We start from the raw sequence: 64,201 nt of genomic DNA on the forward strand, positions 1-64,201 counted from the left end.
TTGGCTTTAGGGATGATCAGTGAGATACACCTGCTGGAGCTCGTGCTACGGGTGTTGCCGTCGTGACCAGTGAACTGAAACTGAAACTGAAACTGAAAGGCGGAGCTTTACCTAGCATGGACTTGTAGATGACCTGGAGCCAGTGGGTCTGGCGACGAATATGTAGCGAGGGCCAGCCGACTAGAGCATACAGTTCACATGTGAAGTTTGGTACTGTAAGATACGCTGTAAGAGATTTAGTCCCCAAACCAATGCAGTGTAAGAATTGTAAAAGATTTGGCCATGTTTCAAGTGTGTGCAGATGAACAGTGTATACTGAAGAACGGTGTGTAGAAGGATGACGGTGTTGCAATTGTGGTGGGGATCATGATCCTGAGTTCTTGGAGTGCCCTGTAAGGGTGAAGGAGATTGCCCGCTCTAACTTTTGCCACCTCAATCGAATCTCCTATGCAAAAGCGATTAAAAGAATTGAGAAAACAAGTGATGCTAGTGAAGATAAGGTAATGGATACACCATAGCCTGTAGTAAATGTTTGCTGCTAGACAAAAGATAACCTGTGTTAAAAATTTGGATTTTGTTGTGTTCATTGCCACAGTTATAAACTGTATTTTTTTGTGAGACTCATGGAAAAGTTACTTAAATAACCTAACTCAGACGTTAGGCTACCAAGGGAAAATGAGTCAGTCGTAAAACCATGATAAACATTTTGCGTTTCTCAATGGCTATTTCTGAAACATCCACGCACGCGTGAGCGCTCGCACACGAAATTGGAGGCAGGGCAAATAAGCACCCCGACCTCATGTACCTTCTGGTCATGCTTTACCAAAAACAGTTAGGCTGCTGAGCTGTCGTCCCGCACTATGTAAGTATGTCTCCTTTTCGTGTTACTATTTGCCTTTGTAGAAATTACTCAAAAACGGGGAAGATGTGGTATCGAATGTGTTGTGTAGCCATCATACAAAGGGTAGAATGTTTTCATACAAAGTTACAATGTATCAACTTTGAGAAGTCACGTAGTTTACTTACTATATACGATTTCGGAAGAAAAAAAATGATTATAGTAAGTAAACTAACTATAGGTATATTAGTTTCATATTAGTTTCATTCGAATTTTCAAAATGTATCCGCCCTATGAACGCTATGGGAGATAGTCAACTGCATAGAAGTTACGAGAAACCCGCTATGTGAATGACGTGTTCATAAAAGTTTTCTTCAAGGATCTTGAAAAGAAAGATTGGATGGCCCCGTTAACGAACGTTGTGAAAATTGTTGCAAAGCTATACGACATTGTGCTGTATTGGAAAAAAATATATTTTGTGTAATCCCCTCCGTTTTTTAGTTGTACGCAAAAAACGAACAGCACCACCGAGGTATCTATTTTGAAGTGAAATGAGATTAGCACATGACCCATGAACAATCTACTACAATGGAATAATCTGTGTTAAATAGAACCGTTTTTATTACGAGTTACTAACGTAGTATGAGGCGTCGCCATCCTGTTTTTTTTGTCAGTAATGCGTTTATGCACCCCCCCCCCCCTTATACTCAGCACTAGAGTCACTGCAGAATGTATATTAATGTAAGCACTAGTGATACTGTATGTTGGTGAATTGTTTCCATCATCCAGGCAGAATTTTAAGAGAAGTGCACAACAGCTGCAAGAAGAGTTAAAGGAAGTGCCCTTCTAGCACTTCTTCCTACACAAAAGAAGAGCGCTGCACTATAAAAAAGGAACATACCCGTGGCTTGAATCTACACAAGTTATGGTTCTCAAATCCATTCACTCCTCATTAGCAATGAATGCAAGGTAGCTGGTTTTAGCAAGTAAAGCCATAGTATTTAATCTCTCCACACCCACTATGGCCCATTGTGGAGAATCCATATGTTCTCTGCTCATGTAACATATAGTGAGTGACTTGTCATAACAACAATGTGAGGATGTGGCTGGTGAATGGTATTGTGCCTATTGTTATACATGTACAACCAGAGCGTCCTTTTACTATGGACTAATAAGCACATCACAAAGTAACAGCTGTTACATGTTACAAAATAAGAATTTGTTCTTTAACTGACTTGCCTAGTGAAATAAAGGTAAACATTCCTGTAGTCATGCAATGTTGGGCTGGTGATGGTTGGTTGCAAGCATATTTCCAATTTGAGTGGAGTGGGCTTTCCTGTATTTGGAAGGTGAAGGCCCACTCTGTCTTTTGTGTGTGGTCTATACAGACGCAACTGCTGGAAACCAAGACCTATGTTACTACTGCCCTACCCGCCCAAAAGATAACAATCCTCTCCGTCACCCTCTTGAAGCTCTCTCCTAAATTCCGACATACACCACCCTGCATGCCACAGGAAATAACAGGCCCTTGCATTTGAGTATTATTTACTCAGCTCCGCTTCTAGTCTAAATCTTCTAAGAGGGGATTTGTTGTTCTTGTTTATCCCCTTCCTCAGCTCTCATTTTTAGTTGTTTACTTTAATTCTGTGAAAATGTTGGTCCTACTTACTTTTTCTCCCCCCTAAGTTGCCAGTTTGACTTGTATGAAATTAAGAGACTCCTTTTACAGAACTCACAAAGCTCACTTATCTATATTTTGCTGTTAAAAAGTGAGTTGTAATGCAAAGTCAGACAGGTTCCCCCCTCCTGAATTGAATATGAATTTGCTTGGCTAAGACCCCGGTTAACCAATGCAACTTAATATTGTTGGTAGAGCACAGTTGTGGGTTTCTGGTTTCAGTAATGTGAGAGTCAGAAACTTTTTCTATAGGCTCCAGGCTTTGTCCAGTAGCGGCACTGTATAGGGCTGGGCGGTATACCGTATTTTATGATATACCGGTATTGATGCAGGGACCGGTTTGGGTTTTTACTTTACCTTCTATACCGGTATTTGAATGTTTGGTTGTTAAATGTGATACGTCAGGTGTAATGTCAATTGTTCTAGTTTACTTCACTACTTGAGTCATCTCTCTCCGCTCTTTCTCTCTGTGCCACTTTCCACACAGACCTAGCCACACCCCTTGTCACATAAGGAGCGCATTTGATGTTCCTCAACCACAGATACTTGCGTTCAGTCTGAAAGGTCAATGCAGCACATGCAACAATGTTGATGAGGACAATGCTGTTTCACTTTGCTTCTTAATATAAATCCACTAGCATTCTATAATGACACTATTGGTCTGTTTCTTATGTAACAGTATTGCTTCAGTCCCTCTCCTTGCCCTACTTGGGCTCAAACCAGGCACCCTCTGAACACATACACAACTGACACCCACGAAGCATCGTTACCCATCGCTCCACGGCCCTTGCAGAGCAAGTGACGTCACCCGATTGAAACGCTATTAGCGCGCACCACCGCTAACTAGCTAGCCATATCTAGCTCTTCCTTTTCCGCAACAACCAGTAATCCGGGTCAACAGCATCAATGTAACAGTATAGCTTCCGTCCCTCTCCTCGCCCCTACCTGGGCTCGAACCAGGGACCCTCTGCACACATCGAGAACAGCCACCCTCGAAGCATCGTTACCCATCGCTCCACAAAAGCCAAGGCCCTCTGCAAGGGGAACAACTACTTCAGGTCTCAGAGCGAGTGACGTCACCCGATTGAAACATTATTAGCGCGCACGACCACTAACTAGCTAGCCATATCACATCGGTTACACTTACATCAGCAAACAGCTATTTTGTATTTTCTTAGCAAGTTGCCCTAAATCTTGTGAGATGCTAATTGTTAGCCGCTAATGCTAATAGCTAGCTAGCTAGATAGCAAATAAATGTACTGAGTAAGAGCAAACGTAGCTAGCTAATACATCCTGATAATACCAGGGATGGTGGAGACCTAAATCAGCATGTTGTTTGTGCAACAGTATCTTCTAAATCAAAGAGGACTATGCAAAGCAAGAATATGTTAGCTACATGAAGTAGCTAAGAGAACATGCAATGTAGCCAAAGTTTATAGGGTCCCCTATGAAACACTATCAGCACTTTATTTCCTACCCTGTCACAATAACTCCTCCCTGGCATTTTAATCCCTTGTCATCTCAAACACTGTATTCAAAGTGCCCACTATTATAGTCTTAACTATAGAATTAGAATAGTCATACTATTTCCATGAGTCCAACAGTTTTGCTTTAATTCTAATTTGCAAGTCAAATTTCAATTGCAACATTTGGTTAAAAATAAGTCCTAGATTATTTGCCCATACCGTGCAGCAGTGTGGAAATTATCTCAATTGAGCAATGGTGTAAAAATACTTTCAAGTACTACTTACGTTTTTTTTTTGGTATCTGTACTTTACATTACTATTTTTATTTTTTGACAACCTTTTCTTCACTACATTCCTTTAACAAAATACTGTACTTTTGTTAAAGGAATTCTATTCCTATATGTTTAACAACCAATTCAATTAAAACACTCTGTCCATTTCTAAGAATTTGTAAGATACTTATTTGCATAAAATGGATAGAGACCAGTCTCAAAATCAATCAATAGCGTTTATTCTCGAGAGTACTTATCATAGTACAATTTACATCAGGTTTTATACTAAAAATTACATCACAGGTTTTATTCTGTCCTTCCTCCACTCCGATACAATGGCAGTATAGTTCACAAGCCTTTCCACATTGTCCACCACCTGTTAAATAATCTACTACTATCCCAAGGTCTCTCTTCTCCCTGTGTAGAGACAGGATGTCCTGTAAGGAACACAGCATTCCAGCCAGTCTGACAATAGCTCCATTCGTTTCTAACAAGGAACAGACAGTCCTTCTAATTCTGGATGAAAACTACACATTCAGTATTATGATTATAATAAGATTCATACTTCCATACAGTAACATAGTAGTATTCTGTTTAGTCATAGTTCTGATTGAAATGTATACATCATTTAGTCATTATTCATAAAAATCCCGTAACAACTTTTTACTCCATACATTTTCTCTTACACCTAAAAGTACTCGTTACATTTTGAATGCTTAGCAGGACAGGAAAATGGTCCAATTCACACACTTGTCAAGAGAACATCCCTGGTCATCTCTGATCTGGAGAACTCACTAAACACAAAGGCTTTGTTTGTAAATTATGTCTGAGTGTTGAAGTGTGCCCCTGGCTATCCGTCATAAAAAAAGAAAAAAAGAAAATGGTGCCATCTGGTTTGCTTAATCTAAGGAATTTGAAATTATTTATACTTTTACTTTTGATACTTAAGAATATTTAAAACCAAATACTTTTAGACTTTTACTCAAGTAGTATTTTACTGGGTGACTTTTACTTGAGTCATTTTCTATTAACGTATTTTTACTTTTACTCAAATATGACAATTGGGTACTTTTTCCACCACTGCAATTGAGTGCAGGAAATGCAGAAATTATAAAAGTGCTGAAATTTGTTTTGGTTAAAATCGAATTGAACAGTTTTGGTTAAAATCGAATTGAACAGTATAATACAATCAGAATGGAGAAATACTCATTGATATCACTTAGAATGTATGTGTTGCCACCCTAGGATCACTCACTACTCATAAAGCAAATGTAGAACTTGTATTATTCAAAAATTAAAAATATCATTACCGTCCAATTAAAAAGAAATACATAATATAAAATATATAATATTTTGGCAATGTCGCCCAGCTCTAGCGGCACTTGGGTAAAAATCACTGATTTAGGCTGGGGACGGTGTACCGTATACCGGGGTATTTGGAAATAGCCACAGGATGGTTTTTCAATACCGTTGAAACTATTACGTTATTCAATAAATGTCTATATTTGTTGCTGCCTGCAGTAAACTTTGCAATACATTAGGAGATAAAGCAGATTGCGTTCTTCTTTTCACCTGTCACATTATTTTACTTTATGAAGCTTACCGTAGTTGCCCAGAACAGTTGAGCCAGCTGTGTGTTTGTAAATAGGAGAAAGCGGGAGCAGGAGAGTCCAGATGTTTATTGAAAGGGTCACATTTTATATTGAAAGCTAAGTTGTTGTTTTTTTGCCTCAGTAGAGTGATCAGGGACATGCAACTATAGGTTTCCTTCACAGAAATACATTACTGCAAAGGATTTGGCAGACAATAGCTTCCTTTTCATCAGATGACAACAGAAATGCAATTCAATTTGGCTGGCAGCCACAGAAGTAAATTAACTTACAATGAAAAAGCAAGGTCTTTGTGGCAAAAACGAGGTATGGCGATCAAATTTCTAATGTTTATCGTAGAAAGAATGTAACATTTCCTAATGTTTTTCTTAAAGTTAATCTAGCATTTTACCCAAGAAAAGTAGACTGGCCACACCGAGAACCCAGTGGGCAAAACCTGGTTGAAAATACATCAGTATGACATCTTATTCTGGTCGCAAACTGGTTGAAAAATGATGTTTTTTTTGTCTTGTTTTTTTTTTACTGGCCAGAATATGACATATTTTTCAGACCACTATATGACCAGCTGGTCATAATTCTGACCACTATCTTATGTGCTATATTATGTAGCCTACTGCTCATAGTTAAAGACCTCATCATAACCTGGTAATGACCACAGCTTATTACCTACCTACTGTAAAAATTATTGCAGAGGAAAAATGTGGATATTGAAAACATTACTCATGAACTTTATATTTGTTTCCGTAGTCACCAATATAAAGTTTATATCTACAACATATTCTTAAATAATTATTTTATGTATTTTTTCAACCAGTTTTCTCCCCAGTTTCGTGGTATCCAATTGGTCAGTCTTGTCTTATCACTGCAACTCCCGTACGGAGAGGCGTGTGTCCTCCGAAACACAACCCAGCCACCCTGCTTCTTGACACAATGCCCACTTAACCCGTAAGCACCAATGTGTTGGAGGAAACACGGGCCGGGCACAGTGCGTGCTAACCAAGGTTGCCAGGTGCATTGTGTTTCCTCTGACACATTGGTGCGGCTGGCTTCCGGGTGTTAAGAAGCAGTGCGGCTTGGTTGGGTTGTGTATTGGAGGACACATGACTTTCAACCTCCGTCTCTCCCGAGCCCGTACGGGAGTTGTAGCGATGAGACAAGATAGTAGCTACTAAAAACAATTGGATACCATGAAATTGGGGAGAAAAGGGGTTTTAAAAAAAAGAAATGTGCTTGTTTGTGAAATAAATGCAATTTTTTTGGTCCATTAAAATAGCATCAAATTGATCAGAAATAGTGTAGACATTGTTCATGTTGTAAATGACTATTGTCGCTGGAACCGGCATATTTTTAAAATGGAATATCTACATAGGCGTACAATACATTATCAGCAATCATCACTCCTGTGTTCCAATGGCACGTTGTGTTAGCTAATCCAAGTTCATATTTTTAAAAGGTGAATTGATCATTAGAAAACCCTTTTGTGATTATGTTAGTACAGCTGAAAACTGTTGTCCTGATTAAAGAAGCAATACAACTGGCCTTTAGACTAGTTGAGTATCTGGAGCATCAGCATTTGTGGGTTCGATTACAGACTCAAAATTGACAAACAAAGACCTTCTGAAACTCGTCAGTCTATTCTTGTTCTGAGAAATGAAGGCTATTCCATGTGAGAAATTGCCAAGAAACTGAAAATCTCGTACAATACTGTGTACTACTTCACAGAACAGCGCAAACTGGCTCTAACCAGAATAGAACGAGGAGTGGGAGGCACGGGTGCTCAACTGAGCAAGAGGACAAGTACATTAGTGTCTAGTTTGAGAAACAGATGCCTCACAAGTCTTCAACTGGCAGCTTCATGCAAAACACCGGTCTCAACATCAACAGTGAAGAGGCGACTCTGGGATCCTGGCCTTCTAAGCAGTTGCAAAGTAAAAGCCATATATCAGACTGGCCAATAAAAATCAAATATTAAGATGGGCAAAAGAACAGACACTGGACAGAGGAAGATTGGAAAAAGGTGTTATGGACAGACGAATCTAAGTTTGAGGTGTTCGGATCACAAAGAAGACACATTTGTGAGATGCAGAAGAAGAAAAAAGATACTGGAGGAGTGCTTGACGCCATCTGTCAAGCATGGTGTGATGATCTGGGGGTGCTTTGGTGGTGGTAAAAGTGGGAGATTTGTACAGGATAAAAGGGATCTTGAAGAAGGAAGGTTATCACTCCATTTTGCAACGCCATACCATACCCTGTGGAAGGTGCTTAATTGGAGTGACCCAAAGCACAATGACCCAAAGCACAGCTCCAAACTATGCATAAACAATTTAGGGAAGAAGCAGTCAGCTGGTATTCTGTCTATAATGGAGTGGCCAGCACAGTCCCCGGACCTCAACCCTATTGAGCTGTTGTGGGAGCAGCTTGACAGTATGATACGTAAGAAGTGCCGATCAAGCCAATCCAACTTGTGGGAGGTGCTTCAGGAAGCATGGGATGAAATCTCTTCAGATTACCTCAACAAATTGATAACTAGAATGCCAAAGCTCTGTATGGCTGTAATTCCTGCAAATGGAGGATTCTTTGACGAAAGCAAAGTTTGAAGGACACAATTATTATTTAATTAAAAATCATTATTTTGTCAACATCTTGACTCTATTTCCTATTCATTTTGCAACTAGCTTCCTGTATGTTTTCATGGGAAACAAGGGACATTTCTAAGTGACCCCAAACTTTTGAACGGTTGTGTAGGTGTAATCATTAACCATCTCTCTCACACACATACAGTAGCTTGCATGACACAATGTTGACATGGTCACAATCTTTTCTAGAAGCTATGATCCATCCCTCTCACACACACACACACACACACACACACACACACACACACACACACACACACACACACACACACACACACACACACACACACACACACACACACACACACACACACACACACACACACACACACACGCACACACACACGCACACACACAGAAAGAGAGAAACACACATATTTACTGTCATTAACTAAACAGATCAAAATTTCAATAAGTTACAACAGGTAAAAAAACAGGTAAAAATGAAAACTTAACAAGTCCATGGAGGATTTGCCAGAGAGCTAATGTTAGCTAGCTAAAATTAGCTAGCTAGCAAAACTCTCCCCAACAAACTGGCACTTTACTTACAAAAATAAAACAAGAATGCTGGAGAACAGAGACTACCATTTAGCAGTCAAATCTATAAAAACCCAACAACATACATTTCAAGAAACTGTGTTGTTTTCCAGCAGTGTTGTGTAGCTTACTCGGTGCTTTGTCCCGACATGCTGTATGGAATGTTGATAAAAGCAGGCTGCTTGCAACAAAGAACTATTGTTGTGCGAGGAACAGATTCCAATACAAGTTTTAGCTGGAACTGATATACCTACCTCCTTATTTAGCTACTGAATGTAAAATATAATTACTGCACGCATTGTTAATTCATTAAAATCTTTAAGGGAAAATATAATTGTCATTCTCGGGGTCAAATTCGGGTGCAATGATTTTGTACAAATTATTGATGGAAATAAATGGAATAAAAATAGGATTCTGTAGGATTATGATATTGAAATAAAAGACAGGCCTACGTATAATTAAAAAAAATCAGAAAACAAATGTAGTTGGACATAATAGAACATCAAAATTGCATTCAGTGGAACAGAAGAAAATGTGCAACACAATAAACTGAGAAATTAACATCAACGAAAGATGGTCATTGGAAGCCAACACACACAGCAATTTACCAGATATCATTAATTAAACAACCATTATTTAATTGTACTGCAGTTTTACTGCATTTTAACAGCAGTGAATTCTTGTAAGGGAATCTTGTATTATTGTGCATGATTATTTTACAGGCTGGTAGCCTAGAACAAATGTAATGGAAGTGAATGTGCACTTTTCAATTGTGGTGGACTGCAACAACAGAAAACATTGCCATAGCCTGTAGTAAAAGCATAGATTCGGAGATTCTCTAAATTAGAGACCATCTCTGATAGCTATATGACTGCAGAGACAGTCACAAATTATAGCTTTTAATTACCTATCAAAATCTGACTTGGAGGTGAAATATCAAAATTCTTAGTTTTTTAAATTGGTATTTCATGACCTGCCGAATAATAACATAAAATGGCCCTACTCCTGAAAAGTTAATCTTACATTACCTGAAGTGACCTCGGCCTGAGTACCATTAGCCGGACCCGGAGTAATATGATTCTGCCAGACTTGGCCCACAAGAAGCCCCCCAAATCAGAGTCCCCCGAGTCTCAAACGGAATAGGCCGGAGACCAGAGTGTTGACTGGGTACAATATGCTACCAGACCCTAACGCAATTTGTTGTGCTCTGCCAGCTGTTGTTTGCCAAGTGTGCTAAGCTGAATCATGCAGCCTCTGCTGAAAAAGAACATTCATTTAATTGTAATGGTTCTAATGTGTTCTATGCAATGCATGTAGGGCCCACAAACACTATGCACATGTTTACATAGATTGGTGTCTATTAATTGAGTAGCTTTTAGATAACTGGTCAGTAGTTCAATCAGATTTCAACCAAAAAACAGATATATTTTTCATGACGTCAAAAAGTTATCTGAGGGATTGTGAGGAGCTATACACATTTGAGAGTCAAAAGATGTGGACTTCAAATAGGCCTATGGCACATCATGGAAACTGAACTCTGGACACTGACTAAATATGCATCCAAGCCAAACTGAAATCTTTTCAGATGTTGGGTCGTTTTCACAGCATTCTATTTCCTTTCAACCGATCAAACTGTCATGCACAGAACATCTTTCGTAAAAAAAAAAGGTTTTAATTGCGTTTTCTCCCCGGTCCCAAACGTCATTGCTCCATAAAAGAAGCATGGATGACATAACTTTACAGATGTTAACTAGATTGAAGCGTTCATTCTATCAATTTATGACATTCAGGTGAGCAAGGGTTTTAGTCTTCTAGGATTCTGGCCCATTTTGACTCCAATGCTTCCCACAGTTGTGTCAAGTTTGCTTAGGTGTCCTTTGGGTGGTGGACCATTCTCGATACACACAGGAAACTGTTGAGCGTGAAAAACCCAGCAGCGTTGCAGTTCTTGTCACAAACCGTTGCACCTACTACCATACCCTGTTCAAAGGCACTTAAATCTGCCCTCCTTTAACCTGTTTCCTCCCCTTCATCTACATGGATTGAAGTGGATTTAACAGGTGACATCAATATGGGATCATAGCTTTCACCTGGATTCACCTGGTCTGTGTGTCATCGAAAGTGCAGATGTCCTTAATGTTTTCTACACTCAGTGTATAAATAGAAGAAGAGAAGCTGCATGTGTCTAATTATAGACAAATTGACAAACAAATGACGGAAATTATAAGGGAGTGAACGTTTTTTTATAATAAGGGTAACATGGAGAATATCGGACCTTTTCTGAAATGAAATGGATGGACCTCCCTTCAGCTAAATATATTTGACCTAAATCCTCCCCGAACACCCTCTCCTATACCCCAAATAATAATTAAAACAAAGTGGATAGCAGAGAACATGTCTACCATTTACCCTCACTTCTCGGACAGGCTAGAGCCTTAGATATGCCGTTTAGAAACTCTTATTGGTTTTATAAGCATTACATGGCAATGCAGGAATTTTTATGGCGCCCAGACGGTTGTGGGTTCACAAGCCAATGTGGACAAAAGTAGGGGAGGATCTCCTTAAAACCTGTAATGGCTGCATCCCTTTGTTCTCAATTTCTGCCTGAAGACATAACCTAATCTAACTGCCTGTAGCTCAGGCCCAGAGGCAATGATATGCATATTCTTGGTATCATTTGAATGGAAACATTCTGAAGTTTGTGGAAATGTTAATTGAATGTAAGAATATAACACAGTAGATCTGGTGGAAGAAAAGAGAAAGAAAGAGCATACGTTTTCTGTTTTGTATTGTTGTAGCATCATCTTTCACATGTACTAGAATAGCCACACAGTCAGATAGGATGCTGGCAATGATTTTGATGGATAACACAAGAGGGCAACTGTAGGTGTGCAAAGTTTCAAACTGATAACTTCAGGAACGGGCGAGCTACATGACATTTAGCATGAAGTCACCCAGGTGTTCCACACAAGTTGCCCAAATGTGGTCCCTTTATTTTTTTGAGCAGTATATATATATATATATATATATATATATATATATACACATACATATACACATACACACATACATATATATGCACACACACACACCCAAAAAACAAACCAACAAACACACACACACACACAAACCACACATCTCATTGCAAAATATACACATACACATACATATACATGTACACACACACACCCAAACAAACCAACAAACACACACACACACACACACAAACCACACATCTCATTGCAAATGGCAAAATACAGTATATATATATATCATAACACTCAAAGATTCCTCAAACAAAAAATCTGTCTCACTTTCCAGATCAATCTCTTCTATAATCTGGTGCAAATCTGTATACTTAGACTTTGACTTCACTTTTCCTGATTTATTCGCCATGATATCTTCAATGAAATCGTTGAAAATACAACTTTACAAAATACTGCAGTTCGTAACAAGCGTCACAGTAACTCCTCTGATAGTCAAGGCGAGAATGGAGTTCATTACGTGTGCATTTACAAACAAGGAATGGTGGTCCAACCCAAAACCATTACATACTGGCGTTTACCTCAGCTCATTAGCGATCTACCCATCTAGATTTCAAGTAGAGTGGTCATTGGGCAGAAATACAGTCAATCAACGAAGCTTGGCTAAAATTATTGGTGCGCAAGGTAGTCATTGCTCGTTGTCTTCAAATCAGTTCACTTCAGTCAATACTCCCCGCAAAAAAAACAATGACGTTTGGCTGTGTTGCAAACATCCAGAGGAATGCACTGAAACCAACCATGACTACCGTAATTGCTGGACTATTAAGCGCACCTGAATATAAACCGCACCCACTGAATTATTAAAAAATATGTATTTTGTACATAAATAAGCCGTACTTGTCTATAAACCGCAGGTGCCTACCGGTACATTGAAACAAATTAACTTTACACAGCCTTTAAACAAAACACGGCTTGTAAACAAAAATAAATAGGCTTTAACGAAACACGGCTTGTAACAAAAATAAATAGGCTTTAACGAAACACGGATTTCATTTTTGTTACAACAGTAGCCTACCAAGAAAGTCATTGGTCACTATCTTCCTCCTCCTGTGCACTGAAACCACGGAAGTCATCTCCTTCGGTGTCGGAGTTGAATAGCCTCAGAATTGCTTCATCCGATGTTGGATCGCTGCCCTCTTCAACACGCAGCAGTCCAGCCTTTCGAAACCTGTTGATGATAGTGGATTTTTTGACAATGCTCCACACTGTCAGCAGCTCTATTTCCTTTTCCACCAGCCAGATCGATCGCCTTCAACTTGAAAGCTGCATCATATGCATTTCTCCGTGTCTTTGCCATGATGAAAGTGACAAAATGACTACTGTAATCAGAACGATGGGAAGTTTGAGCGCGCTCGATTTACGTCACATTATGTGACGGTGCTCAGTTTTTTGGCGGCATGAATCTTGTGAAAGCGGGAAAAATCCATAAATTAGCCGCGTCATTGTATAAACCGCAAGGTTCAACGCATGGGAAAAAAGTAGCGGCTTATAGTCCAGAAATTACAGTAGATAAACCATGGTTTACTGTGTGTAATTACGTCGAATGCTCTGTATAAAATTGATAGAAATGGAATTCACGGCACAAAAGGGTTACAAAATGTTTCGATTTCGGCTATAAAAATGGATTTTAATCAAAGAAAACAGCACTTCATTTGATCACTGGGACCCTCAGCAAGAGAAATAAGAGCAAGATATCAGAATGTACATCATAATTTTACCTTCAGATGTGAATGTGTAAAAACTGTCATGGCGGAAAATGTTTCTGTTGTTGATTGCTCTTCTCAAACAAAAGCATGGTATCTATGTTCTCTGTAATAGCTATTTCAAATCTGAAAACGTAGTTTGATTACCAAGATCCTAATCTTTTGAAGGATGTAAGACACTTGCATTTTCAAGAATGTTTAATGTTACGACGTTGTATTTCTAGTTGTCACTCTGAAATTTCCCCTGATGTTGATCCCTGTACGGGGATTGCAGCCATAATTAATTACCCTCTTACCCTGCCAAGTTGAGTGTTAAACTAATGGGTGCACTTGAATAGGAACTGCTATCTATAGATTATATTTCTATGGTTGGTTGTGGCTGTCTGTTTTCCTTTTTCAAATGTCAAAATACAATCGTGGGAAAACGTAGAGTTTGGAAAGCAAATGCCTACTGCTGGAAAGAGAAGACCAATAGAATACTTTCTTCTCAACTCTCAATTTTTTTCCGAACAGCAGCACTGTTTGTCAAAGTAGCTCGCTCATCTTGAGATACGCTCCACTTGCTATGATATCTTCAATGAAATCGTTGAAAATACAACTTTACAAAATACTGCAGTTCGTAACAAGCGTCACAGTAACTCCTCTGATAGTCAAGGCGAGAATGGAGGATGGCCTATTGGCCATCACCGTGAGTAGTAGCCGTGAGTAGTAGTCTTCATCATTAGGTGAGTCAGTGTGCCACTGGAAATTGTATTTAGTAGCCTATTGTAGTCTATAATATCAGTTTATTGTAGACCTATTTTATTTTAAAAAATCCAATCCAAGCATATATTCTGCCTATTGATGCCCGCTGTTCAGTTTTGGCTGCATGAGGAAAACATTGAAACCTTCAGATAGGAAATGACTGAGGAGGTGTTTTTGTGTTAACATATTATAGGTATACAATGCTACAGTATATGCTATTATATTCAGTTATGTAAAATACTAATAAATTGTGATCTTGCGAGACATTGATTCAGCTTTAATCTAACTTTACTAAACAAGCAGCATTGTGAGAAGTGATAATCTTCTATTTGTATTAATAAAAATAATACACATACAGTGCATTTTGAAAGTATTCAGACCCCTTCACTTTTTCCAAATTTTGTCATGTTACAGCCTTATTCTAAAATGATTTAAATAGTTTTTCCCCCTCGTCAAGCTTCACACAACACCCCATAATGACAAAGTAAAAACAGGTTTTTAGATTTTTTTCCCCCACATGTATTTCAATACTGACCTGAAATGTCACATTTACATAAGTATTCAGATCCTTTACTCAGTACTTTGTTGAAGCACATTTGGCAGCGATTACAGCCTCAAGTCTTCTTGGGTATGACGCTACAAGCTTGGCACACCTGTATTTGAGGAGTTTCTCCCATTCTCTTCTGCAGATGCTCTCAGTGTGGATGGGGAGCGTCACTACACAGCTATTTTCAGGTCTCTACAGAGATGTTCGGGTTCAAGTCCGGGCTGGGCCACTCAAGGGCATTCAGACAATTGTCCCGAAGCCATTCATGTGTTGTCTTGGCTGTGTGCTTAAGGTAGTTGTCCTGTTAGAAGGTGAACCTTTGCCCCAGTCTGATGTCCTGAGTCCTTTAGGTGCCTTTTGACAAACTCCAAGCTGGCTGTCATGTGCCTTTTACTGAGGAATGGCTTCCGTCTGACCACTCTACCATAAAGACTTGATTGGTGGAGTGTTGCAGAGATGGTTGTTTTCCCATCTCCACATAGGAACTCTTGAGCTCTCCCCCAATGGCTTAGTTTGGCCGGGCAGCCAGCTCTATGAAGAGTCTTGGTGGTTCCATACTTCTTCCATTTAAGAATGATGGAGGCAACTGTGTTCTTGGGGACCTTCAATGCTGCAGACATTTTACCCTTCCCCAGATCTGCTCCTACGGACAATTCCTTTGACCTCATGGCTTGGTTTTTGCTCTGACATGCACTGTCAACTGTGGGACCTTATATAGACCAGTGTGTGCCTATGCAAATCATGTCCAATCAATTGAATTTACTACCGGTGGACTCCAAGTTGTAGAAACATCTCAAGGATGATCAATGGAAACAGAATTCACCTGGCTCAATTAAGAGTCTCATAGCAAAGGGTTTGAATACTTATGTAAATAAGATATATATTCCCAAGATATTTTATATTTCAGAAATTAGCAAACATTTCTAAAAACTGTTTTCACCGTGTCATTGTGTGTAGATTGATGAGGGAAAAATGTATTTAATACATTTTAGAATGAGGCTGTAACGCAACAAAATGGGGAAGAAGTGAAGGTGTGAGTAGTCCAGGTACTTTCCGAATGCAGTGTATATGTATTACAACCTAATGTAGCCTCCCGCCAAGGCAGCAGCTACTCTTCCTGGGGTCCAGCAAACATTAAGGTAGTTATGCTGTATACAATTTAAAACATTACATGTCATTAAATGTCATTACACTTTTCACAACACATTAAGTGTGTTCCCTCAGGCCACTACTCTAGTACCACATATCTACAAGACAAAATCCAGGTGTAAGTATGTGTAGAGTGCGTGTCTTATCATGTGTATGTGTGTCTGTGCCTGTGTGTGTTTTTCTCTTCAGTCCCGCTGTTCCATAAGGTGTATGTTTTATAAATATGATTCTACTGCTTGCATCAGTTACCTTATGTGGAATAGAGTTCCATGTAGACATGGCTCTATGTAGTACTGTGCGCCTCCCATAGTCTGTTCTTGACTTGGGGATTGTGAAAAGACCTTTGGTGGCACCAAATAAAATAATATAATTTATATAGCCCTTCGTACATCAGCTGATATCTCAAAGTGCTGTACAGAAACCCAGCCTAAAACCCCAAACAGCAAGCAATGCAGGTGTAGAAGCACGGTGGCTAAAACTCCCTAGAAAGGCCAAAACCTAGGAAGAAACCTAGAGAGGAACCAGGCTATGTGGGGGGGGCAGTCCACCTCTGGATGTGCCGGGTGGAGATTATAACAGAACATGGCCAAGATGTTCAAATGTTCATAAATAACCAGCATGGTCAAATAATAATAATCACAGGCAGAACAGTTGAAACTGGAGGTGGACTGGGGACAGCAAGGAGTCATCATGTCAGGTAGTCCTGAGGCATGGTCCTAGGGCTCAGGTCCTCAGAGAGAGAGAGAGAATTAGAGAGAGCATATTTAAATTCACACAGGACACCGGATAGGACAGGAGAAGTACTCCAGATATAACAAACTGACCCTAGCCCCCCGACACATAAACTACTGCAGCATGAATACTGGAGGCTGAGACAGGGGGGGTCAGGAGACACTGTGACCCCATCCGTTGAACCCTCCGGACAGGGCCAAACAGGAAGGATATAACCCCACCCACTTTGCCAAAGCACAGCCCCCACACCACTAGAGGGTATCTTCAACCACCAACTTACCATCCTGAGACAAGGCTGAGTATAGCCCACAAAGATCTCCGCCACGGCACAACCCAAGGGGGGGGCGCCAACCCATGTCTTGTGGAGTATGCATGTGTGTCCGAGCTGTGTTAGTAGTTTAAACAGACACTGTGGTGCATTCAGCAAGTCAACGCTTCTTACAAAAACAAGTAGTGATGAAGTCAGTCTCTTTTATAATTTTATCAATGTTAGCTCTCCGTGTACATTTAAGGGCCAGCCGGGGTGCCCTGTTCTGAGCCAATTGTAAACGTCCTGGGGTCCAGCAAAATTAAGGCAGTTATACAATCTTAGTAGTCCAGGTGCGACAAAACTAGGGCCTCTAGGACCTGCCTTGTTGATAGTGTTGTTAAGAAGGTAGAAACTAGGGCCTGTAGGACCTGCCTTGTTGATAGTGTTGTTAAGAAGGTAGAAACTAGGGCCTGTAGGACCTGCCTTGTTGATAGTGTTGTTAAGAAGGCAGAAACGAGGGCCTGTAGGACCTGCCTTGTTGATAGTGTTGTTAAATTACAGACAAACTTCTCTACATCTTAGCTACTGTTGTATCAACATGTTTTTACCATGTTTTGACAGTTTACTTTTAGCCAGGAGAGGTTGACATGCATATTATTAATGTTTGCTCTCTGTGTACATCCAAGGGCCAGTCGTGCTGCCCTGTTCTGAGCCAATTGCAATTTTCCTAAGTCCCTCTTTGTGGCAACTGACCACAAGACTGAACAGTAGTCCAGGTGCGACAAAGCTCGAGCCTGTAGGACCTGCCTTGTTGATAGTGTTGTTAAGAAGGTAGACCAGCGCTTTATTATTGATAGTCTTCTCCCCATCTTAGCTACTGTTGTATCAATATGTTTTGACCATGACAGTTTTACAATCCAGGGTTACTCCAAGCAGTTTAGTCACCTCAAACTTGCTCAATTTACACATGATTTATTACAAGATTTAGTTGAGGTTTAGGGTTTAGTGAATGATTTGTTCCAAATACAATGCTTTTAGTTTCTGAAATATTTAGGACCAACTTATTCCTTGCCACCCATTGTGAAACTAACTGCAGTTCTTTGTTTAGTGTTGCAGTCATTTCACTCGCTGTAGTAGCTGACGTGTATAGTGTTGAGTCAACCGCATACATAGACATAATGGCTTTACACAAATTGGTAAATTTGGTAAAGATTCAAATGTAAGGGGACTAGACTGCTGCCCTGGGGAATTCCTGATTCTACCTGGATTATCTCGGAGAGGCTTCCATTAAAGAACACCCTCTGTGTTCTGTTACAGGTAACTCTTTATCCATAATATAGCAGGGGGTGTAAAGCCATAACACATACGTTTTTCCATCAGCAGACTATGATTGATAATGTCAAAAACCTCACTGAACTCTAACAAAACATTTCTCTCTCAGCCAATCATCAGTCATTTGTGTAAGTGCCATCCGTGCTTGTTGAATGTCCTTCCCTATAAGCATGCTGAAAGTCTGTTATCAATTTGTTTAAGTAAAATTGCATTGTATCTGGTCTAAAAGTTTAGTAAGGGTTGGTAACAGGCTGATTTGTTGGCTTTTTGAGCAAGTAAATGGGCCTTTACTATTATTGGGTAGCAGAATAACTTCTGCTTCCCTCTATGCCTGAGGGCACACACATTCTAGTAGGCTTATATTGAAGATATGGCAAATAAGAGTGGCTTGTAATTGTTCATAGACACATTTTTCACCTCTTCCACACTCACTTTACGGAATTCAAAATTTACAGTCCTTGTCTTTCATAATTTGATCAGTTATACTTGGATGTGTAGAGTCAGCGTTTGTTGCTGGCATGTCATGCCTAAATTTGCTAATCTTGCCAATGACAAAATCATTAAAGTAATTGGTAATATCAGTGGGTTTTGGGATGAATGAGCCATCTGATTCAATGAATGCTGGAGCTGAGTTTGTCTTTTTGCCCAAAATGTCATTTAAGGTGCTCCAAAGCTTTTTACTGTCAATCTTTATAGAATGTATCTTTGTTTCATAGTATAGTTTCTTCTTCTTTTTATTCAGTTTAGTCAAATGATTTCTCAATTTGCAGTACGTTTGCCAATCGGTTGTACAGACAGACTTATTTGCCATTCCTTTTGCCTCATCCCTTTCATGGTGATGAGGCAATCCATGGGGATTGATCAGGAATTTTTCTTAATGGGTGCATGCTTATTAGTAACTGGAATCATTTTCATAAATGTGTCAAGTGCAGCATCTGGTTGGTCATTACACACCACAGACCAACAAATATTCTTTATATCAACAACAGTCCTACTGTGACCCATCCTTTGGAACTTTGGTTTTCCTAGATATGGCTACCAAATTGTGATCACTACATCTGATGGATTTGGATACTGATTTAAAGCAAATTGCTGCAGCATTACTGAAAATGTGATCAATATAGGTTGATGATTTCATTCCTGTGCAGTTTGTAATTACCCTGGTAGTTTGACTGATCAGGTTACCCTGGTAGGTTGACTGATCAACCTGAATCAGGTTGCAGGCACGGGTTACAGTTCGAAGCTTTTTCTTGAGTGGGCAGCTTTATGAAAGCCAGTCATTATTTGAATACATTATCAAGCATTTCACACATTTTCCAGATAATCAGAATTGTATACAGTATTTTTTTATATCCTATAATCTTGTAGTAGCTACTGCTTTTAAGCATAAGTGTATATTCCTGGGCACATAGATAGCAGACTGCTGTGATGCCCTGTGTATCCCCATGTGGGTGTTTTCTCTTGCCCTGGCCCTGTAATTCAGGGTTTCCTGCCTTCATTTGATTGCATAATGAATGTGAAGTACAGGAGGCTGCTGAAGGGAGAAAGGCTCATAATAATGTCCGGAATGGAGCAAATGGAATGGCATCAAACACCTGAAAACCATTTGTTTGATGTATTTGTTACAATTCCACTCCAGTCATTACCACTAGCCCATTCTCCCCAATTAAGGTGCCACCAACCCCCTGTGAAGTGTGTGGGCCTGCTGGTTTGCTGACTGGGTTACTTTTGCTGCGCTCTTCTGAGGATAAGATCTCCAGGAGTTTGGTCTCCAGCAGGACCAGAGAGGACAGACATAAACCGATATGATCTCATCTAACAGAACTCTTCCACTGCATCAGCTGAGGATCAGCTGATCTCTGCGAATTATCCCTGCAAACCCACTTTAGCCTGGCAGCCAGAGGCTAGGTGGGGAGCAGGGATGTAGTGCATCAGTAGTGTGGGGGAGCAGCGCTCCCTCAATTTGTTCAATTAGGGAATACACAGAGCTGGTAAAATATTTCTGGAAAATGTATTCTTATACATCTTAAATTTGATTTAATTACCACAAAAATGTCATAAAAACAGTAGTGAGAAACAAAGTAAATACTTAATTTTTAATTTTACCTTTATTTAACCCAGCAAGTCAGTTAAGAACATATTCTTATTTTCAATGACGGCCTGGGAACAGTGGGTTAACTGCTTGTTCAGGGGCAGAACGACAGATTTGTACCTTGTCAGCTCGGGGGTTTGAACTCACAACCTTTCAGTTACTAGTCCAACGCTCTAACCACAAAGCTACGCTGCCACCCCTATAGGTAGGGAAGAAACCACCTTTTACTACTTGTCTTCTCTCTCTCTGTTGGTGCCATGAATGATGTAGGCATGTGCAGAGGCCCGTTGACTTTGAGCGGTCCAAATCCGACGTAGCAAGAACTGCCACAGACGGAACTCCCAGGGGCTGCTAAAACGGCTGTCCTCAAAACAGTTTGTTTTGGACTTGGGACTCATGTACGACACACTTGAACTCGCCCAATTGTCCGAGTACTTAGCTTACAGAAACATAACACCTCCTATTGCGTATGCAGACAAACATCCACCGCATGAACTTTATCACACCAATGCGATCTAGGATACAAATTCACTGTGTCTGCCTTGATGTTCATGAAGGTCTATGGACCCCCTCTTGTGCAGTGGAACCCAGAACGATAGTGTTTCCTCCTTTAAAAGTTGCGTCGTACTTCTGTTGCACGTTATTTGTCAGCCATTTTTTCTGTTAATGCAAGTTAGTGCTAGTTTGACCACCAGAGGGCATCTTTGAGAAGCATTTGAAAGTCTTCCATATTGGCATTACCAGAGAATTTAAAACCTTTTTTGTGATAACATAGTATATGGGATTAATTCTTAAGAAATGTGGCTAAATTAATTAGATTAATATTATGGTGTTTCTAATTTTAGAAAAACGATATACAAAACCCTCAGGATTTCCGTTAGGATGGAATGGAAAATATGGCGCTGTACAATGTGACGGTCAGAAGTGGGCTCCAGCATAAGAGGATTGGAGGATTCTAAATTGTTTGCCTCCATTAGACAATATTTCTGTAAATCAGTGATATTTATTCCCATAGTAATTTGTTATGGATCCATAACTAAATCAACATCTGCATTTTGAAAGAGTATTTGTATCATTATTTTATTAAGAAAGCATAAAGATGCTGATGAAGAAATACAGTACTGTACAGTATATGCTTTTAAGATATAAGGAGATATAAGATATAAGCCACCTGCATTTGTTTATTAGGCTACTGTGCATACTGTAAACATGGGAAGGTTCCATGTATAATAGTTGTATTTTCATCAACACTTATTTTAACTTAATATAATACATCAATAAAAATCTATTTAGCCTCAAATAAATAATGAAACGTGTTCAATTTGGTTTAAATAATGCAAAAACAAAATGTTGGAGAAGTAAACGTGCAATATGTGCCATGTAAAAAAGCTAGCGTTTGAGTTCCTTGCTCAGAACATGAAAACATATGAAAGCTGGTGGTTCCTTTTAACATGAGACTTCAATATTCCAAGGTAAGAGGTTTTAGGTTGTAGTTAATATAGTATTTATAGGACTATTTCTCTCTACAATTTGTATTTCATATACCTTTGACTATTGGATGTTCTTTTAGGCACTATAGTATTGCCAGTGTAACAGTATAGCTTCCGTTCCTCTCCTCGCCCCTACCTGGGCTCGAACCAGGTACACATCGACAACAGCCTCCACAAAAGCCACGGCCCTTGCAGAGCAAGGGGAATAACTACTCCAAGTCTCAGAGCGAGTGATGTTTGAAACGCTATTAGTGCGCACCCCGCTAACTAGCTAGCCATTTCACATCGGTTACACCAGCCATTAGGCTGATAGGCTTGAAGTCATATACAGCGCTGTGCTTGCGAAGAGCTGCTGGCAAAACGCACGAAATTGCTTATGAGCCTGCTGCTGCCTACCATCACTCAGTCAGACTGCTCTATCAAATCATAGACTTAATTATAACAACACACAGAAATACGAGCCTTAGGTCATTAATATGGTCGAATCCGGAAACTATAATTTCGAAAACAAAACGTTTATTATTTCAGTGAAATATGGAACCCTTCTGCATTTTATCTAACAGGTGGCATCCCTAAGTCTAAATATTCTTGTTACATTGCACAACCTTCAATGTTATGTCATAATTACATAATGTTCTAGCAAATGAGTTCACCATTTTTTACTTTTATTTAGTCAATTAAGAACAAATTCTTATTTTCAATAACTGCCTGTTCAGGGGTAGAACAACAGATTTGTACCTTGTCAGCTCGGGGATTTGAACTTGCAACCTTCCGGTCACTAGTCCAACCCTCTAACCACTAGGCTACCCTGCCGCAATGAGCCAAGGGGCCCAAACTGTTGCATATACCCTGACTCTGCGTGCAATGAACGCAAGAGAAGTGACACAATTTCAACTGGTTAATATTGCCTGCTAACCTGGATTTCTTTTAGCTAAATATGCAGGTTTAAAAATACATACTTCTGTGTATTGATTTTAAGAAAGGCATTGGTGTTTATGGTTAGGTAAAGTCGTCCAACGATTGTTTTTTTCCGCAAAAGCGCTTTTGTTAAATCATCCCCCAGCGTTGCATCGATTATATGCAACGCAGGACACGCTAGATAAACTAGTAATATCATCAGCCATGTGTAGTTATAACTAGTGATTATGATTGATTGTTTTTTATAAGATAAGTTTAATGCTGGCTAGCAACTTACCTTGGCTTCTACTGCATTCAACGAGAGGCAGGTGGTTATAGCGTTGGACTAGTTAACAGTAAGGTTGCAAGATTGGATCCCCTGAGCTGACAAGGTGAACATCTGTCGTTCTGCCCCTGAACAAGGCAGTTAACCCACCGTTCCTAGGCCGTCATTGAGAATAAGAATGTGTTCTTAACTGACTTGCCTAGTTAAATAAAGGTATAAAAAAAAAATGTTATGAAGACTTGACATCGGCCCTAATTAATCGGCCATTCCGATGAATTGGTCGACCTCTAATACTAATAATAATATGCATATATTAGCATCTGGGACTGAGTAGGAGGCAGTTCACTCTGGGCACGCTATTCATCCAAAAGTGAAAATGCTGCCCCCTATCCCACACAATTTAATAATATCAAGGAATAATAATGATTGAACATTTTTCATTTCTCCATGCTTGTCTCAGAGCAGCGCGAAACGGTGCTGAAATGGACGTAATCAGCTGGAAGGCTATATATAACGATATTTTGGAGGTTATTTAGTTTTAAAAAACAGTGAGTGATTGTAATCTGAATAAAGGCCAAAAATAATATTTATAAAGGCCAAAATATAGCTCTGCTAATAACCATAATGGCACTGTACAATGTGACCATGTGTTTGAAAGAGTATTTTCCAATAAGCAACAATTTGTTTCCAATATTTCTGTCATTCAGTGATATTTATTCCCATAGTTATTTGTTATGAATCCATAACTAAATAAACATCAGCATTTTGAATTAGTATTTGTACTTTATTAATGAAAGCATAGATGCTGAAGAAATACTGTACAGTATATGCTTTTACATTTAAATAATAAAGCATTGAAAGGAATTTGAAGATATAAGCCACCTGCATTAGTTTTAGGCTACTTTGCAGTCAGACAAGTAAACATAGCTTACAGTACATACTGCAGTAAACATGGGAAAGTGCCTAATTCCTTACATAAGGGAGAGCAGGCCATGTCCAGACTTTCTCAGTGACCTCAAGCACTCATTAACTCTGTCTTTAATGCTTTTTCGGGTTGCATCAGTCATGGACAGAAACTTCTGAGACACAATATTAATGATGAACATATGGAGGTTCACTGGTAAGCCACATTTGCCTCAGGATCCATCCAAGTTTGTATTGTGTGCCCATTCGTGTTATCTCTTTGGTTACACGTCCTTGGAATGGCAGAACAGCATAATGGTCCGGGCGGCCCTTGCTGTGCCTGGTGAGCAGTTGGTCTGTTGTCAGAAGAGGAATGGAAATGTCAGGGTGAACCGACGACCTGACGAACCCGATGTTGACTCTGCCTGTCGGAGGTGAAGTTCCAGAGCTCACAGGGGGGCCTGGCATGGATTGTGAGCATCTCATTCCTCGCCCATTTCAATGTGTCATTCTCCACCTGGCTCTCCGCCAATGCCGCCTGACTCTCCACAAATGCTGCTCATCTCAGCAAGGTTTTACATGTGGAAGTGCGACTAAAATGTAGTTTAAATAAACATCCGCATTTGAATGTCTTTTTTTGTCGTTATTTTATTAACAAAAGTATAAAGATGTTGATTAAGAAATACTGTACTGCTGTTTTGAGTTAGAAATGTAACACTTTAGAGTTCTTGCGCATTGAATACATTGCAAGTTAAGGGATTTTCACTACTGTAGCCGGGCTATAAAAAGTCTATTGTCCTGCTAATAGGAAACATTTGCATGATGGGCTACACATGTGAAAAAGAAGTGTTTGTAATCCTGTTTTCAAAATTCCTCCAGTTGTCCATCGCTACTGTAAATAAAAACACAGCATCTTGTTTACATTCTTTCTTGTAACTACAATGTCACAAATAATTTGTATCTACCTTTCCAATTACTTTTAGAGTTTGGGATTTACCAATGTGCACTTTTCATTATTAGTTACATTGTTTTAGTTCGAACGTGCAGACTTTTTTTCTTTAAATTATTGTTTTATGTAGTATGCAAAATGTTTGACAAGTTGCAATTGTAAGTAGGCCTAATAAAAAAAAATCATACTTCTATTAGGCTACCTCAGCCAGTTAAGTTATTTTATATTGGTCTAGGCTCCGAAGAGCCTTGTATGTAAAGTCAAATTAAAATGAAGATTATTGTTGAAACTAATTGCTCGACTGGTGTAGGTTTTCTCCATCTGTTGGTGTGCAACACTTGCATAACAAGTTAGCTACATTTTCAGCACCAGCCACTGTTCGCCTCCTAATGATTGCGCTGCATTTCCATCAGTTGTTTTTAAATTGAACCTTTATTTAACTAGGCAAGTCAGGTAAGAACAATTTCTTATTTACAATCACGGCCTATCTCGGCCAAACCGGATGACGCTGGGCCGATTGTGCACCGCCCTATGGCACTCCCAATCAGGGTCAGATGTGATACAGCCTGTATTCGAACCAGGGACTGTAGTAATGCCTCTTGCATTGAGATGCAGTGACTTAGACCGAGTGGATACTCGGGAGCCATGACCAAATATATATATATATTTTTTTTCTCCCCAGAACATTAACCGTGTGTCGGTAGATGTGGAAAGGTAGATACATTTGAAGTCGGAAGTTTACATACACCTTAGCCAAATACATTTAAACTCAGTTTTTCACAATTCCTGACATTTAATCCTAGTAAAAGCTCCCTTAGGTAAATTAGGTAAATTAGGATCACCACTTTATTTTAAGAATGTGAAATATATTTCATCACATTCCCAGTGGGTCAGAAGTTTACGTATACTCAATTAGTATTTGGTAGCATTGCCTTTAAATTGTTTAACTTGGGTCACACGTTTTGGGTATCCTTCCACAAGCTTCCCACAGTAATTTGGGTGAATGTTGGCCCATTCCTCCAGACAGAGCTGGTGTAACTGAGTCAGGTTTGTAGGCCTCCTTGCTCGCACACACTTTTTCAGTTCTGCCCACACATTTTCTATGGGATTGAGGCCAGGGCTTTGTGATGTATTGGAATACCTTGACGTTGCTGTCCTTCAGCCATTTTGCCACAACTTTGGAAGTATGCTTGGGGTCATTGTCCATTTGGAAGTCCCATTTGCGACCATGCTTTAACTTCCTGACTAATGTCTTGAGATGTTGCTTCAATATATCCACATAATTCTCCTTCCTCATGAAGCCATCTATTTTGTGAAGTTCACTAGTCCCTCCTGCAGCAAAGCACCCCACAACATGATGCTCCCCCCGTGCTTCATGGTTTGGATGGTGTTCTTCAAATTGCAAGCCTCCCCCTTTTTACTCCAAACATACCGATGGTCATTATGGCCAAACAGTTCTATTTTTGTTTCATCAGACCAGAGGACATTTCTCCAAAAAGTATGATATTTGTCCCCATGTGTAGTTGCAAACCGTAGTCTGCCTTTTTTTAATGGTGGTTTTGGACCAGTGGCTTCTTCCTTGCTGAGCGGCCTTTCAGTCTGTGTCAATATAGGACTCGTTTTACTGTGGATATAGATACTGTTGTACCTGTTTCCTCCAGTATCTTCACAAGGTCCTTTTGCTGTTCTGGGATTGATTTTCTCTTTTCGCACCATTAGTACATCATCTCTAGGAGACAGAACGTGTCTTCTTCCTGAGCTCTATGACGGCTGCATGGTCCAATGGTGTTTATACTTGCATACTATTGTTTGTACAGATGAACCTGGTACCTTCAGGCAGTTGGAAATTGCTCCCAAGGATGAACCAGGCTTGTGGAGGTCTACCATTTTTTCTTCTGAAGACTTCTGATTTCTTTTGATTTTCCCATGATGTCAAGCAAAGAGGCACTGAGTTTGAAGGTAGGCCGTGAAATACATCCACAGGTACATTTCCAATTGACTCAAATGATGTCAATTAGCCTGCAGAAGCTTCTAAAGCCATGACATAATTTTCTGGAATTGTCCAAGCTGTTTAAAGGCACAGTCAACTTTGTGTATGTAATCTTCTGACCCACTGGAATTGTGATACAGTGAAATAATCTGTCTGTAAACAATTGTTGAAAAAATGTCTTGTTATGCACAAAGTAGATGTCCTAACCGACTTGCCAAAACTATAGTTTGTTAACAAGACATTTGTGGAGTGGTTGAAAAACGAGTTTTAATGACTCCAACCTAAATGTATGTAAACTTCTGACTTCAACTGTACAAATGATTTGTTGCAACTTGGGGAGGAGGGGGTTTCACACCTAGCTCGGCTATTAGACAATTCTTTAGTAAAGGTTGAATAGTCTATTGTTCAGCTAATAGCCCATCCTAGAAACATTGATAAAGATTACAATTGATAGTATTTTTAGCCACAATCGGCCCCAACCCCAATTAATACATTTGGACACAGTCGATTGCGTGCCGGTCTTTGGGCTAGAATGTTGAGGGTTCGAAACCTGCTCCTTGCTTGTTTCATTACATTGTTATGCCGGTCTCAGAGCAAATAGCCTGGATTGTTATTCCCATCTCGTTCCTCGCCCTCTTCCATACATCATTCTCCATCTGAGTGGCTCGCTTATGGGCGTGCTGACAGGATATGGTAGCACCTTCGGTTGTACGTCAATAATCCAGCATTTCAGCAAGTTTGTTGGAAGGTCTGGTTATTCACAGGCACATAGTAATATGCTCTAAACCACTGGGGTGACAAAAAAAGTTTGCTGCCCTGTTTTCAATCGTCCACGTGGCTGGGAGACCCTCCTCAGATTAATGCAGATGGAGTTAGATATGCATAGGAAGTGTAGTGTACTGTTTTTTTCTGTATATATGAATTACAAATCAGCCTTTACTTAAATCACGGTTCTAGTCTATTGCGTAGTTACAATGTGTAATCATTGATGTGTGGTAGTGGTAAACACTGTTTAAGTGTATAATTGTAATACATACATACAGACACAGCATAGTTCAAAGAATGGAGTTTGATACACCTGGTATTGGATATGACTGAAAAAATACTTGCTAAATAGCAATTTTCACAATTTAACTTTTTGACCAAAAAATATGCACAATAGTTTCTCTACACTCACTAACATATTCCTCTCAATTGTACATGTTTTGCTTGACTCGTTATGAATTTATAATTACTTACATTTGCTTCCACCGTAATGTTTTTGTCAGATATCTTTGCTGAAGAAAGTGAACAGCGACAGGTGGCATAACGTCAAATTCGTCATTGGAACCACTCAATATGATTGGTTATATAAAAACCTTGGGACCCAAATGCATAATGAGTGCTCTAACTCCCCCCTGCTGTGGTCTGGCGCAATGAAGCCATGACGCTGGGTACCTCTAAGTCCCGCGGCATAAGCTCGCAACTTTTAAAGGCGGAACCACTGTATGTGATCACTTGGTTATGGTGCTGTCCTTTCAGCACCACGATTCGAAGGGCGCTCAAATCGCTTAAAATAACCCTCATCATCAAGATCTGTTGCCTGCACCTAATAGTCCTACTCATCACATTATTATTATTATTATTAAAAGTGGAAGATTATCACTTCTCACAATGGTGCTTGTTTAGTAAAGTTAGATTAAAGTTGAATCAATGTCTCGCAAGATCACAATGATGAATTAGTATTTTACCTAACAAAACCTGATATAATAGCATATACTCTACCATAGGCCTCTAATATGTTACACCAAAGAATCCTCAGTCATTTCTTATCTGAAGCTGTCAATGTTTTTCTCATGCGGCCAAAACTGAACAGTGCTCACCAATAGGCGGGATATATGCGATGATTGAAACAAAGTAGGCTTTCAAAAGAAAGGCTTATAGTGTAACACAATCTGCATTTATTCACTCACGAAACAGTAATTTAAGATCTAAATGCATATTCCCATGCAACTGATTGAGATCAAATGATTGCAAATGATCACATTTCACTGGTAAAACGTGACGAATTATAATTTATGATGGCCTGTTTTGAAATTAGATATTCCTAACCCACTAAGCATTTACCGACGGCAGCAACTTTTTTTGGTCCGGACCAGCCATTTATTTTTGGTACAGTCCACACCGGCATTGATTTTCAACGTCCACAGACATCCGGTCCAGATCGGCCTATATTTGTCCCAAACATGGACGTCTATATTTGGTTTAGATTTGCACAGTACAGTCGAGCACAGCAGAGTAAAGTACATTAGAGTACACAGTAGAATAAGGAAATGTACATTAGTGTACTGTATTGTACCCTACTTTACTCTAATGTACTGTACTCCACTGAATTTAACTATACTGTTTCGTACTGTACTCTTCTCTACTGAATAATACTACTGTCCTGTACTGTGCTAAACTGCCATAATGTGATGTTCAAACTTGTGAAACAACCTAGACGTCTATGAGTATTGGAGAAGGCTGCTGAGGCTTCTGGCACAGGCTGCCCAGGCAAAGTCAACTTCCAGAGCAGGCTCAGAACTTGGTCTGACTCCAGAGGCAGCAGCAGCCCAGTGAGGGAAGTCAGCAGGCTGGCTTATTGCAATGCAAGTGATTCTGCATCCCTGGTACCACTGAGTCTGGCCCCAAAGGGGCTCAGTATTGATTCAAAGCCACTGGAAGGGAGCCACGGGAGTTGGTATGTTTGACTAGCATCAATTTGAAAGCCTTGCTTAATGGTTAATGGTCTCTTAACAAAGGCAAGAAGGTTTCTATTTGTGTTTCCTGACAGCTGTAGCTACAGTTTATGCAGGCAGTGTATCTGTAGGAGTTGCATTAATGCAGAGCCAGTGTGTGACTTTATTCATGAACGTGTGTGCAGAGCGGACACTTCGGCTTAGTCATTGTGTTTCTACTGCTTGCGGAGAGGCAAGTTGTTCTGGCTTTCTTCTCCATAGATGATCGTGTTGTGCTCTGAGAATTCAATGTGAAGAAAGAGGCTTCATCTTTCTGTGCCACAACAGGAGAAAGGTTCTAACAACAGAAGGCTCACACAGTATGGCCATCCACACAGTATGAGTTTGATTGATGTTTTCAAGATTATGTATTGAGCCCTGCATGGATGGGGAGTTTAATCAAAGGCTGCGGTGACTGTTCAATATGTGATTGTTGGAGTAATTGATTTCTCTCCCCGTTTTATTTATTTCCTAAGCATCTTGGTTTTACTTTCTTTTTTTTTTCAGATGCTGATATCTGTATGTGTTTGTCTTCTAGGAGCAGGAAGCTGTGCAGCGCATGCAGACCAGAGCTCTGGAGAGAAACAAGAGGTTGAACCAATGAGGGGCCGCCTTTGGTCTGGACAGGGTGTTTGGAAACCGAAGGCTCTATTTTTAACCTTCCTCTTTTTAATTTCCTCGCCGATCGCCTTGAGCAGGGCAAGGCAGTGTCTCTTCTTAAGCGGCAGACAAAAGTATTCGGTCAAGTCTTTTACTCAAACTCACTCTCCTCTTCCTGTGGCAGACCAGCATGGCCAAATAGGACACATTAGGCCAAGGTCACACTCCAGCAAACCCCCTCTTTCCTTTATAAACTCTGGTATCAACTAATTATTCTGCATGTTTGTTACATGTATAACTTGCCAGTAATTTTAAGAAGTGTACCTTCCCTTTGGCTGTAAAAACAGGGAGATTCCTGATATATTTGCTGAATGTGTCTGGTTCTTACCCTCGACTCCACTGACAAAGTATACTCACAGAGCAGTGGTGCCAAGAAATCAACACTGCTTCCTGCTTTAATTTTAGGTTGTCTAGGTTGCCTTTTACCCAGGGCACTGGCTCAAACAGTCCAGTCATGCTATCCAAGAGGAAGTTGTGCCTGTTTGCTCTGTTTGGTGGGATCATCTTTGTCATGATTGCCACCCACACCATTCAGAAGAACAACATCCTGTCTTTGACTTTGATGGAGACCCATGCTACCTCCAGGACTGTGCATTGGCACGCTGTTAACCGAACATGGGCTCCACCGAGTGCCACGGTGCCCAGCCCGGACAGGATATGTGGGTGTCCGTCCTGCATAGCAGACATGGAGGTCTCAGAGTGGTTCGCTCAGCACTATGACCCCCAGCAGCAGCCCTTTCTCACAGACGGAGACAACAACATGGACCCCCTGGCCTTGAAGTGGTGGCTGGTAAGACGTTTATTATTGATGAGAGGGGCCAAATAGTGTGGTTATATACTGTATGTGGCCAAAAACGGTCAACCAATTGTTAAAGGTGTAGGATTATACAGCAAAAAATTATATGACAAATGAAGCAAAAATATGAATGAATCTGTCACTTTCCCAAACAAACTTTCCCACTTTCCCTAAAATTATCGCTTAGCTATGACAATGCAGATAAGGATATATTGAATGTCTCCTTTATCGATGATCTGACTATTGCTTCTCAGCCTCCAAATTACGACCCTTTATCTCGAGTATATCTTGAGTCCAGTACATTAATATTAGTACATCAGTACAATGTAATACATTTGTATCACTATTTATGGGTCACTCAGTCGTGTCGTTGTCTTTGTTATCAACGTTCTAAAGACGCCGCAGCCATATTGATGCTCTAATGTGGAACAGGGGCTAATGACTTTAAACAGGGCTAATGACTGTTTAGTCTAAATTACATTATAGGGGCTTGGGAATACGATGACATTGCTAAAGTAGGCACATATTTCATAGGAAACAACTTTACCAGCATCATCATGTTGTCAAATTTAATTTAGACAGATGGCAATGTTGTCATTTGCTGGCAAAGTTCATCAAAAATAGCAAGATATGCTAATGTTAGCGAGCTAAAATCTGGAGGTCTCCCCTCAATCTTAGCTAGCTAGCTAATGTTATACTGCAACTAAAGTCAGTCTGGTGATGACAAAATGGTAAGACGGTATCCAACCGAGTGTGTTTTTTTGTTAGTTTATTTGCGTTGTTTGTAAATAAATAAAAAATACCTATTTTGTACATAATGTTGCCACTACTGTCTCTTATGCCTGGAAATAATTTCTGGACATCAGGACTGCAATTACTCTCCACGGACTGGCAGAATCCATTTTTTCCTTTAACGAGTCTGACGAGGCCGACGTGAACGATATACTGCTTTCTCCGGAACAGGCCCACATCCCCATGATTTGCGGGAAGAGGAGGTGGAGAAAAAGGGTCCGGAGGGCGGGCTGCCTTCTGAGAATTCGTAAGCGATCGAATAAACCCCCAATTCATTCCATTCTGCTAGTAAACGTGCAATCTTGGACAATAAAATAGATGACTTACGTGGAAGATTAAACTACCAACGGGACAATCAATACTGTAATATCTTGTGCTTCACGGAGACGTGGCTGAATGACGACAATATCAACATACAGCTGGCTGGTTATACACCGCACCGGCAGGATGAGTGATGGTGAGACAAGGGGTTGCGGACTATGTATTTTTGTAAATAACAGCTTGTGCACGATATCTAAGGAAGTTTCGAGCTATTGCTCGCCTGAGGTAGAGTATCTCAAGATAAGATGTAGACCACACTACCTACCTAGAGAGTTTTAATCTGTATTCTTTGTATCTGTTTACATACCACCACAGTCAGAGGATGGCACTAAGACAGCATAGAATGAGATGTATTCCGCCAGTAAGCAAAAAAGAAAACGCTCACCCAGAGGCGGCACTCCTAGTAGCCGGGAACTTTAATGCAGGGAAACTTAAATCCATTTTACCAAATTTCTATCAGCATGTTAAATGTGTAGCTAGAGGGGGGACACCTTTACTCCACACACAGAGACGCATACAAGGCTCACCCTCGTCCTCCATTTGTCAAATCTGACCAGAATTCTATCCTCCTGATTCCTGCGTACAAGCAAAAATTAAAACAGGAAGCACCTGTGACTAGATCAATAAAAAGTGGTCAGTTAAAGCAGATGCTAAGCTACAGGACTGTTTTGCTAGCACAGATTGGAATATGTTCCCAGGATTCCGCCGATGGCGTTGAGGAGTACACCACATCTGTCATTGGCTTCATCAATAAGTGCATCGATGACGTCGTCCCCACAGTGACACAGTACATACCCCAACCAGAAGCTATGGATTATAGGCAACATCCACACCGAGCTAAAGGCAATAGCTGCCGCTTTCAAAGAGTGGGAAGCACAGCCGAGAGCGGCGCAGTCACACAAGCCTACTAGACGAGCTGAAATACTTCTATGCTCACTTCGAGGCAATTTACACTGAAACATGCATGAGAGCATCAGCTGTTCTAGAAGACTGTATGATCACGCTCTCTGCAGCCGATATGAGTAAGACCTGTAAACAGCTCAACATTCACAAGGCCGCAGGGCCAGATGGATTACCAGGACATGCGCTGACCAACTGGCAAGTGTCTTCACTGACATTTTCAACCTCTCCCTCTTTGAGTCTGTAATACCAACATGTTTTAAGCAGACCACCATAGTGCCTGTGCCCATGAACACTAAGGTAACCTTCCTAAACCACTACCGACCCGTAGCACTCACATCTGTAGCCATGAAGTGCTTTGAAAGGCTGGACATGGCTCACATCAACACCATTATCCCAGAGACACAAGACCCAGTCCAATTTGCATACAGCCCCAACAGATCCACAGATGATGCAATCTTTATTGCACTCCACACTGCCCTTTCCCACCTGGACAAAAGGAACACCTGTGTGAGAATGCTATTCATTAACTACAGCTCAGCGTTCAACACCATAGTGCCCTCAAAGCGCATCAATAAGCTAAGGACCCTGGGAGTAAACACTGCCCTCTGCAACTGAATCCTGGACTTCCTGACGGGCCGCCCCCAGGTGGTAAGGGTAGGTCACAACATATTCGCCACGCTGATCCTCAACACAGGGGCCCCTCAGGGGTGCCTGCTCAGTCCCCTCCTTGTACTCCCTGTTCACTAATGACTGCACGGCCAGGCACGACTCCAACACCATCATTAAGTTTGCAGATGATCACCGACAACGATGAGAGCCTATAGGGAGGAGGTCAGAGACCGGACCATGTGGTGCCAGGACAACAACCTCTCCCTCAACGCCATCAAGACAAAGGATAGGATAGTGGACTACAGGAAAAGGATTCTCATTCTCCCCATTCTCATTGATGGTGCTTCAAGTTCCTTGGTGTCCACATCACCAACAAACTAACGTGGTCCCAGCACACCAAGACAGTCGTGAAGAGTGCATGACAAAACCTATTCCCCCTCATGAGACTGAAAAGATTTGGCATGGGTCCTCAGATCCTCAAAAGTTTCTACAGCTGCACCATCGAGAGCAGCCTGACTGATTGCATCACTGCCTGGTATGCCAACTGCTCGGCCTCCGACCGCAAGGCACTACAGAGGGTAATGCGTACGGCCCAGTACATCACTGGGGCCAAGCTTCCTGCCATCCAGGACCTCTATACTATGCGGTGTCAGAGGAAGGCCCTAAAAATTGTCAAAGACTCCAGCCACCCTAGTCATAGACTGTTCTCTCTGCTACTGCATGACAAGCTGTACCGGAGCGCCAAGTCTAGGTCCAAGAGGCTTGTATAAAACAGCTTCTACCCCCAAGCCATGAAACCCCTGAACACCTAAACAAATACCTACCCAGACTATTTGCTATGTCTCCCCCCCCTGACACTGCTGCTACCCTCTAGATATTAGATCATGGGAACACGAATGAACAAATAACACAATACTAATTACATTTATTTAATACACAGTGTTATGCATCACCCAAGATCCGGTGTGAAAAAATAATTGCCCCCTTTACACTCAACTGGTTGTACCACCTTTAGCTGCAATGACTGCAACCAAACACTTCCTGTAGTTGTTGATCAGTCCCGCACATCGCTGTGGATGAAATTGGTGGTGGTAGTGTGATGGTTTGGGAATGCTTTGCTGCCTCAGGACCATCGTTGAAGGAACCATGAATTCTGAACCATGTATTTGTTGAAGGAACCATGAATTCTGCTCTGTATCAAATAATTTACAGGAGAATGTCAGGCCATCCGTCCATGAGCTGAAGTGCCAGTGGCGATTTTAGCATGTAAATCTTGGTGGTGCAAACAAACAAAAAATGTGGGATGTATGCCAGCAAAGCCACTACAAAACACTAAACAATACATTAATTGCACGATAACGGTGACAAATGGTGCCCACAAACTGTAGGACCTACATAAAACTGTCCCAACAGCAGTCTCAACAGCTTACCACTGCTACACCTGGCTTTCATCTGAGCCTTGTCTGGCATCGAAACAGTTAATTCAGCCTAATTTAATGCCTTAAAAAAAACATAGCTGAAATGACAGACTTGCTTAAACAAATGTGGTTTCTACTGACAATTGAGATGTACAAACTATGGCATAAGGGGACGTTAATCAAAAATCCGTCATTTCGATTTAAGACAATGAGCAAGCGACGACGGACATAGTCAATAACTATTTGTTCAGCACTTTTGAAATGTACAGCGACAGAATTCAGAACATGGGCCGTTCTTACAGTTTACTCCCTGTACAAGTTAGAACCGTAGGATAAATAAATGGGACATATAAACAGACAGTGAAAGCTCTTACAATATTCAATGATTACATTTCTCTAAACAGGTTATAGGCAATTTGTGCACCACCAAGTTAGAACAGTAGGTGAAATTTAAGAGGTGAAAATAGACCAAATTATCAGGGTGAGGTACATTAAATGCCGTTTGGGTCTTTGCGTGTCAAAAAAGATACATGTCATATAACACTATTTGACACTTTAAATACGCTTTTAATTTGACACATCAAATAACACAATTATATTATAGAATGTTGTGCATGCTGAATTTGCACTTGCACGCCAAGCACCACCAATACTATCAGTAGCACTGTCAAAGCCGTAGCCAAACAAGCACAAACCGGGCCACGAACGATGTTTACAATACCGCGTTGGTGAAAATAGACCAAATTATTAGGGTGAGGCACATGGGCTACTAACAGTTTACAACACAATATATACTTAGTATTACTTTCTTAGCTACAGAATAGATTTCTCCCTTGCATATTACATAATTTATGGAGCAACATACAATACATTTTTGGACTCACCTTGTGAAGGTGGCGCAGCGGTCCTTTGTGCGCAAATTTTGTCATCAAAGTCTGGCATTCTCTGAATTTATGGTGGAAACTTGGGGTGGGGGGAACACAACCACTCCATTGAATAGCAGGCGAATGTTAGTGGTTTCTTTGTAACGCTTTCAGTTAGCGACAGATTCCTTCCAAACGGCTCATTGTTGAATTTGCGATTGCCAACTTGTTGTGTAATCTTTATGTACAATGGCCAAAGAACCGATACGTTTTATCTATAATTTCTCTTCATTATTTATCTTCATATGACAAGGATTTCAAAAGGATTTGCCAGTAGATTGTCAACTTGATGACAACTGATGATGACTGCTAGCTAAGACTTTGAAAGTAAACGTTGACATCAGTCCAATCAAAGCTACTGTAAATATAATGTGATTTGATGTAATTCTGTGGCCAATGACTTTGAGCCTTCTTGGATGGGCACAATTTTTTTTACCCCTTTTTTCTCCCCAATTTTCGTGGGATCCAATTGGTAGTTAGTCTTGTCTCATCGCTGCAACTCCCGTACGGACTCAGGAGTGGCGAGGGTCGAGAGCCGCGCGTCCTCCGAAACACAACTCAGCCAAGCCGCATTTCTTCTTGGCACAGTGCACACTTAACCCGGAAGCCAGCTGCACCAATGTGTCGGAGGAAACACTGTACACCTGGCGACCGTGTCAGTGTTATTAACTCAATGATTATTATTTCTTTTTTTACCTAAAAGTGTGTTGCTCAAAACAGCACTGAATGACGGGTCGCCACTGTGAAGTGCAGCTGGATCATGCAGCAAGACAATGATCCAAAACACACAAGTGCGTCTACAGAAAGCCTGAAAAGCAATTTTACGTTTTGGAATGAACTAGTCAAAGTCCAGACCTAAACCCGATTGAGATGTTGTGGCAGGACCCGAAACGAGCTGTTCATGCTCGAAAACCCACAAATGTCGCTGAGTGGGTAAAATTTCTTCCACAGCGATGTGAAAGACTGATCAACAACTACAGGAAGCGTTTCGTTACAGTCATTGCAGCTAAAGGTGGTACAACCAGTTATTGAGAGTAAGGGGGCTATAGAGACCAACAGTGGAGGTGTCATAATACCCATTAAACCTAGCGGTCAAACAGGGAAATGGTTCCAATCGTTTTTCCACCATTAATTTTTCCCATAGGTAATTTTAGAAACTGTTTTTAAAAAATGTATGTTTACCCTGTGTATCTGTCTCAGACAAGGTGACTTATCAATGTGCTCTAATAAGCATCAAAGTAGACATCATGCAAGACCACAAATCCCTGCAAACACCTGCACATCATCTTTCGCTGACACCTTTGCTAACAGGTTTTGTGTCAATTTAAAACTTGCACAATACAGTTCACAGCATTTTCAATTTAAAGAAATGCAGCTCATTTATTCATTGTTTGACCGCTAAGTTTTATGGGTATTATGACACATACTGTGGTACTCTCTTACTTTTCGCACAGGGACATTGGGTGTTGTTTATTAAATGAATGAAATAAGCATCAACATTTTGTTATTTGTTCACTCAGTTTCCCTTTATTTAATATTAGGTTTTGGTTGAAGATCTGATTTAAATCCAGTATAAAAAAATATACAAGACTAGAGAAAATCTGAAAGGGGGTAAATACTTTTTTTATTGCACTTGTAACAGTATAACTTTAGACCGTCCCCTCGCCCATACCCGGGCACGAACCAGGGACCCTCTGCACACATCAACAACAGTCACCCGTGGCCCTTGCAGAGCAAGGGGAACCACTACTTCAAGGTCTCAGAGCAAGTGACGTCACCGATTGAAACGCTATTTAGCGCGCACCACCGCTAACTAAGCTAGCTGTTTCACATCCGTTACACACTGCATGTCCTGTTCACCACCATTCAATAATGAGTCATTTGAAAAAAAAATCAAGACGTGGCCAGCAAAAATTTGCTGACATGCATGAGAAATGTGTGTATTCCCAGACATACTCATCTGTTATCATTTTATTCCTATGAGGGACTTAGTAGTCCTACTCTTATCTCTCAAGCATGCTGCAAATATCAATGTTTGAAGTCAACATTTTCTTCCGTGGCAAACGTCCAGTACATCTGGAAAAGACAGCCTCTGTGCTGCAGAGTGAAAACTAAATGTGCTCTGTTACTACCATCATTCCATGGCCAAATGTCATTAAAACCTACTGCGGTGGATTCCATGCACTGTAATCGTCAGGGTGATTACTTTCCAAAAGAAACTCCCTGAAGGGACTGAGCAAAGAAAGGAGAACTCGCCATCCTTAAGCCGTTCACCAGTCTGAGCATGTTTCAATATGTTTTATTTAAAGATAATTTGAGGCATTCAAGGTTTCGAAAGTAACACTAAAATAAGCTTGGCATTGTGATGGCTCCCGTGGCACTGAAAAGCAGTGGTCAGGACATACACACACTGTGTTGCCATAGTTGGTCTGATAAGAATGCCATGCCAGTGTACAGTTGAAGTTGAAGTTTACATACACCTTAGCCAAATACATTTAAACTCAGTTTTTCACAATTCCTAACATTTAATCCAAGTAAAAATTCCCTGTCTTAGGCCAGTTAGGTTCACCACTTTATTTTAAGAATGTGAAATGTCTAATGTCTGAATAATAGCAGAGAGAATGATTTATTTCAGCTTTAATTTCTTTCACCACAGTGGATCAGAAGTTTACATACACTCAATTAGTATTTGGTAGCATTGCCTTTAAATTGTTTAACTTGGGTCAAACATTTCGGGTAGCCTTCCACAACCTTCCCACAATAAGTTGTGAGTTGAGATAAGTTGGAGTCAGGTTTGTAGGCCTCCTTGCTCGCACACGCTTTTTCAGTTCTGCCCACACATTTTCTATAGGATTGAGGTCAAGGCTTTGTGATGGCCACTCCAATACCTTGACTTTGTTCGCCTTAAGCCATTTTGCCACAACTTTGGAAGTATTCTTGGGGTCATTGTCCATTTGGAAGACCCATTTTAACTTTAACTTCCTGACTGATTTCTTAAGATGTTGCTTCAATATATCCACATCATTTTTCTTCCTCATGATGCGATCTATTTTGTGAAGTTCACCAATCCCTTCTGCAGCAAAGCATCCCACAACATGATGCTGCCACCCCCTAGCTTCACGGTTTTACCTTGTGTTCTTCGGCTTGCAAGCCTCCCCCTTTTTCCTCCAAACATAACGACGGTCATTATGGCCAAACAGTTCTACTTTTGTTTCATCAGACCAGAGGACATTTCTCCAAAAAGTATGATCTTTGTCCCCATGTGCAGTTGCAAACCATAGTCTGGCTTTTTTTTTGGCGGTTTTGGAGCAGTGGCTTCTTCCTTGCTGATCAGCCTTTCAGGTTATGTCGATATAGGACTTGTTTTACTGTGGATATAGATACTGTTGTACCTGTTTCCCCCAGCATCTTCACAAGGTCCTTTGCTGTTATTTTGGGATTTATTTGCACATTTCGCACCATAGTACGTTCATCTCTAGGAGACCGAAAGCGTCACCTTCCTAAGCGGTATGACGCCTGCGTGTTTATACTTGCGTACTATTGTTTGTACAGATGAACACGGTACCTTCAGGCATTTGGAAATTGCTCCAAAGGATGAACCAGACTTGTGGAGGTCTACAATTTTTGGAGGTCTTCGCTGATTTCTTTTGATTTTCCCATGATGTCAAGCAAAGAGGCACTGAGTTTGAAGGTAGGCCTTGAAATACATCCACAGTTACATTTCCAATTGACTCAAATGATGTCAATTAGCCTATCAGAAGCTTCTATAGCCATGACATAATTTTCTGGAATTTTCCAAGCTGTTTAAAAGGCACAGTCAACTTAGTGTATGACCCATATGATTTGTGATACAGTGAATTCTAAGTGAAATAATCAGTCTTAACAATTGTTGGAAAAATTACTTGTGTCATGCACAAAGTAGATGTCCTAACCGACTTGCCAAAACTATAGTTTATTTTATTATTTATTTATTATTTTTACCCCCTTATCTCCCCAAATTCGTGGTATCCAATTGTCAGTAGCTACTATCTTGTCTCGGGAGAGACGAAGGTCGAAAGCCATGCGTCCTCCGAAACACTACGCAACCAAGCCGCACTGCTTCTTAACACAGCGCACATCCAACCCAGAAGCCAGCCGCACCAATGTGTCAGAGGAACACCGTGCACCTGGCGACCTGGTTTGCGCACACTGCGGCCAGCCCGCCATAGGGGTCGCTATTGCGCGATGAGACAAGGATATCCCTACCGGCCTAACCCGGACGACGCAAGGCCAATTGTGCGTCGCCTCACGGACCTCCCTGTCATGGCCGGCTGCGACAGAGCCTTGGCGCGAACCCAGAGTCTCTGGTGGCACAGCTAGCACTGCGATGCAGTGCCCTAGGCCACTGCGCCACCCGGGAGGCCCAAACTATAGTTTGTTAACAATAATTTTGTGGAGCAAAACGAGTTTTAATGACTCCAACCTAAGTGTATGTGAACTTCCAACTTCAACTGTATATATTGCCCTGTTTTTGTTTGTTTGCCAAATGTGACCTCAGGCTTTAATCCTGTGAGATATCATTGTTACCCCACACCTAAAGTGAATTTTAAACATTCCCATCAGGCTTTGCAGCGGTCCACCGATGAGCGGACGATATATGACGTGATCCAGAAGATGTTCCAGGTCATCGCTCCCCCTGCCGTGGATGTCAAACCCAAACAAGCTCAGTGCAGGAAGTGTGCAGTGGTGGGGAACTCAGGAAACCTGCTCGGCTCTCAATACGGCTCCTTGATAGACTCACATAACCGTGTCATAAGGTATGACCTAACTAGTGTTTTCACGATACTGTAATTTTGACTTCTATACCGATGCCAGGTTTAGTATCCCGATACTTGATACCATCACAATACTCGATAACACGGCAAAAAAAGAAGGCACATCCTGGCACTTGAGCCAGACAGATAAACTCTGCTACTGCGCTGTTCAATCGTTGGGCATGTTTTGAGTTCAACAACATTACATTCAAAAATATGTATGTAAAACATTTTCAGAGACAGCAATGTATGTATGCATTAATTAATCATTTATACAATCATACAATTAATTTCACTTTCGTAAAAACAATAACTACATAACGGTAATAATTTAATTGAATGATACATCTCTTGATAAACAGGGTAAATCGTGATGTAGCCTAGGCCTATTCACAATACAGGTGAATGCATATTCAATAGGAGTGTGCATGCATTGAACTAATTTTGGCTGATTTCATGGGGGAACAGTTGACAAGCAATCTGTTTCCCTTCTATTTGGGACTTAATTTATTGTACTGATCAACAGCATTTGCATAGAAGTAGCTTATTTTAAAGAAGTGTGCACTGTCTCTATAACAGCATTCATGAGGCAATAGGGGGGGGGGGCGGCCCATCAGAGCCCTACACACACCGTTTCAGTTCGCTGAGGGAATAGATAGTCTTTTGGAGAGAAGTTAGAGACCAAGTGAATGAATAACGTTTTGGTAGCGATCAGCTTTGAAATCCAACATTTTGCGTTATGGTTTGCACACAAAGTACTAGGGTAGTGAATTGACGTTACAGTAGCTTCAGCTGTAAGCTAGCAAGAAAAGTTGGCCTAACAGAGCTGGAAGCTACCGGTATCTTGCATTGTAAAGTGTTCTAGCCTATATGGACATTGTTTTAGAAACAGTAGTTAACAGTTTTAAGATGCCGTGTCGCATTATTGAAGTGTATTAACCTCGGTTCAGCATGAGTGAGAAGCTACCATGATACAGCCTAGACTCCCAGTGCAGGCTAGGTGCGCTGTAGACAGACTTGATCCGTGAGACACATTTGACAGAAGTACCTAAAGTAGCACAAATTTTAGTGCCAAACCGGTTTTCATGTTCTAGTATGAAAAACCACCGACGTATCGGTATACCGTGCAACATTAGACCCAACACAACCAATCCATCAGTCAAAACAACCATTAAATAACCTTAACTACTTCTATGCAAATACATAGTCCAAACGAGCATGATTATCACATCATGGCCATTACCACAGTAAAATGGCCTTAACACCAATAGTCTAAAGGCGTGGAGGTGGCATTACACAACCCCACCATGATCCAAACAACCCACAACCATTCACCTTGGCAGGATTAGGCCATACTGAGCCTGAGGAACCAGTGACCAGGCTTCAGTTCCAGACACTCGTCAAACCACCTGACCAAATTACCATATTCATATTCAATTAAGACTATACTTAGTTAAATCAGGTGGTTGACTGACTGTCTGGAATGAATTCACACATACACTACAGTCCAGTAGCTGCAGGGCTACCATGTTAAATCTAATTCAGTGATTGTTGCCTCGCACGCCACATCGGCACAGATTGGTTCATGACCTGCCTGTGAACTGAAACAATGGTTCTCTCTTCTCTGTAAAGGATGAATAAAGCCACCACAGCAGGGTTTGAAGCCGACGTGGGCAACAGAACGACGCACCACTTCATGTACCCTGAGAGTGCAGTGGACATCGCCCCTGGGGTCCACCTAGTTCTGCTGCCCTTTAAACTCCGCGATCTACAGTGGGTGGCCAGTGCCCTTTCGACGGGAGAGATCAAAACGTAGGTCCACTCTTTGATAATCCCAAGCTTTTCACTGTCACTCCCAAATGTACAACTACTGACGACAACCACACAATACTGACCACAATTACTGACTACAAACACACATCTACCGACCACAACAACACTTGTCAAAGCACTCAACTGACTAATGCATTGTATGGGTCTGACTGACTACAACAGATGGCGTTCATTGTTGAGCTTTTTGACCTTGTCGTAGTCTGTTTTTGATGTGACTGTTGTCTTTGTCTATACATTGACATTTTAGCCATTTAGCAGATGCTCTTATCCAGAGCAGCTTACAGTTAGTGCATTCGTCTTAAGATAGCTAGGTGGGACAACCACATATCACAGTGTGAGTGGGAGCTGCCCTCCCGAAGGGGTGGAAGGGCCAAGAGACCAGAGGTGGCAGAACGAAGTACTCGGATTGGGGTGTAGGTTTTAAGCAGAGCCTGAATGTAGGGAGGGGCATTTCCTCTTGCTGCTCCGTAGGCAAGTAAAATGGTCTTTTAGTCTATATTTAGAATGTTCATGTTTTTATGGTGACAATGTTTTGCCTCTTGGCTAGGCCGTCATTATAAACGAGAACTGGTTCTCAACTGACCCACCTTGTTTAATAAAGGTCAAATAAAATAGTTGTCTTCCCTGCATGTTTCTTCAGGACATACATGAGGGTGAAAGGTCGGGTACAGGCTGACAAGGACAGGGTAAGGCTTATCATGGTGGGCAAAACTATTGAATGAATGTTGATTAGTTTTGTGTGTTAAAGCTAATCACCCTCTCGTTTGCAGGTTATAGTGGTGAATCCAGCGTTCTTTAAGTACACCCACGACCGGTGGACAGAGCGCCATGGCAGATACCCTTCCACGGGCATGCTGGCAGTTATATTTGCCCTTCACATCTGCGATGAGGTGAGTATCCTTTGACATCAATAGGGGTTTTTCCATAGCAGCATCAGTGTCTCGCCAGTGATTATGTTAATGTAAGCTCTAGTGTCATTTTGGGGGGGAACTGTGTTTCCATAACCAGGGCTGACACTGAGGACTTGTGAAGAGTAGAATCAACAACCTTTGCAATATCAACACAGTTACTTTGTGAGATGGTGTTAACCGTGGAAGGTGATTAGCTCCTCTGGTCTAAAAAAAAAAGATATCCCAATGCCCCAGTGATTGGGAACATTGCCTTTGTGTAACCCAGGTGTCCTGGCTAAATTCCCAATCTGGCCCTCATAACATCATGACCACCTAATCATCCCCAGCTTCCAATTGGCTCATTCATCCACCCTCCTCTCCCCTGTAACTATTCCCCAGGTCGTTGCTGTAACTGTGAATGTGTTCTCAGTCAACTTAACCTGGTAAAATAAAATTAAAAAGCTCATACTAAGCCAATGTTATGTAAATGCAAGCTGAAAAGTATATTTAGCCTCGCCTTGTCAGAACAGGTCCACTGAGGCCATAGACCAGTGAATCACTTGAGCTGCGACATAGATGTGGAAACGGTCAGATTTCTTTTGGGGGGGGGAATTCTCAGTGGAAATGGACTTCTCTTTAGTATCAGCCTGGCTGAAAGTAAACAGAATGCTAATAACACTAGTAATGCTAAACATTGCCGTCCTTCTCCAGGTGTCTGTGTTTGGCTATGGAGCTGACCAACAGGGGAACTGGCACCACTACTGGGAGGACAACCAGTACGCTGGTGCGTTTAGGAAAACTGGGGTGCACAATGCTGATTTTGAGACGGAGGTTATCCAAAAGCTGGACACAGAGGGCAAAATTAAGCTGCACAAGAGATGAGAATGAGCTAGGGTGGACGAAGCCATTAGTGTTGGGTGTGGTGGTCAGAGACCGTCAAAGAGGGACATGAAACCTGTGATGCGCCCTGGTCTCTGAAACTAGCACTGTGAGCTACACATACAACCAAAACCACAAACAGAAGTCCTCAGACCAAAACAAGAACTTGAATCATGTCATTTGAGCATGCACTGCATGTCAACAGCATAATAAATGGCTGAAAATACATTTTAACAGGGACGGATAACCTCCACACATGCACATTTTAGACAGATCATTAAAACGAACATAGAAAGTATGCGGAGCGGCTTACGCTTATAGCCAGCTTATTTAGTTTCTTCCCTGTTCTGTACGTGTCGGCATGCTGCACCGAACTAGCCTTATACTGAAGAACCCTTCAAGAACCTGAGAGCCTTTGACTGAAGGGGTAAACCACAGAATCCGCATTATTAAGGACAGAAGCCCTGTGTTGCAAGGGTGTAAAAACCACATCTGTGTGTATTTTTCTTTGTGAGGATGTAAAAGGTTACAGTTTAGTCAAATTTATTCAAGAATTTATACTGCATTGGAACTATAAGGATTGGTTTAATGTCTCTGTAGAAACAGTTTTGAGCTGCCATAGTAGTCAATGAAACCATATTGATGTACAGCTTTCACACCCAATTATGTTGCCTATTATTATGTTGCTCTGAACTTGATTGAATAACATGTTTTAGATTATGGAAATGTCACTTGTGTTGCCATCCCAAGGAATACAAATATTGAACGATGTGTGTGGAGAGAACACACGATGTGGTCATTAACAGTCTGCTTATTGTTGCACTATGATACCACATTCTTGTTTGGGGGGGATGCGGGGCAGGCTAGCCAGATGTCTGATTCATTTCTAAAAAAGAATGAACACTTCAATAAGAGCGATTCCAGTGATGTGCCTTCTGAGCCAGTTTAACAGGGAGTTTTGATAACTTTTTTTAATACGGATGTATGAACCTTTGTGTCAAAGACTGAGTCCCGCTGTTATTAGAGTTATGATCTATGACCACTGATAAGACAGTTGTGACCCGATGAGTAAAAATGAACACCTTCAATTAAAACCAGAAACAATGAATGCAACTTTAATATCATCATTAACTAAACATTACGTTTGTTTGTTTCATAGTCGGCTCCTATTTGAAATAAAATCTCCAAACCATTTAGGATTTTTAAAACAAAAGTAGATTGGTACCCAATACAATACTTTTAATAAAACATAAGAAACCATACCTTTTTTGTATTTGTGAGTATGTGTGTGATTGACTATGATGAAGCTGTGGTGTCTTTAAAAACATTAAATAAAAGCATACTGAACAATCACCACACCGCCTCCCTTTTTAATTTTGAAACAGATTGAATCCTGGCCTACGTATTTTTAACAACGTGAAATGCTTGTGTAGGTAAATACAGTGACCCCTTTGACTGGCAGTGTAATTTGACACAATATCTTTGGGCAAAACTTGACTTGTTACGAAGGCTGTGTAGTGTGTGCAACTACTATCCCCCCCCCACGTTGGGTTTCTGGGATAGCTTTATCACATGATATCCTGTACAAAAGGGAATCTTTAGGTTGGACTAGACCCGCAATACTTGTCTGTCCATCTTTCTTTCCATTGTTTTCTTTCCTAAGTAACTTTGCTCTTCCTCACTCGTTCACTGTGCTCATACTCTTATCTTACCTCTCTCTCTGCTGCTCTACATCTTGTGCGATGTACGTCTTGGCCAGGGCCTGCCGAGGGATATTGTCAAGGGTAAAAACCTAATCTGGAAAGCATGATCAGGGCCTGGTTGTGGGTGACTCATTGATGCAGATATGGAGACTGAATGGAACAAGGGCCAAGATTGAATCAGATCGAGCATATAGCAGATGTTTTGGAGGTGTTAGAAGTGTAACTGAGTATGACCTGACATATCGGTGAGCGGCTGCTCTTGTGCGTCACAGACCGCTCCCTTATTATCCCTACCGCATTAGTTCAAAGTGGTGCTAGAAAGTGCAGGCTCTATCGATTTTAGAAATAATGACTCTCACAAGTCAAACCATTGATGTTAGGCTAATGCATGTTTTTTATGTTGGGGCCCTATTCAATCCATAGCGCTGAAGACCTGCTTTTATAGCGCGAAGACCTGCTTTTATTGACAATGAAAGGCAATGTTCCCACGGTCGCGGAGATTGCATTCACCGTAAATGCTGCATATGTCGGCTCAATCAGAAATTACCTTTACATTTTAACGCTGATCATCTGCGATTCGGATTGAATCCAATCCATAATTTAGATGGGGAATTTATGGCCTATCAGCAGGTCTCTAAAGTGCAATGAAATATGTTTCTGTGTGCGACCAAGAGTTTTATTTCTGGAGCACTGTGAGACTATGAAAACAAATCTCCCAGATAATAATTGTTTCAATGTTAAGGCTTCGCAGTAGCGTTGTTCCCGAGTGCCCTAGATAACAAAGTGAGTGCAGATTCGATAGCGTCATGGTTGCACCATTACCACAGTGAAAACTTGCTTCTGGCCCAACCAGTTTAAAAGATCTAACCCATATTATTACCGGTGCAACATTTTTATCTTCTTATAGTGGATTGCTGGGGCGCTCCTAACTGTTTTGAGTTGAGAGCACCAGTGCTACCAATTGTTTTATTTCATTTAGAGCTCAGCCTATCTGTCCAATTCGCAGTGGTGGATAAAGTGCCCAACTGTCATACTTGAGTAAAAGTTAAAATACCTTAATAGAAAATTACTCAAGTAAAAGTCACCCAGTCAAATTTGAGTAGAACTTGAGTAAAATTCCAAAAGTATTTGGTTTAAAATATACTTAAGTATCAAAAGTATAAATCATTTCAAATTCCTTATATTAAACAAACCAGATAGCACCATTTTCTTTTTTTCTTTTTATTGACGGATAGCCAGGGGCACACTCCAACATTCAGACATAATTTACAAACAAAGCATTTGTGTTTAGTGAGTCCACCAGATCAGAGGCAATAGGGAGGACCAGGATGTTCGGTTGATAAGTGCTTGAATTGTACTATTTTCCTGTCCTGCTAAGCATTCAAAATGTAACAAGTACTTTTGGGTGTCAAGGAAAATGTATGGAGTGAAAGACCCATATTAAGGGTGCACACTTTTTATCTTCCTATAGTAAATCACCGGGACCACATTTGACATTCATAAACCAAGTTCAGCGTCATAGCGCAATACAAATTTAAAGGCAATGTTACCGCATTAGAAGAGACTGCATTCACGGTAAACGCTGCATTTGTCGGCTTAATCATAAATTACCTTTACATTTCAATTGCACTATAACGCTGAACTTCTGTGATCCAGATTTAATGAAGCCCTGAATCTAGCCCAAGGTCTGGTCGGAACCAATTCCAGCTGTCCCGCTGTCCAGACTGCTGCATGAACCATTGGGGAATAATCAGAATTGGTTGGTAACATAGGTAAGATGTTTTATATTCATCATATGTTTGTAAGTTACTTCTCATCAGAATGTTATTTTTGTATAATACTGTGGCGGGGTTGCAGTATCTGTTCTATGTCAAGACTAAGTTGCTTGGGCCGGAGAGAGGGGAGAGGTCAAGCGTGTATCTCTTGGCTCCACAATGTCTGTGCGCCAGTCAGTGTGTCTCTGTGATCTTGTCAAGATAGGATGGATTTGATATATGCCTGTTGATATGGAGGATTTGTTTATGGTTCTGAGTTTGAGAAGAGAGCATAGTTTAGGAGACAAAGCTGAACGATAAATTATGCCTATGCTGTCTGGCTATGTGTGTCTTTTGCTATTAAAGGATCTCAGTTGCAATGTGTAAGGGACTCTCAGAGAATTCATTGATTGAGTCACAGGGTTGTGATAGTGCTCATATAATTAAAGATGGACTTTGATAACTAACTCTGACTTGTGTGTGGTTTGCTCTCATGATTTGGTAAATAGAGGAAATTTCCACGATACTTCTTTCGCAAACTGACAAGTTTCTATTTTGGATGGCCATCTCCTAACTCAATCAGGATATTATTCTGTTAATTATTATGCAGATACTCAAGCTAACAGGAAAAGAAAACATATGATTTTGAACAGGAATTCCCGTGGGCCATCACATTTACTGTAAATCACATTAGTTGGAGACCATTTGGATTTTGACAGACAAGAGATTATGATTCTGGATGTAACAACAGTAAAAGTATTTAAGGTCCCAGTGTTTGGTACAGCTGTGACAGCGTGTTGGTTTCGAAACAACATTGACCCCCCTGGCTCTGTAATGGGGCATGTTGCTAGTTAACCCTGGGATTAGTTCACCGCATGGCAAGCGGTACCGGAGTGCCAAGTCTGGGACCAAAGGGCATCTACCCCCAAGCCATAAGACTGCTGAATAGTTATTCAAATGGCTACCTGGACAATTTATATTGACCCCCTTATTATTTATTTCTCTTAAAAAATTTGCCTGAAATGACATCTGCCTGTAGGTCAGGACCTGAAGCAAGGATATGCATATTCTTGATACCATTTGAAAGGAAACACTTTGAAGTTTGTGGAAATGTGAAATTAATGTAGGAGAATATAACACATTAGAGCTGGTAAAATATAATACAAAGAAAAAAAATATTTTTAAAAAATGTTTAAAATCATTTTTGAAATGCAAGGAATGGTCACAATGTAATAATAAGATGGCGCCGGAGAAGACAGCTGAAGTTTTATGTGTCCCCAACCAAGTGTTTATTTGTTCGTTTCTTTGCGTTGTTTGTCATTTATTTTTTTACTTATTTTGTACATATTGTTGCCGCTACCGTCTCTTATGACTGAAAAATAAATAACTTCTGGACATCAGGACTGTGATTATTCAACCCAGACTGGCAGAATACTTTTTTTCCTTTAACGAGTCTGACGAGCACGACGTGAATTATATACTGCTCTCCCGGGAACAGGCCCAGATTCCCGTGATTTGCGTGGAGAAAAAGGGGCCAAAGGACAGGCTGCCTTCTGAGAATTCGTAGACAATCGAATAAACACGCACTTCCTTCCATTCTACTACGTAAGTGCATCGATAACGTCGCCCCCACAGTGACCGCACGTACATACCCCAACCAGAAGCTATGGATTACAGGCAACATCCGCACTGCGCTACAGGCTAGAGCTGCCGCTTTCAAATCCTGCTATGCCTTCCGAAGGACCATCAAACAGGCAAAGTGTCAATACAGGACTAAGATCGAATTGTACTACACCAGCTCTGATGCTCGCCGGATGTGGCACGGCTTGCAAACCATTACAGACTATAAAGGGAAGCACAGTCGAGAGCTGCCCAGTGAGACGAGCCTACCAGATGAGCTAAACTACTTCTATGCTCCCTTCGAGGCAAATAATACTGAAACATGCATGAGAGCACCAGTTGTTCCGGAAGACTATGTAATCATACTCTCTGCAGCTGATGTGAGTAATACCTTTAAAACAGGTCAACATTCACAAGGCTGCAGGGCCAGATGAATTACCAGGACCAGGATGCGCTGACCAACTGGCAAGTGTCTTCACTGTCATCTTCAACTTCTCCCTGTCCGAGTCTGTAATACCAACATGTTTTAAGCAGACCACCATAGTCCCTGTGCTTAAGAAAACTAAGATAACATGCCTAAATGACTACCGACCCTTAGTACTCATAGCCATGAAGTGCTTTGAAGTGCTTTGAAAGGCTGGACATGGCTCACATCAACACCATTATCCCAGAAACCCTAGACCAAGTCCAATTTGCATACCGCCCCAACAGATCCACAGATGATGCAATCTCGATTACACTCCACACTGCTGTTTCCCGCCTGGACAAAAGGAACACCAATGTGAGAATGTTATTCATTGACTACAGCTCAGCGTTCAACACCATAGTGCCCTCAAAGCTCATCAATAAGCTAAGGACCATGGGATTAAACACCTCCATCTGCAACTGAATCCTGGACTTCCTGACGGGCCGCCTCCAGGTAGTAAGGGTAGGTAAACAACACATCCGCCATGCTGATCCTCAACACATGGGCCCCTCAGGGGTGCATGCTCAGTCCCCTCCTGTACTCCCTGTTCACTCATGACTGCACGGCCAGGCATGACTCCAACGCCATTATTAAGTTTGCCGATGACACAAAAGTGATAGGTCTGATCACCGACAACGATGAGAAAGCCTATAGGGTGGAAGTCAGAGACCTGGCCATGTGGTGCCAGGACAACTCAAGGTGATCAAGACAAAGGTGATGATTGTGGACTACAGGAAAAGGAGGACAGAGCACACACCCATTCTCATCTACGGGGCTGTAGTGGAGCAGGTTGAGAGCTTCAAGTTCCTTGGTGTCCACATCACCAACAAACTAACATGGTCTAAGCACACCAAGACAGTCGTGAAGAGGACACAGCTGTTCTCTCTGCTACTGCACGGCAAGTGGTACCGGAGCACCATGTCCTGCTTGTAATATTCATGTGTAAACATACTGAATTGTAATTGGATGCATTTTACAGCCATATCATACTGTGCTATGATTGGTTAAGGCCACCCAAATGGTAAGGTCATGGTCAGTTTGATCCTGGTTGGTGATATGTGAACATGCCAGTTATAGCTAGCTAATAAAGAGCTTACGTTAAGAAATATCCTGTAGAACTGCATTTTATTATTTTGTACAAAGTGTGAAAAACAAGACGCTGCTATGTGAAATACTTTCTTACATACATTGGCTATTACAAAACAATTTCACAACTTTGAAACAATTGCAGCTAGCTGTAGTTGCAATTGTGTCAAACTAGTTTTGGTTTAGCAAACGTTAGCAAGGGAACCGATAGAACACATCACGAAAAATTGCACAACGTTGCCATATCGGATTACAATGCAAATACTTTTTGGAGTTTAACGTTATATTTCATCTCATCACTCGACATTATGTGTCCAGTGGTTAGCTAGTAGACTGCTGCTGTAGCTGTATGAAATGGCTGGCTAGCTAGCTATGCCGGTGTAAACAAATCCACACGTTTCAGAATCAAAGGGAGAGTCACGCTAGGCTTGTTGAGAAATGGCGCTGGGGTGGAGAGGGGGGAGGTTGTTTGAAAAAAGCCTAACACCAACACGCCCAAACCGGACGCGCGCAAATGGATTTTGGCCCCCCCACACCAAACGCGGTCACGACATGCAGGTTGAAATATCAAAACAATCTCTGGGCCAATTATATGAATTTGGGGACAGGTTGAAAAGCGTTAAACATTTATGGCAATTTAGCTAGTTCCTAGCTAATTTGTCCTATTTAGATAGCTATTTATTTTAATTTTTTATTTCACCTTTATTTAACCAGGTAGGCTAGTTGAGAACAAGTTCTCATTTGCAACTGCGACCTGGCCAAGATAAAGCATAGCAGTGTGAACAGACAACACAGAGTTACACATGGAGTAAACAATTAACAAGTCAATAACACAGTAGGAAAAAAAGGGAGTCTATATACATTGTGTGCAAAAGGCATGAGGAGGTAGGCGAATAATTACAATTTTGCAGATTAACACTGGAGTGATAAATGATCAGATGGTCATGTACAGGTAGAGACATTAGTGTGCAAAAGAGCAGAAAAGTAAATAAATAAAAACAGTATGGGGATGAGGTAGGTAAAAATGGGTGGGCTATTTACCGATAGACTATGCACAGCTGCAGCGATCGGTTAGCTGCTCAGATAGCAGATGTTTGAAGTTGGTGAGGGAGATAATAAAAGTCTCCAACTTCAGCGATTTTTGCAATTCGTTCCAGTCACAGGCAGCAGAGAACTGGAACGAAAGGCGGCCAAATGAGGTGTTGGCTTTAGGGATGATCAGTGAGATACACCTGCTGGAGCGAGTGCTACGGGTGGGTGTTGCCATCGTGACCAGTGAACTGAGATAAGGCGGAGCTTTACCTAGCATGGACTTGTAGATGACCTGGAGCCAGTGGGTCTGGCGACGAATATGTAGCGAGGGCCAGCCGACTAGAGCATACAGGTCGCAGTGGTGGGTGGTATAAGGTGCTTTAGTGACAAAACCGGTGGCACTGTGATAAACTGCATCCAGCTTGCTGAGTAGAGTGTTGGAAGCAATTTTGTAGATGACATCGCCGAAGTCGAGGATCGGTAGGATAGTCAGTTTTACTAGGGTAAGTTTGGCGGCGTGAGTGAAGGAGGCTTTGTTGCGGAATAGAAAGCCGACTCTAGATTTGATTTTCGATTGGAGATGTTTGATATGAGTCTGGAAGGAGAGTTTACAGTCTAGCCAGACACCTAGGTACTTATAGATGTCCACATATTCAAGGTCGGAACCATCCAGGGTGGTGATGCTAGTCAGGCGTGCGGGTGCAGGCAGCGAACGGTTGATAAGCATGCATTTGGTTTTACTAGCATTTAAGAGCAGTTGGAGGCCACGGAAGGAGTGTTGTATGGCATTGAAGCTCGTTTGGAGGTTAGATAGCACAGTGTCCAAGGACGGGCCAGAAGTATATAGAATGGTGTCGTCTGCGTAGAGGTGGATCAGGGAATCGCCCGCAGCAAGAGCAACATCATTGATATATACAGAGATAAGAGTCGGCCTGAGAATTGAACCCTGTGGCACCCCCATAGAGACTGCCAGAGGACCGGACAGCATGCCCTCCGATTTGACACACTGAACTCTGTCTGCAAAGTAGTTGGTGAACCAGGCAAGGCAGTCATCAGAAAAACCGAGGCTACTGAGTCTGCCGATAAGAATATGGTGATTGCCAGAGTCGAAAGCCTTGGCAAGGTCGATGAAGACGGCTGCACAGTACTGTCTTTTATCAATGGCGGTTATGATATCGTTTAGTACCTTGAGCGTGGCTGAGGTGCACCCGTGACCGGCTCGGAAACCAGATTGCACAGCGGAGAAGATACAGTGGGATTCGAGATGGTCAGTGACCTGTTTGTTGACTTGGCTTTCGAAGACCTTAGATAGGCAGGGCAGGATGGATATAGGTCTGTAACAGTTTGGGTCCAGGGTGTCTCCCCCTTTGAAGAGAGGGATGACTGCGGCAGCTGTTGGCCGAGGTTGGAGTAGCCAGGCGGAAGGCATGGCCAGCCGGTGAGAAATGCTTGTTGAAGTTTTCGATAATCATGGATTTATCGGTGGTGACCGTGTTACCTAGCCTCAGTGCAGTGGGCAGCTGGGAGGAGGTGCTCTTGTTCTCCATGGACTTCACAGTGTCCCAGAACTTTTTGGAGTTGGAGCTACAGGATGCAAATTTCTGCCTGAAGAAGCTGGCCTTAGCTTTCCTGACTGACTGTGTGTATTGGTTCCTGACTTCCCTAGCAAGCTAGCTTGCTGTTGCTATATAATTTGTCCTGGGATATACACATTGAGTAGTTATTTTACCTGAAATGCACAAGGTCCTCTACTCCTACAATTAATCCACACATGAACCGGTCAACCGAATCGTTTCTAGTCATCTCCTTCTTCCAGGCTTTTTCTTCTTTGGACTTAATATGGCGATTGGCAACAAACTTTCAAAATAAGGTGTATTACCATAACAACCTCAGTTCATCTTTCAATCACCCACTTGGGTATAACCAATGAGGAGATGGCACATGGGCATATGCTTCGAAAAGCCAATGTTGAGTTGGGAGAGGCAGGATTTGCAGCAGGTTCTGGGTTGTTGTGCCAGTTAGTGACCACTTTGCAGAGCTGCCTCCAGAACAAGATTCATAACAAAAAACGCTAACATGCACGGCGGTAGATACTATATATGTATATGATATCCCCCAGTCAGCTCAGAGATTTAAACCGGCAACCCTACGGTTACCAGCCGCCTATCTATGGTTGGTACTTTTGCGGTCACATATGTTTGCAAGCAGAAGATTACTAGTTTGAGCCCGGTATGGGACAAGGACAGTGGAGGAAGCTATACTGTTTGCAGCACTGGTGCTGTGAAGATCCGGATCCACAGTTGGGCACAGTTCAACGGCCGGGGTTGCTCGGTTTGTAGCTAGTTTAAAAGGGATGAGTGTAACAGGGTTAAGAACCTGGCATAAGCTCACCCAACAGTTAGCTTGAAATGTAGCCGATGGAGCTATCGTATTAGATTTTTTTCTATAGGTTAAACGATTGGTAAATTGTCAAGAAGGGCATTCAGGTGTGTTTGCAAGCAGAGGATCACAGGGACAGTGTTAGCAGCACACTGACGTCAGTTACGCAGGCATGTCTGATCTCAAGAGATGGCCATTAGGGGGAAGCCCTGTTCTTTTCAGGTCTCTCCTGGTCTGAGAGTCTTTTAGGTGCCTTTTGGCAAACTCGAAGCGGGCTGTCATGTGCCTTTTACTGAGGACTGGCTTCCATCTGGCCATTCTATCACAAAGGTATGATTGGTGGAGTGCTGCAGAGATGGTTGTCCTTCTGGAAGGTTCTCCCATCTCCACAGAGGAACTCTGCAGCACTGTCCGAGTGGCCATCGGGTTCTTGGTCACCTCCCTGATGAAAGCCCTTCTCCCTTGTTTGGCTGGGTGGCCAGCTCTGGGAAGAGTCTTGGTGGTTCCAAACTTCTTCCATTTAAGAATGATGGAGGCCACTGTGTTCTTGGGGACCTTCAATGCTGAAGAAATGTTTTGGTACCCTTCCCCAGATCTGTGCCTCGACACAATCCTGTCTCGGACATCTGCGGACAATTCTTTCGACTTCATGGGCTGCAGTCTAAACACTTAAAAGACACACCCTATCCCCTCAGCCCTCAAATTAAGTGGACACTTCTGATGACATATCATGGCGAGTACACACTTGCAGGGCAAGGGGCGAGGGAGGAAGGAAGGATTTTTAAATAGACCGCCCTTGCCTGGAATTTTGTCATTCGTTCATCCCACGATGATTGTGTTTTCAGCCACCGGTAGCTTGTGGGTGCTTTATACAGTGGTTCCTCCTTTAAAAGTTGCGTCATACTGCATGTTATTTAATTGTCAGCCATTTTTTCTGTTAACGCAAGTTAGTGCTAGTTTGACCACCAGAGGGCATCTTTGAGAAGCATTTGATAGTCTTCCATATTGGCATTACCGAAGAATTACATTTTTGTTTGTAATAACATAGTATATGGGATTGATTTAAAGAAATTTGGCTTAATTCATTTTATTAATATTATGGTGTTTCTATTCTGAGAAAAACGAAACCCTCAGGGTTTCCGTTAGGAGTTACACAACTTTGTTCCAATATTTCTGTAATTCAGTGATATTTATTCCCATAGTAATTCGTTATGGATCCATAACTAAATATACATCAGCATTTTGAAAGAGTACTTTTATCCTTATTTTATTATAACGAAAGCATGAAGATACTGATGAAGAAATACAGTACTGTACAGTATATGCTTTTACATTTGGATAATAAAGCATTTAGAAGATATAAGCCACCTGCATGTCTATTAGGCTACTGTTCAGTCTGACAAGTAAACATGTAGTAAACATGGGAAAGTGCCTAATTCCTTACACCAGGGAGAGCAGGCCATGTCCAGACTTTTCTTAGTGACCTCAAGCACTCATTAAAACCTCTTACAGTTACCCCCCTACCTTTTCCAATTTCCACCTGAATACATACCCAAATCTAACTGCCTGTAGCTCAGGCCCAGAACCAAGGATATGCATATTCTTGGTTTAATTTGAAAGAAAACACTGAAGTTTGTGAATTGAATGTAGGAGAATATAACACAATAGATCTGGTTTAGATAATACAATGACAAAACCAAACGTTTTTTCATTTTTATTATTGTATCATCATCTTTAAAGATAGACTCCTCCTTAATGCAACCGCTGTGTCAGATTTCAAAAAAACTTTACGGAAAAAGCATAATCTGAGAACGGCGCTCAGAACCCAAAACAGCCAGAGGACTATCCACCATTTTGGAGTCAACAGAAGCTGGAAATAACACCATAAATATTCACTTACCTTTGATGATCTTCATCAGAAGGCACTCCCAGGAATTCCAGTTCGACAATACATGACTGATTTGTTCCATAAAGTTCCATCATTTATGTCCAAATAGCCACTTGCTGTTAGCGTGTTCAGCCCAGTAATCCTTCTTCATAAGGCACAGGCACTTCATCCAGACAAAAACTCGAAAAGTTCTGTTACAATCTCTTTAGAAACATGTCAAACGATGTATGGAATCAATCGTTAGGATGTTTTTAACATAAAACATCAATAATGTTCCAACCGGAGAATTCCTTTGTCTGAAGAAAAGCACTGGAACGAGAGGTAACTCTGTTGGGAGCGTGCATCACGAGACTGAGACACTCTGCCAGACCACTGACTCAAAGAGTTCTCATGAGCCCCTCCTTTAGAGTAGAATCCTCATTGAAGTTTCTAAAGACGATTGACATCTAGTGGAAACCGTAGGAAGTGCAACTTTATTTATTTATTAATTATTTTCTGTTACGCCCCCCCTAGGAAGAAGTAAACATTTTGTGCCCCCCAAATCTCCGCCGCGACTGTAAATAGTATCATTTGTCTATAAAATTGTTGTAAGTACACCTCTGCATAACATTGTATCCTTATTAACATTAAAGAAAACAAAAAAAGAAAGAAATATAGATCAACTTAAAGAATAACTTTATTAACATTGTTTTTTAGTCTGTAACAGAAAAGACATAAAGTGCATGGATTTCCCTGAAATTAAAAAAGAAAAATAAACCCTTAAACTGTCATTTTCTTTCACCATTTGATACTGAAAAACAAAATATAATCAATAAATAATAATACATTCAAATTTATCAGCAACATTAACTCAGGAGCACAATTTATGAAACACTGACCTGTAAAACAAAAATGAATTAAAAAAATTGTGCTGATTTAAAAAAAAATCAAAATGAGGAAGTCAGGATTAATGGCAAACAATCAGCACGTTTTGCGGAGCACAACGGGGTTTGAAGCATGATACTGCAACTCTCAGCTCCTGCTAAATGTTTAGCTGGGACCTGTACTTGGTCTTCAGTGCAGCAACAGCAGAGAAGCCAGTCTCACAAAGATAAGATGTTGCAAAAGGAAGATGAATGACTATGGTCTTCTGCCCTAAGAGTGGATACTGCCTCTCTACACTCAGCCAGAATTCACTCCGTGTCTGTGATGTGAACCTCAGTCTCAATGTGGAGTCAGACTTCATATCAATGAACTGGTCCTCCTCTGCAGAGCTGAAACCAGTTGGAGCTGGTGCATTGAAAGGATCTCTCACCCAGTCATATTGGGAACTGTTTTCAGGGAAGTACTTTTGAAAGAATCCCATCAGTGATGAAATATGCTCCTTAATATATGGAATTACTGAGCATCATAGTCAGTAGTGTCAACAAATTCATGCAGGTTCTCGAATGAATCAGTATTTCCTTCATCAAAGTCGCCTGCCCCAAATTGCAAGCTTTCGAGTGAAAGAGCTGATCTGGTCTGTGACCTGAGGGAGGTGTTTATCTTTCCCTTGGAGCTGTAGATTTAGTTCATTTAGCTTTTCAAATATGTCACTCAGGTAGGCCAGTTTTGCCAGGAAGTTCTCATCATAACATTTTTCTGCGAGGTCATACTTGTGCTCCTGCTCCGAAAACATTCTTATCTGCTCTCTTGAGCTCAAAAACTCGGGACAAGACTTTTCCTCGTGACAGCCACCTTGCTTCACTGTGAAACAGCACCGCTTGATGTTCAGCTCCCATCTCCTCACAGATAGCAGAGAAGAATCTTGTTTTTAGTGGTCTGGTCTTTATAAAATTGACTACACCTACAATGTCAGTCATAACCTCACTTAATTCAGAGGAAAGGTGCTTTGATGACAGTGCTTCTCTGTGTATAACACAGTGTGTCCACTCAGCATTAGGTGAGGCCTTCTTGATGAGTGCCCGAAGTCCTTTTCTCATCCTTGCCATGGTCTGTGCACCATCACTGCAAACACCAATGCAGTTCTCCCACTTTAGCCCATTCTCAGTCAGGAAGCAGTCCAGCATTTTGAATAGCTCTTCAACTGTGGCTCTGTCTCTGACATATTTACGAAAAAGTAGATCCTCACACAAGGAGTTTGTCATGTCAAAACGCACATAAGCGATAAACAAACAGTCTTTGTTGCTGTCAGTTGCTTCATCGAACTGTAAGGCAAAACGTTTGTCTGAGTTTATCTTCCAGCTGTTCTTTAAGATCGTTAGCAATGTCATTTATACGTCTGGCAACTGTCATTGGACAGAGGGATAGTTTTGCAGCACTTACGTTATCCAGCATGACGGAGACCAATGTCTAATGCTGCAGGCAGTATCAGCTCCTCTGCCATGGAGTGTTTTTTTTTGCACTGAGCAATTTGGTACGCCACCTTATATGATGCTAACAGTACTCGCTGGTTTACTGAAGTAGCATTCACAAAGCGGGAAGATTGTTGGCAATATTCGGCATGTTTTCGCTGAAAAAACTAATGCGGCTTATCAGCGTGATTGGGGTGTAATGTCTTTATGTGAGGCCTTAATTTATTTGGCTTCATGCTGTCCACTGCCAACATTTTTAGACACAGTAAACATACCGGCCTTTCCTCGTATCCCACCGTAGTCACAGTGAAGCCAAGCGCTACATACGCTTCCTCATATTTCCTCGTCTTAGCTTTCGGGAGACGTATGTTTGTCTCATTATCTCCATCTCTCTCCGCCTTTCTTTTCATCCCTGTTAAATATTTTTCCATGGCGTCTCTTAACTCTCCTGGAAGAAGCTAGCTAGCTTACAAAGAATAACAACAAAAAATATCTAGTTAACAGAAGAAAGGAAGACAAAATAAGGACAAAAGAAGGACAGAAGAAAAAGGAAAAGAAAGAGGACAACAAAGTGAAACAGTCAGCACTTCTATTGCAACTTCGTATTTCATCGTCCTAACGTAGTCTACACTGCTATCTGCCCAGCAGCTAGCCAGCTAGCAAACGTCCACCGTCTACCGAATAGCAGCACTGTAGAAACTATTACACTCAACTGAACGACTTGATTAGTGTAGTGTTAGCTAGCTACATAGTTGTCTTTGTTGTCTTCGTATCCAAGATAATTGTGTAGTTTAGAGCGTGTAGTCTTAGAGTGATTATCTTAATTTACAGAGGTTAGTTAGCCAGCTATTTGTCGTCCTTAACGTAGGAGACACTGCTAGCTAGCCAACAGCTAGCCAACGTCTACTGAATAGAACTTCCGCACTCAACAACCCGGTCGCATTCCGCTTCGCTCCACAGGTAGTATCACATTTTCATTTCATTTCATTACAGCACAACGGTTTGATTTGTTTGATCGTAGCTAGCTACATAGCTAGCTACATAGCCGTCTGTGTATCAAAGATAATTGTGTAGTCTAGAGCGATTTTCTAGGTTAGCTAGCCAGCTATTGTCGTTCTTTTAACGCAACGTAACGTAATCAACACTGCTAGCTAGCCAGCTAGCCCCCGAATAGCAGCACTGTAGAAACTATTACACTCAACGGAACGACTTGATTAGTGTAGTGTCAACAACGCAGCCACTGCCAGCTAGCCTACTTCAGCAGTACTGTATCATTTTAATAATTTTAGTCAATAAGATTCTTGCTACGTAAGCTTAACTTTCTGAACATTCGAGACGTGTAGTCCACTTGTCATTCCAATCTCCTTGCATTAGCGTAGCCTCTTCTGTAGCCTGTCAACTATGTGTCTGTCTATCCCTGTTCTCTCCTCTCTGCACAGACCATACAAACGCTCCACACCGCGTGGCCGCGGCCACCCTAATCTGGTGGTCCCAGCGCGCACGACCCATGTGGAGTTCCAGGTCTCCGGTAGCCTCTGGAACTGCCGATCTGCGGCCAACAAGGCAGAGTTCATCTCAGCCTATGCCTCCCTCCAGTCCCTCGACTTCTTGGCACTGACGGAAACATGGATCACCACAGATAACACTGCTACTCCTACTGCTCTCTCTTCGTCCGCCCACGTGTTCTCGCACACCCCGAGAGCTTCTGGTCAGCGGGGTGGTGGCACCGGGATCCTCATCTCTCCCAAGTGGTCATTCTCTCTTTCTCCCCTTACCCATCTGTCTATCGCCTCCTTTGACTTTCATGCTGTCACAGTTACCAGCCCTTTCAAGCTTAACATCCTTATCATTTATCGCCCTCCAGGTCCCCTCGGAGAGTTCATCAATGAGCTTGATGCCTTGATAAGCTCCTTTCCTGAGGACGGCTCACCTCTCACAGTTCTGGGCGACTTTAACCTCCCCACGTCTACCTTTGACTCATTCCTCTCTGCCTCCTCTCCTCTTTTGACCTCACCCTCTCACCTTCCCCCCCTACTCACAAGGCAGGCAATACGCTCGACCTCATCTTTACTAGATGCTGTTCTTCCACTAACCTCATTGCAACTCCCCTCCAAGTCTCCGACCACTACCTTGTATCCTTTTCCCTCTCGCTCTCATCCAACACTTCCCACACTGCCACTACTCGGATGGTATCGCGCCGTCCCAACCTTCGCTCTCTCTCCCCCGCTACTCTCTCCTCTTCCATCCTATCATCTCTTCCCTCTGCTCAAGCCTTCTCCAACCTATCTCCTGATTCTGCCTCCTCAACCCTCCTCTCCTCCCTTTCTGCATCCTTTGACTCTCTATGTCCCCTATCCTCCAGGCCGGCTCGGCCCTCCCCTCCCGCTCCGTGGCTCGACGACTCATTGCGAGCTCACAGAACAGGGCTCCGGGCAGCCGAGCGGAAATGGAGGAAAACTCGCCTCCCTGCGGACCTGGCATCCTTTCACTCCCTCCTCTCTACATTTTCCTCCTCTGTCTCTGCTGCTAAAGCCACTTTCTACCACTCTAAATTCCAAGCATCTGCCTCTAACCCTAGGAAGCTCTTTGCCACCTTCTCCTCCCTCCTGAATCCTCCTCCCCCTCCCCCTCCCCCCCCCTCCTCCCTCTCTGCAGATGACTTCGTCAACCATTTTGAAAAGAAGGTCGACGACATCCGATCCTCGTTTGCTCAGTCAAACGACACCGCTGGTTCTGCTCACACTGCCCTACCCTGTGCTCTGACCTCTTTCTCCCCTCTCTCTCCAGATGAAATCTAGCGTCTTGTGACGGCCGGCCGCCCAACAACCTGCCCGCTTGACCCTATCCCCTCCTCTCTTCTCCAGACCATTTCCGGAGACCTTCTCCCTTACCTCACCTCGCTCATCAACTCATCCCTGACCGCTGGCTACGTCTCTTCCGTCTTCAAGAGAGCGAGAGTTGCACCCCTTCTGAAAAAACCTACACTCGATCCCTCCGATGTCAACAACTACAGACTAGTATCCCTTCTTTCTTTTCTCTCCAAAACTCTTGAACGTGCCGTCCTTGGCCAGCTCTCCCGCTATCTCTCTCAGAATGACCTTCTTGATCCAAATCAGTCAGGTTTCAAGACTAGTCATTCAACTGAGACTGCTCTTTTCTGTATCACGGAGGCGCTCCGCACTGCTAAAGCTAACTCTCTCTCCTCTGCTCTCATCCTTCTAGACCTATCGGCTGCCTTCGATACTGTGAACCATCAGATCCTCCTCTCCACCCTCTCCGAGTTGGGCATCTCCGGCGCGGCCCACGCTTGGATTGCGTCCTACCTGACAGGTCGCTCCTACCAGGTGGCGTGGCGAGAATCTGTCTCCTCACCACGCGCTCTCACCACTGGTGTCCCCAGGGCTCTGTTCTAGGCCCTCTCCTATTCTCGCTATACACCAAGTCACTTGGCTCTGTCATAACCTCACATGGTCTCTCCTATCATTGCTATGCAGACGACACACAATTAATCTTCTCCTTTCCCCTTCTGATGACCAGGTGGCGAATCGCATCTCTGCATGTCTGGCAGACATATCAGTGTGGATGACGGATCACCACCTCAAGCTGAACCTCGGCAAGACGGAGCTGCTCTTCCTCCCGGGGAAGGACTGCCCGTTCCATGATCTCGCCATCACGGTTGACAACTCCATTGTGTCCTCCTCCCAGAGCGCTAAGAACCTTGGCGTGATCCTGGACAACACCCTGTCGTTCTCAACTAACATCAAGGCGGTGGCCCGTTCCTGTAGGTTCATGCTCTACAACATCCGCAGAGTACGACCCTGCCTCACACAGGAAGCGGCGCAGGTCCTAATCCAGGCACTTGTCATCTCCCGTCTGGATTACTGCAACTCGCTGTTGGCTGGGCTCCTGCCTGTGCCATTAAACCCCTACAACTCATCCAGAACGCCGCAGCCCGTCTGGTGTTCACCCTTCCCAAGTTCTCTCACGTCACCCCGCTCCTCCGCTCTCTCCACTGGCTTCCAGTTGAAGCTCGCATCCGCTACAAGACCATGGTGCTTGCCTACGGAGCTGTGAGGGGAACGGCACCTCAGTACCTCCAGGCTCTGATCAGGCCCTACACCCAAACAAGGGCACTGCGTTCATCCACCTCTGGCCTGCTCGCCTCCCTACCACTGAGGAAGTACAGTTCCCGCTCAGCCCAGTCAAAACTGTTCGCTGCTCTGGCCCCCAATGGTGGAACAAACTCCCTCACGACGCCAGGACAGCGGAGTCAATCACCACCTTCCGGAGACACCTGAAACCCCACCTCTTTAAGGAATACCTAGGATAGGATAAAGTAATCCTTCTCACCCCCCCCCTTAAAAGATTTAGATGCACTATTGTAAAGTGGCTGTTCCACTGGATGTCATAAGGTGAATGCACCAATTTGTAAGTCGCTCTGGATAAGAGCGTCTGCTAAATGACTTAAATGTAAATGTAAATGTCTTAAGGGTTTGTTAACTGCACTTCATATCTCCTGCTCTGTGCTGTGTGCTCTTGTTCGGTGCAAAAAACCCTACTCCCTGCTGCAAAAAAGCATGTTCCCTGGGGTCACACGCGGCCCCCCCCTGGCATCGCTCTGAGCCCCCTCAGGGGGGCACGCCCCACTATTTTAGAAGGACTGCTGTAGTGGTTGGTCTTGACTGTTATTCAGGCATCTGAAGCACAGGGTCATGGCTCAGAGACACCACGTCGTCTTCGGCGTCATCGGGTTCCATAGGTTGTGGCTGAAGCGAATCAGCATTTTCAAAGCTGAGGTTGCCTCTTGAGCTGAAAAAAGGTCAACATAAATGAAAAGTTAAATGTGTTTTAAGTAAACTTTAGAAACCTCAGCTCAGGCTCAATTAATCACAATGTCACAATGGCCAAAATGTATAATACTGCTGGTTTTCATCATTCCTCTGTAATAAGAGACTGATTCATAATCTATAGGCCTATATAAATCACTCATTCAGAAATGGGATACCAGTTGACATGAACCAATCACGTAGTGACTTAGCAGGTAGAAAATAAAGGCAGCAATATTGCAATTTGTTGAGATTTAAAATTCTGTGCAATAAATTCAAAGGTATATTATAACTTACCTTCTTGGCTGGACGTAAGGTATCAATGATAATATTTTCATGTATTTCCATTCTTTCTGATTGGTTCCCCCAGAACCACTGGGCTGGGCCTTCCGTAGG

At 41.9% G+C, this 64,201-nt stretch overlaps 1 protein-coding gene across 1 annotated transcript; it reads left to right on the forward strand.

Moving 5' to 3' along the window:
* The first annotated feature begins 709 nt into the window (after nucleotides 1-709).
* LOC118388885 (CMP-N-acetylneuraminate-beta-galactosamide-alpha-2,3-sialyltransferase 2-like) lies at nucleotides 710-46,071 on the forward strand. The gene is made up of 7 exons (XM_035778449.2): nucleotides 710-862; nucleotides 30,440-31,351; nucleotides 40,926-41,119; nucleotides 42,749-42,928; nucleotides 43,590-43,635; nucleotides 43,720-43,839; nucleotides 44,551-46,071. Exons 2-7 carry the CDS (start codon nucleotides 31,016-31,018, stop codon nucleotides 44,719-44,721), a joined length of 1,047 nt encoding a protein of 348 aa, XP_035634342.1. The 5' UTR covers nucleotides 710-862; nucleotides 30,440-31,015; the 3' UTR covers nucleotides 44,722-46,071.
* The last annotated feature ends 18,130 nt before the right edge of the window (nucleotides 46,072-64,201 follow it).

The sequence above is a fragment of the Oncorhynchus keta genome, chromosome 10 (genome assembly GCF_023373465.1).
Source record: "Oncorhynchus keta strain PuntledgeMale-10-30-2019 chromosome 10, Oket_V2, whole genome shotgun sequence".
NCBI lineage: Eukaryota > Metazoa > Chordata > Actinopteri > Salmoniformes > Salmonidae > Oncorhynchus > Oncorhynchus keta.

Bases quoted from the DNA above. Each gene is read 5' to 3' on its own strand.
- LOC118388885 (XM_035778449.2), top strand. From the start codon at position 31,016: ATGCTATCCAAGAGGAAGTTGTGCCTGTTTGCTCTGTTTGGTGGGATC. The intron at 41,120-42,748 runs GTATGACCTAAC...TTCTCTGTAAAG, and splicing joins TCACATAACCGTGTCATAAG to GATGAATAAAGCCACCACAG. The intron at 43,840-44,550 runs GTGAGTATCCTT...GTCCTTCTCCAG, and splicing joins CCCTTCACATCTGCGATGAG to GTGTCTGTGTTTGGCTATGG.